General features: G+C 34.8%; 1 pseudogene; it reads right to left on the bottom strand.

The window, feature by feature from the left end:
- Positions 1–40655: 40655 nt before the first annotated feature.
- On the bottom strand, positions 40656–64038 carry LOC105742783 (annotated as a pseudogene).
- Positions 64039–72089: the final 8051 nt, after the last annotated feature.

Genomic DNA, 72089 nt, shown 5'->3' with positions numbered 1-72089 from the left:
GTTCTCCCTTGCCCAGGGTCATCTTAGGGATTTCTGTCCTGTACTTCTTGTATTTTCTTCAGGTATCATGTTCTCAGGAAAGTCTTCCTTGACCACCCTTTTTGTAATCCCCTCAGTCTTACACTACATTACTTTTCTCCCATCACTTATGATCACAGGCCTATTATTTACTTGCTATTTATTATTCCTCAGCTCCATTCCCATGAGACCAAAAATTTCTATTTTATTTATTGTTATATCGCCAGACCTAGGATAGTATTTAGACATGTATATACAATGATAGAACATATTTTTGGGTGAATGAATGAACAAAATGAGGAGCTTGAGAGAAAGTGGTGTCTACAAAACCTTTGATGTTCTATTCCTCATTTTTTGGCAGTGTGTATGAATATATTTACTAGGGAGAATGAGGTATATTTTCATTTACTTTTGATTTATGTTCATCATATATGTTAGTTGTAATAGAATAGCTTATGTCTAACTTCTCAGATGCCAATATTTTTAGAAATGTATCTTCAAATCATGATTTTGAAATTCACGTGATCACATACAGTATTGTCAAATTGTAATAATATATGCTAGCACCAGGAAAGTGCAAGTCAAGAAAAGGCATAAAACCACAAAGGAGAGAATACAAACTGGGTAAGTTATGCACTCACTTTGGCTTAACAACATACACTTCAAATTTGTAATTTAAGTGGCACTTCAAAAACTCAGGACATTGGGCCGGGGAGATGGCTCAGTAGATTAAGCGCTTCCCTGGTAAGTGCAAAGGCCTGAGTTCAATCCCCAGTTCTGCCAAAAGAAACAAACACACACACACACACACACACACACACAAAAAACCTCAGCACATGCAACAGAAATATCTGGGTTTAAACATATACTGGTTTCTTAAAAGGAATAGGGACTGTCTGATTTTACATCTGCTGTTACATCTTTCTTAAACATGTAAAAACTTTGCCAGTGAAGCCACAAGTTGTTGGATTTTGTTTCTGAGAAGGTTTTCATGGGAGGGGGGGAGACTTTTAATAACAGTCTCACTTTTATTAATAGTTACTAGATCACTCCATTTTTTTTCAGATTTGTTAAACTATATTTTTAAAACTTTATTGAAGTAATAACTTCATTACAAAAAGAAGAAGTGTCTGGATTTCTAAATTTCCTTAAATAATTTGAGGGTTTAGCAAAGGTGGGCACCGATTTCTGCATGGTATCTATTAGGTGGAATTGAATACTAATGGCTCTATCAAGGCTTCCACTACCTCTTTTTGTATTTTACCTAGCTCACTGTGGTATTCGTCTTACCAATGTTACACCAGTGACATTTGGTGTAATATCTCTGTTCTAAAGTAAGTTAATCCTTGGCATTAGCTCACAGGCTTCTCTTTCTTTAGTTGGTAGGATAGATTTGAAAAAGAATTATCAAGGTTAAGAAGATAATGTTTGATTTTTAACTTCAATGGTTCTAAATATTCTGGATTAAAAAGAAAAAGGAGTTTCTAACAAGATTTTAATCTTTTCCTCAAAATAGTCTGTAATACAGTGTCTTAAATACTGAGAGAAGTTGGGTGTTTACATGATAAACATTTGTTCAAATTCAGTGCATGAACACATAGAATGTATGCATCTCATTGCACGCAAATTATATGTAAAATGAAGGTAAATGCTGAAGTATAATTAATCATAGACATGAAGAAATATTTAGAAGAATATGTCTATGTCTGATAATCACTTCAAAAAGCACCAAAGCCAGAAGGATGAATGAATTATTACAAGACTGGATAGAGGAATAGGCATGTTAAAAAAGAAGAGTATTGAAATGGCATTGGTATAGGGTTGAAAGTTTGAATAATAACATTTTTGGGAGAATAATCTGCAACTAAATCTGACTGTGTTTTATACTGTTTCTGCTTTTTAAAAATTCTTTTTTAAAGAAAAATTTAAAATTTTGTATAATGAGATAATAAAACAGAAGAATATCATAAATCTCATGTTCTCCTTGTTGAAGACTATGCTAAGGTCTTTTTCTTTATTAAGATAACTAAAAAATTTGGAATTTTTAAATTTACTTTTCCATATAAAACTGCTTCATACATTATTTTCTTTTTTACTCTGCCTATTTTTATATCTAAAATGGTATTTTAAAGGTTTGGGAGATAGCTCGGTGGTCTAAGCACCTGCCTGGCAAATGCTAAGGACCCGAGTTAATCTCCAGTACTGCAGGCCTCACTGGCTCCAGAGCCCTGGGTGCGCCATGGCAGCCACTGTAACCAGGTATAGTGGCATACACCTGTAATCCCAGTGCTGGGGAGGCTGAGACAGGAGAATCATTATGAGTCTGAACTGCACAGGGAGACCCTGTAGCAAATAAACAGATATCTATATCTATCTATCTATTAATTTTTTTGGGGGGGTGCTGACTCAGAATGCCTTCAGGGCAGGTTTGAGTCCTAGGGATCGAACCACAGCAACCTGAGCCTGACTGCTTTGTTGAAGCAGCCACTTACAGAACTGAGCTAAGGGGCAGGCCCCCAATAAATAAATATTTTAAAAAGATAAAATAATATTCTCTTGTTTACATAAGTTTCAGAAATTTTAATCTCTTATGTGTGGAGTATAAATTAATATTAACTTACTATAGTTTCATGCTACATGTTATTAGGTGAAGCCATTTAGTATTTTCTTTTTTTTATGTATTTAGTAAGTCTCTACAAGATCTACAGGGTCTTCCTACACACATCAGACTTGGAGAGATTTTCTTGTTTTTTACCCTCCCTAGCACTGGGATTACAAGTGCACAACACCATGCCCAGTCTCAATTGCCTTCTCAGCATGTCCCGGGGATGGAGCTGGAATGGCAGGCCGGAGATCGAACCCCTGGCCACTGTGTCTTCCAAAGCAGGTCCTTTAATCCACTGAGCTATCTGGTTGGCCCTTAGCATTTTCTTAATAATTTGTATTTGGCCTAATTAAAGGACACAATTTTCTCTGAGAGACTTTCTTCTATATACTAGAAACTTCTGTTTTAAGGTTATAAGTAGAAGATTTTAGGGCTATGAAAAGTACATAAATTGTAAATATTTTAAAAGGTAAGATGTTATAGACAATACATCCACTCCCAACTCCAGCACTAGTCAACACCTTTTGATTAAAGGATGTGTGTATTAAAGGGAAACCTTTGGCTTGCTAATATTTTGGCTAATAAATCAAGAAAAATGTTTTCCTTTCTCTTGCAAAAGAAAGCAACCACCTGTTCCTAGGAGTGTTGGCTGCATTTTCAGTGGGGTACCTCTGATGACATGAAACTAAATTTTCTTTTCAATCATTCTAAGTTCAGTTTAACTTTTCAAAATATTCTATTATTATACTGTAACACTTCCTATCTTATCAGATACCTTCTTATATTATTGGAAACCGGGTCATCCTTTGTATAGAGACTTAAGTTTCTATCAATTGTAAGATTTCTCTTTCCTATCAAGGACATCAATCTTCTTTGTGTACACACTGAGTCTTACTGAAACCTATTTTTCCCTAAATGTTTCCATATATTAAAATTTACTAGAACTCAAATGAGTCAATTCAACTGATACTCACTTCATGTTTATTAGGCTGGCTTCTGGGAATGCAGACACAAATAAGACAGTATCACCACTCTTAGGAAGTCTTCTCTGACGTAAAATGATCCTGTACTAAAAAAGAGACAGAGACAAACATTTCGGTGCCATTTAATCCAAGAAAATTAAAGGACCACTACATCTTCTGATGGTTTTTTTTTCAGAAGTGCTATTGGGATCATATTGCATTCTTGGATGCCTTATTACTCAATACATGAAATAACCTGATTTTATTCTAATATTTTTAGAAAATGAAGAAGTTTTCACATATGACTTTTATATTTCAATTATAGTTTTTAAGGGTGGCAATATGGTATGGTAGAATAACCAAGATGAATTTGAAATCAGACTGATTCTGGTTTTTAGTATAAGTGCTGCTAAAGCGAGCACTGATTATGGTTTTTAATTATTATTAATTAACTCACTAATCTAGGTTCCTGCAGCTTACTGAAATAGCTCATTTATCTCTTTACTCAGCTATAAGATGTGTGTAATATAGCTGTATGTCTGAGGATTGAAATTTTAATAGGCCAATGCTTGAAATTCTCAAATTCTTACAAGAGGAGCTCAGTAAATGATGAGCATTATTATTGTCATGATGATGATGATTATGATGATTTCCATTTGGATTCTTCAAGATCCAATCCTAAGGGAGGAATTCTCAGAAATTCTACTGCAAATAATTGATGTAGTAGGCAATCTCAAGGAGTAATAGTGGCATAAACAAGCAGGACAGAGAAGGGAGAAAGCCAGTGCAGACCAACACTGAAGAAGGAGATTATGTATGGTGAAAGGCAGTGGAGAAGACACACATGGCTTACTCCACCTGAGAGATAAGGGAGCTGGTGCATTTATTCATCTATTCCTGCCAGCCTTTAGAGAGGCTGATCTCAGGGAGCAATGTTCCTTGACATTTACAGTCTTCAATGTACAGAGTGGTCTCTGGCAGTTAGCAAAGTCCTCTGGCAATGAGATGCAAATATTAAGAGCTGGGAGTTGGCATGGCTGCCTGAAGTGGTTAGAGCTGAGGGCTCATGGACAGAGCACCAACAGTATATGCCCATAAGATGATGAGAATCTTTGATGAAGTTGGAGACATTATCTTATCTATATTCCAAATGAAATGGAAGTTAACTGATTCAGCATAGAGGGAAGTCTCCCCAGGAAAAAGGGATCTGTGGTGTTCAGCTTTCCAGGCATATCATGTATGCTAAAGAAATTACCTCTGCCTTTCCCCACTGCTCCCCGCTACCCCCGAGCTTGCTTGCTCTGAGATCCTGGCTCCTGTTAAGCTTGTACTGCTGCAGCCTTCCTCAGACAGCATCATGATTATCTAACCAGACCTCATCAGCCACGATGAGATGTTCTCCAACTTTTATAAAATCCAGGAGATAGTGGACAGGCTGTGCCTTGAAGTTGAGGACAAGATGGTCAGTAGAACAGAGAGTAACATTCACGACTCACTCATTGGTGGCAATTCCTTCTCTGAAGGCCCAGAGGGCAAAGGCACTGAAAGCACAGTAGTCACTGATGTAGATATTGTAATGAACCATCACTTGCAGGAAACCAGCTTCACAAAAGAGACCTACAAGAAGTACATCAAAGATTATATGAAATCAATCAAAGGCAAACTTGAACAACAAAGACAAGAAAGAGTAAAACCATTTACAATGGGGTCTGCAGAGCAAATCAAGCACATCCTTGCTAATTTCAAAAACTATCAGTTCTTTATTGGTGCAAACATGAATCCAGATGGCATGGTTGCTCTCCTGGACTACCATGAGGATGGTGTAACTCCATTTATGATTTTCTCTAAGGATGGTTTAGAAATGGAAAAATGTTAATGCATTTGATGGTAACCTTGGATCTATCACTTGTCATAATTGGCTGCTGCTTGAATCCTCACAGCACCAAAATTCTAGACAAATGGGACTGATGTCATCTTGAACCCTTTGTTTATTTTGACTGTGACTTATTTGGAGTGGAGGCATTGTTTTTTAGGGGGAGAAACATGTCACATAGGTTGTCTAAAAATAAAGTGCATTTAAATTAAAAAAAAAAAGAAATTACCTCAGTTTAGGTCAAGGAATCATTTTATTAGATATGAGTTTTCTACATCTGGAACTGTGACAAGTTTTGTCCATTGGTGGCTGTGTCAGGATCTGGATATCTATCCCCTGTTCATCACTTTGAACTCACGTCTTAGTGCAAGATCCACTTCTCAGCCAGCAGCTCTCAGGATCTCTTAATAGTTATGATGTAACTATGACCCATATCTACAAATCAGCTCCACCACTCCCTGGCAGTGTTGGAAGAGAGATATCCCACCATCTTCCAGTTTAATTGTGGGTTGTGATTTCTAGACAAGAAAGCAAGATCTACTTTCTGTATTTTGTTTTGTTTATGTTGAATCATAGTACTTATGTAATCATTCTGGTATGAATAATAACTTTTATGAAAATTAAAATAGTGTATTTTGTAACATCAAAATGTTTTGTTTGTCCAAGTTCACTTTTGAGAAATTATGGTAGTTGTTAAGAGAACACTATTAATTTGAAGGTATGGAAGTGGGAGATAAGGTACCTCTCCTAGAATTGTGTATGTCTAGATTACTATGAACTCTGAGAAGCACACAAGGTGTCTTATTTAATAAATCTCAGAAACCACACAGCCATAAACCATCATTTACATATTTGGGAGTAGAGCTATCAGTATATATAGTACACATTTATTAGTTTAGTCAATTCTAAGTATCTAACGAAAATGGAATTACATTGGCTCATTTCTCACAATATCAGAGAAGAAAGGCAATCTCTAACCAGTGTTTCTTTTGTATTCATAACTATATTGTATTTTTATTTTGAAGAATGGAATCAAGTTATTAAATGGATAAGTGGATTAACAATAACTTTCTAAATAAAGGAAAGAATATCTTTTTGTTAATTTTAAAAGCATAAAATTCTGTTCATCTACACTGTAGAAATTAAAATCATTGAAACTCTTTAAGTATGGTGGAATGTGTTGCAGATGGTAATATGAAATAATCATTTTAGCTTTCTCATATTTATAGTATTAAGGTGAGGTCTTTCAGTAGATAGGAACTACTTATAGTAATAGGCATATTATTGACTAGTATGTCCTTTGCCTAAAATAATTCTATAGGGAAACGGAAACAGATAATTTGTAAATCTACTTTTTCTATAGTGATTAGAAAATGAGTGATGATTTGCTGCCTTTCATAAATAGTTCTCTAAACATTTTCACTAATTCAAAGGAAACAGAGGCCAATGTTCATCGTAAATTTTTAAAGAGAAAGATTTAGAATTGTGGGCTGACAAAACAGAGACTATAAAACTATGCACATTTTCTATTTATATCCTTGCCCTTTCATGAGATCCTTGTCATTTTTGTCTGACCACCTCCCTACTGCCTCAACTGGGCCTTGACCTAGACAGTTTGTCTTTTTTTTTATGGTACTGGGGAATTAATCCAGGGACTCACATGCAAACAAGCATCTACCAATGATCTAAATCCCAACTCTTCTTATTTTATTTTGACACAGAGTCTCACCGAGTTGCCAAGACTAGCTTTGAACATGTGATCCTCCTGTATCTGCTTCCCACATAGCTGGGATTATAGGTGGGCACCCAGATTTCCTTTTGATCCTGGTACAAATCTTTCAACTCATTTATGCTTATATATTTTTTCTCTCTGCTTTTATTTTCCATAGGGCCATAATCATACTATTCATAACTTGGACATTCTTTAGTTGAGAGGAATACCCATTATTTCTAGCAAGAACATGTTCATACAAGCAACCACATTTTACTTATCTGTGGTTAGTATCTGCACAGCCTTGTCTTTAGCAAGCATTCATCCAATATCTGCCTTTTTGTTGTCCTCCTGCATACTATGCACTTCACTTCAGTAAACTTATGAAGCTATGCCATAATTGCTTACTGTTTCAGTTATTTGTTACTGCTTTACGGACCACCCCAAAATATGATATCTTAAAACAATAGCTATTAGTTCTCATGATTCTGTAGGTTGGCTGAGCTCAGCTAAAGTGTTCTCTTCCTTGATAAAATAGGGGATGTCACTCACATAGTTATATTTAGCTGAGACCTTATTTGGCGCTATAATGCCCAAGATGGCTCCTCCTTTTCCAAAGCCTCCACTATGTGGTTCTAATTATTCTACAACCTACCCCAAACCCAGCATGGTGATTGTGCTCAAAAGGGGAGGCAAAACCTGTCTAAGGGTAAACTAGAAGTCCAAGATATTATTTCCATGACATTCATTTGTTCAAAGCAAATTAGAAAGCCAACCTGTATGTAAAGTGTTAGAAATTAGACTAAGTTCCTTGAGAGGTGCAGCAAAGTCACATCTCAAAGAGCCAGGTGGATGACATGCGTTTTGTGGACTACATTTGGAGATTATTTCAGACCTGTGTCAGACTTTTCCATGAGATGTTACTTTCTTCATACTTTTAGAATCAGAATGTTATTTTGCTCTGTTTCTTCGGTCAATAGTTACTGCACAATCATTTTTCTTCTACCTCTACCGACACTTTCCAATATCACTAGACTCTAGTGGTATAAACTCTCAGATTTATACTCAGAATACTGATCTGAAATATTTCTACAATACCTTTTTTTTTCTCATTTTATGCATTTTGAGTTTTATCTTGTAGCTATAAAATGATAAAGTACAGTTTCCTAGTTTGGGTTTCCTTAAGTGCAGATCTGGGGCACAGATTAGAATACAGGTAGTTTATTTCAGAACTGATTCTGTGAAGTAGAGGAAGTAAGGTAGGAAATGCATAGAGCTAAACAAAAAGTGGCAAGCAAGGTGATGCGGGACAAGTAGGTGTTAATTCTACTGGGAAACTCGGAAAACAGTAAACCTATGCCTCAGAGTTCTCCCACCCAAAGGGCAAGATAGCCGGAGGATATTAACTTTCTAGAAGTTTTGCATTCCATGTCCACAGAACTGACTCCAAGGGCCAGAGAAAGACCCATTTAGCTGAGAGACACAGGCGTTGAACATAAGACCAACAGCCCCAGAAATAATCTTTGCCCTGGGCACCTTGATAATGTGCTAGCAACAATTTCCAAGCCTACTACTCAACTCTGGGATGTAATTAGAGATGAAACCACAGTCTTCTTTCCTGGTGACATTAAGCATAGAGTGAATTTATAGGATAGTGGTTGAACCATTATGATGGGACATTAGAAAGTTTCCTTAGGGCTGGAGAGATAGCTGAGCAGTCTAAGCACCTGCTTGGCAAATGCAAGGACCCAAGTTTGATCCCTGGTACAACATGCTGTGTCAGTCCTGGAATCCCAGGGGTCGGGAAAACTATGCTGGACCTGAGACTGGGCATGGTGGCACGTGCCTGTAATCCCAGCACTGAGGAGGCTGAGACAGGAGGATCACTATGAATCTAAACTGCATAGTGAGGTCCTGTATGAAATACATAATTAAATAGATTTTTTTTAAAGTCCTAAAGAAAGCCAGGCATGGTGCCACATGCCTATAATCCCCAGTGCTCAGGAGGCAAGGAAGGAGGACCTCTGTGAGTTCAGGGCCAGCCTGAACTAGACCCTGTACCAACAATAGATCTTGATATCTATTCTTTCGCACTTTTTAAATATTGATGTCTATTGTCATAAAAAGACAAATGTCTTTGAGATAAACACTGTGCATATATTTCCTTTTTATTAACATTATCTATGTGTTTTTTAAACTGTTCATATCACCTGTCTTATGTGTAAGTAAATGATCTTTTTATTTCAAACATTTTCAATGTTGGTCACCTTGCTTTCAAATTATTATGATTGTTTTAGTAAATTTGTGTATGATTTTTTTTAGCCGGAATAATTGTGTATAGAAAGATATCTGTTTATTCTTCCAGACATGTTACATCAGATTCTGAATTAAATTTAGCCTCTTTTCCAGTTCTTCATAGTGAAGTATGAGTTAGTTATTCATTCAACATTTACCAAGTATTTACCTTATGTTGGTCACTCTGCTAGATGCCAGTAATACAAAAAGATATAGATATGACCCTTGCCCTTGAAAGACTCAAATCTTAAAAAAAAGGAAAAACTCAAATCTGAAAATCATTGAAATGTAACTGTGTTCATTATTATTTTATAGCCATTACAGCAGTCTCTTGCTATTTCATGGTTTGACTTGCATGGACTCACTGTTTCGCGGATTTTCAAAAAATATTAATCTAAATTATTCATTGCAGATTTTTCACTATACAGCAGGATTTTGCAGTACTGTTCAGTATACAAATGTTGTTAAAATTATATAGATTTACGAGTTTAGAAAATGGTTAAGAACATTAGGAATGTTTTTAAAAGTGTGTGAAAATTTTGTAAGAGTGTGAGAAGGGTTATAAAGCCTTAAAATATAGATAAATACTCAAATAAATATAATGCCACTACTTCACTGATTTTTCACTTAGTACAGCGGGTGTCTGGAATGGAACCTCCATGATAAAGTGAGGGACCATTGTATTAATAGCACATCATGGTCATCTGTCACACACTTAAGACCATTTCCTGTATCAGTCACACCTTTAACCCAAAGAGTTCAATGAATGTAACCCTGTCTCTAGTTTAGTACCCTTCCTTTCCCTTAGTCCATTTTGTGTCAGCGTAACAAAAGTATTTGATTATGGGCGCTTTGTGAAAAGGAAACCTTCTTCAGCAACCAGTCTGGGAGATTTGAGAGTGTGCTTCAGGCACTGACTCAGTTCTGGTGAGGGTTTCTGTGGCTGCATGCCAGCCTGGCTAAGAAAAGGAAGGGAAAGTGGCTCATGCAGGAGGGACCAAGCATCCTGGTGGCCCTGCTATGAAACAACTCACTCTCTTGAGAAAGACTTATATTTTCTTCAAAGTGCTCATATTTTCTGTCACGCTTTTTTAATGTGGTAAATATTCAAGTTGGAGAGGAAAACAACATATTCTATTCACAGTGTAACTCTTATTAGTTTTGAATGAGTAATTTCTGTGGGATATGAAATTACATCCTTCCATGCACATGGTAGGATGTTCTGTAAATCCTGTGTATTTTCACAATGTAAATTGTTTTGGGAAACATGAAAGGTGAAGTTTGGTTTACCCTAAAATTCTCATAGAAAATGTCAAGAAATTCATTCTTTAATGCAGTGCATAGTTGTATAGTTCAATTGAACTCAACCTTTCAATCAATAATAACTTTACTAGTTTTGGGGTATTGTTTTAAATAATGATATTAAATTATGTATGGTTGAAAAGATAAGTCTTGCTTCCACTGCAACACAAGAATGCCATAAAAATGTTTTCCTTCTCTTAAATTAAGTTGGCTATAGAACGTATGCCCTTTTTAACATATAATTAACATATAATTTCTGACAGTAATTTATGTTGAGGAAAATGGAGGCATTCAGTTAATAATGTATTTGCATTTATAAATATAAGCAGATTGGGGATGGGGGATGGCTCAGTGGAATAAGCACTTCCCTGGCAAGTGCGAGGGCCTGAGTTCAATCCCCGGTTCCACAAAAATAAGTAAATAAATAAATAAATACAAGCAGACAATGTGGGGCACAGATTAGTTTTGGGCAATTCACTCTGACATCAGTTACCAGCCATTGCCAAGATAGCCCAGTGGAAAGATAACTTCGGTCACAAATTTTGTGGTTGACTGTTATTGAAACAAGGCATTAACTTTGAATATTTTATTAAGGAATATGTGTGAATGGAATTTTGTATTTATTCAATGAAATTATAAAAGATTAAAAGGCAGCTTGATATTCTCTTCCTTAAATTTTAATTGTCTTCTATTTTGAATGAGGTTTTTCGTGAGCTGTTATCCAAACTCTATTATAAAGTTGAGTATCATTTTATATCATTTTTGGAGGACTAGCTATGCATGGATATATCTAGTATTAATTTAAAAACAGAAGTCTAATTTTCCCAATTTTTGAGTGAAGTATTGACCTTATGAAAGATGTGCAATGTGTTTTATTTACTAAAAACATTTAATTTCCTTAACCCTTTTTCCAATAAAAGTATGTGCTTTTTATCATATGCCTTAAAACAACAAAGGCTTCTCCTCAGGTATGTCAGAAATTACAATGATTTGAGTTTTGAACCTAATTTCAGAACAACTGTATTTTTATTCTTTACTTCACCTGGTCTTAGAGTGAAATAGCGACTCTGAAAGAGATTATTTTCCCCCAAATGTCTTAATCTCTCACATATTTACATTTCAGTGACCCTTTGAGTTCTCTAGTTCTTATACTGCCTAATTTGTATTTTTATACTTTTATTACACAATAAACTTAAACTCTTCCTATCCTGTAGGTGAAAGTTCATGGGGAAGATACTTCTTAGGAAAGTAGCAAATGCCTAGTTAGATTTAACCACAAGAAAAATGAAGCATACATGGACAAAACACCCTTTTGTACAGGATAGAGGATTTTAAACTTCACTGGGCTTTCCTGGTAGAAAGGCTTATGAGAACAGCTACTCTCCACACCTAAAGTACCAGCATTTAGCATGCCAGGATGTGAGCACCTAGGTAATGTCCACCAGCACTGGGATTATGTCATATCAGGACCACGTGTGATCTGCAATAAGATATCGTGACATATTTCTTATAATCTTAATTTAGCTCGCTTTGGAGTGGTGCAGTGGCTCCTGGATGAATTCCTCCACTATCCAAGATATTTCAAAAATTTAAAGCATGATTTCCTGTGTATCACAGAGTTTGATTATTCGTTGTGGAAATCCCTGGGCCTGTAGGGCACTAGGAGTTAGCTGTTCACAGAACTCAACTCTTTCAAAAGTATCATTTCCTCAGTCCTTATACAGCTAATTTGCTCTTTATTAACTCCTATTTTTTTTTTTTTTTTTTTTTGCCTATTCAGTATCTGCTAACTGCTATTATTTTGGACTACTGTTATTTTTTTCCTTGTCCCTTGCTTTACCAGTTTTTTTCTCTTTATCCCCCAAAGCCAGTATTTCTTGTGTCTCAGAGGTTGCTTATTAATCAACCACAATCATGCTTTAGGTCATACTTTGGGGGCCATTAAATTTCTGAGAGCTTTCATTTTTCTTTCCTTAAATGAAGTCAGTCATGGCTGCTGATGCTTCCTTTGACTCTACAGGGTGTGGCCAGCCTACTGGAGAAAAGGGAGGAATGAGCAACAATTACTAATACATTCTTTTACTTCTGTGTAAGGGATAGGTGTTGGGGAATTTTATATTTTCTAGAAATGATTTTTAAATTGTTTTCAATCCTCCAAAAACTCTTGGGGGAAAAGAAGTACAGAATTAAAATAGAAATTCCCAAGATGTGTCTTTGAATATATTATTAGAAAAAGTGAATTTGAAATCTGACAATTTGTATTGAAAGATTTATCAGGCTGGTTAGAATTTATTAGTATATACAGTATTTATGTATATGTAATCTATAGTTTATATATAATTTTATATATTAAATTAAATACAGGTATATAATTAAGTCCAAGGTTTATATGTTTGTTTTAATACTTTTGAGGAGAAATCTTCCTTAAAAAATAGGATTAGAGGTCTACACTTTAGATGAGAATTTGGGATAATTCCAATTAAAGCAGTGCTGGTACTTCTGGGATTTGTGACCTCTAGCTCCATTCTTTTGTGAGACAAAATCAGATCAGCGTGTGCTTTTTTGTCATTTCCCATGGTACTTTGAGAGGCACTTTAAATTTTTTCATTTAATCTTTCAGAAAAATGAACAGTTTCAGGAGCCCATATGTTGCAGATAAAAAAAACTGAGGTCCCATCAAATAACTTCATCAAAGTGGAACGGAGGCACTAAGTTCGGTCCATCTCACCTGAAGCTCCAGTTCCTCCTTCATGGCAGGAGCACAGCCAGCCAGCCAATGTTCCATCATGCTTCTCACAGATGTTGGTTCCAAAGACAGGACTGGGAAAACACAGACACTTTTTGTTATGCACACAAGGCTCCGCTGTGCTCTGGCTTACTGTGAGAGTGCAGAGGCCCACATAAAAGCTTTGTGTGTTCCACATTCTTTATTAGTACATTTGCTCTTGCATGATTATCTACGATGAGCTAGAGCTGTGGGTGGAAGATGCTGCAATTAGCTTTGCATCAGGTAGAATGCTGACATCAGTTTTAATGAGATTAAAATCTTCTATTCAGCTGTTTGAAATATTCTGCTGTGTTCTCATCCAACTGTTTTAACTAAATGAAGTGACTTAACCATATAATTATTTTCAAATGTTTACAATTACTTTTAGATAAATATAAATGAATGTTTGCTTGCGTATTAACAACAAAAGGATTAATTTGGCACCTTTACCCACATAGTTGAACTTCCTAAAGTATTATTTGGAGAAGCATCAGAGTGTATCAGTGGTGTTCAAAGACACAAATAGATATTTCTTTAATACTAAAATCAAATACATATCACTTTCAGTTCCACAAAAATGGAATACTCTTGTTTCACCCCAGTCTTTCCCCCTGAAAACAAAATTCTTTAGATTTATTATAAAAACAAACTTTAGAATTTGGACAAAGGTATAGTAAGAAGATCAGCTGTTCAGGAATCATAATTTGAGGAAGAATATCTTGAGATATTCTTTGAGAAGAATATCTTTAGAAGAATATCTTCAGAAGAATATCTTCCAATTTGTTAATACGTCTTGTATGTTTCAAACTGGGTACTGCATATGGGACTTGTATCCATAATATATAAAATATTTTTACAACTCAGTAATTAAAAGATAACTGACATAATTTTGTAATAGGAAAAGGAACTAAATAGATATTTCTACAAATATCTTACTCAGTGGCAGTAAGGACATTAAATTTTGCTGCAGATCATTAGTACTGCGGGAAATGTAAGTTAAAATCACTATGTCATTTTCCCCAGTAGGACAATGATTATCAAAAAGACACATAATGGCAAATGCTGGGTAGGAGAAAGAGAACTCTCCTACATTTCTGGTGTGAATGGAAAATGGTACAGTCACTTGCTTTTTAACATTGTGGTATGATTTCTCACAATGTTAAACATAGAAGCACTCTGTGGACCTAGTAATTCTACTCTTGGAGATATATATATATATATATATATATATATATATATATATATTACATATATATGCATATGTATTCTCTATAAATCTTTTCTCTTTATTTTCTCTGTATATATCTCTATATCTTCTTATATATATCTTCTATAGATATATATCTTCTATATATTGCTTTTTTGTTTTTTGTATATGTTATTTGAAAATATAGGTTCATGCAAAACTTTTGTGTAAGTGATACCAGTATTATTCACTTTGTGTGTGTGTGTGTGTGTGTGTGTGTGTGTGTGGCTGGTTCAACCCACCGTGGGGGCAGGACTGGTGTGGAGTGCGGTGCTGGGGATCAAACCATGCTCTCTGCGCTGTGCCTAAGCTCGCCTAAGCAGGCACTTTAGACTGCTGATCTATCTCACCAGCCCCACAGCATTATTCATATTAGCTTTCAAATTGAAACAATCAAAAGCATATCAACTAATAAAAGAGAAAATATAACTGCAAAATAGAAAAGTATTCATCTATGGAAAGCAAAGAATTACTGGTTTTTGCTGCATGACTGAAATTTGAACATCTTATGCCATACAACAAAGGTAGTCATAAAGTACATGTTGTATGATTTCATTTGTATGAAACCTATTAAGTAGAGAGGTTGAAGGTAGTAAGAAACTTACTACTAGCCTAGTGTTGGCGAAGTGTGGAAAGTTATTGGGGGAAATAGGAAGCAAATACTAGTGGATATGTGTTTCTTTAGGAAACGAATGTGCTTAAAAATTTATCATTAGAATGGTTCAACAAGTCTGGGAATATACTAAACCCATTAATTGTGTTCTCTGAATGGCTAGCCAGTCATAGTGGCACATGCCTGTATTCCTAGTACTCAGTAGACTGAGACAGGAGTATCACTGAGCGTTTGAGGACAGCATGGACTACAAAGTAGTCAGGAGAGTAAGAATTCTCTTACTTTTTTGGTGAGAGTGTAAAATTCACCAGCCTGCACTGCATTTTGAAACCCTGTTTCAAAAAGACAAAATGGTAGGGGTGGGCAATTACATGTGTATGAATCAATAAAGTAAATATGTAAATGATCTAAATATACTAATTAGAAGATTCTGGCATAGTGGATAAAAATATGCTCCAGCAATATGCTGTCTTTAAGAAATTCACTTCAAATATAACATAAATGAATTGGAAGTAAAGAGATGGCATAAGATATACCTTGCAAGTAAGAGAGAGAGAGAGAGAGAGAGAGAGAGAGAGAGAGAGAGAGAGAGAGAGAGAGCCAGAGAGAGAGCCAGAGAGAGAGCCAGAGAGAGACAGAGAGACAAAGACAGAGAGAGATGAGAGAGAGAAACAGAGAGAGAGAAAGAAAGAAAGAAGTTATTATATCAGTATCAGATAAAATAGACTTGAGACCAAAGCAAATTTACTAGACAAAGGATGCATAACTGCAGGGCCAGTCCATGAGGCAGACATAAATATTGCAGATGTGCTATGCCTATTGAACAACAGAGCCTTCAAATACATGGAACAAAATGAAATATTATAACTCTCCAAAAACCACTGATGTGTCTAAGAATCCATCATCTGCTGCACATCTGATGTTCCCACTAACTTTGGGCAATGCTATTTGATTTCCAGAGAATGCCAATATGTATTTTAGGGTTAATTTCATAGAGTCATTGATTTCCAAGGTTCATATAACTGTAAACAGACTAATAAATTATATTGAATTTTAATTTGCCTTTTTACCTGTAATTCTCTCTCTTCTTGTAAGTAAGCTTTAGAATTTGACCTTATTAACCTGTGAGTATCCTCAGAAACCATTTCCAAGGAATAAGGTTTGATTTATTTTCATTCATTTGATGTATCAGGAACTTTAACAGATGGACTGTCAGGGTCAACTGAAGTTTTATTGCTCTATGGTAATGTGCAGTAATTAAGATATTGTCCAGGATAAATTAACACCTAGAGCCTGAGAGTCTTAGATGACAGCACTTTAAACATCACAGCATGATTAATACCTAAAGCATTTAGGTGGAGATATATGCTGGATTTGTAATACCACAAATGGCCAAGAAATATCACTATGTCTGTATGGATCACTTTTATATTTGTAACCTAATTAAAAGGCTGTCATTTTCACATTGTTCTTTCTACATGTCTTAACCTGTAGGAAAGCTTAGTTCCATCATAGTGTGATGGTTTGTGTCTAGGTGTCTCCCCAAAGCCTCATTCAGTCATGGAGTGGCTTCTGGGGTTTGTGTATGATTCTTGATCCAATGCTGGGATTATGGGTATGAGCGCCTTGGGGCAGATACTCTGCATTCTAATGTAAGGAGGGTAGAGATGCTAGCTAGCTGCCAGAGCTGCTGTCACTCCCTTTGCTCTTGCTCTTAGCTGCCCCCACGAACTGCTGCCCTCTGCCGTGTGCCACTCTACCTTAGGGCCAACAGAGTATGTACTGCAATCTCCACTAACTGTGAGCTAAATAAATCTTTCCTTCCTTCATTTTGGGTGTTGGGTATTTTGTCCCAGCAATGAAAGAAGAGTAACCAAGACATGTAGGCTTTCTTATAGTTACATGGTAGAAAGCATCCCAAGCACCAAAAACCTTTTAGAGATAGGAATCAAATTTTTATATTACTCACTTATTATTGGCATTAGGAACTGAACACAAGGCTTTCACGGTGAGTTCCATTCATAGCTCTTTTTATATTTTATCTTTTCTCTTGAGACATGGTTTTGCTAAGCCACTGAGTTTCTCAGGCAAGGTTCAAACTTATAATCCTCCTGCCTCAGCTTTGCAGAGTACCCAGAAAATGGACTTTTAACACCACATTCAGCTCCTAGCTTTCTATTTTTATTTTCAATAGAGTATAAGATTATTACAAGGTCCTTCACTGTTCAGTTGAGATGATAATTTGCCTTTGTAATAACTAATAGAAAACAACAGCAATGATGGCATTATTACTATTTTCTCAGTGTATACAGATTTCTCTTGGAAATATTCTGTTGAGGTGGGAATGCCATAGCACATTGCGCACATAAAGCTCTTTATGTGGGCTACTGGAAAAAGAAACACTGAAACTATTGCCGAATAGAAAAAAAACAGACTTTGAGCCATAATCTCCTGTTATGCTTTACCCTGAATTCATCATGTCATACATAAAGGACAAACTTGGCAATCAATTTTAAAAGTTGAAACAATGGTTATGAGATGCACACCACCAAAACATTCTAATAAAAATTAGATGTCTATGTGGAAGAAGTAAATCAACCAGACCAAAGTGCATAATCTTTTTTATTCTTTCAACTTTAACATTCCTTAGCAATAATCAGCAATTTACTGATTTCACAGGAAACATGTTGCTCTACTGCCATCTGGGTATTCTAAATAGCACCTCTGCCTCTGGATGAGGGAAAGGCATAATGATTAGATAGATGTTTTGGCAGAAAACCCCCTTTCTTAATGTCTTGGGATTTGAGATGTGAAACCAATGGCCGTAATTTTGGAACATCTGCTCTTTTCATGATCTCCTCTAAATAGAAAGAGATTAGGAAATGGAGCGTCCTCAAGCATCGCTCTGTTGAAGTTATAAAAATTTTTCATTTTGTCTAAATCTGTAAATGGAGTCAAATCCACTTCTGAGGGCCTTTTATACCAAACATTTATTTTGCTTTTTTCTGAATATGACATTATTTTATATAACATGGTTTATTTATACTTGCACCTTCTTGCAAAAAGGAGCAAGGTAAATGATTTTACCCTAGAAAGGCCTATATATAGTACACAGGATAGCCAAAGAGTTATTCCACCAGAACACATTTTCCAGTTAGGTATAAAAATTGGGCCTACACACGCTAACCTGGAGCTGTGATCCCACTGTTTGAAGTTAGTGGCCAACTGCTTTTGGATACATGTCCCTCTTCTGGAAATAGAGAAGTGAAAACATCATTACTCTGGACAACATTTCTACCACTCTTGACAAATAAAGGGGGGGGTGGTGAATTTCAAAAGTGAATGAGTCTACCCTTCCCTTAAGTCTAGATCTTCCTGGGTTGTTGCCATCATCTTTCATTCTTTCTTCTAGGGAATTCTGGAAGACAGTCTTTCTCTGGATCTGTTGTCTATCCTGTTCTTGTTGGCCTTATCACATTCCTTCTGGGCCTGATTTTCACCTGAATGTCAGTACTGGGCTTGAATGAGTGAGAACCCAGTCACCACTTTCTTAGGATTAGATTGGACTGTGGAACTTCCCCTTGTAAGCAGGCAGAATTCAGCTTAATTCTGCCCACATCTCCGCAGTGGAGCACATCCTCTCCTATGGAGTGGAAACTAGCATTCCTCTAGTTTTTCTCCTGCTCTGCCCACATAATGGGCTGATAGCATGAAGTTAGGATAGATTAGACTTTCCAGGAGAATAAAATAATCACACACACTTCCAGGAAGGCAAATGCAAAAGAAAAATATGGAGTTAACAAAGCTCTCAGGTTATACATAAAACAAATACAACAGTTTTCAGAAGAGAGAGTAATTCCTTCCAAATGGAACTAGATTCTTTTTGTATTTTTAGACCTGGGATCATTTCTTCATTATTTCAATATGTGATCTATTTAAAGGTTAAAGATACTGGGTACCATCACTTAGCATTTAGAATGGCTAACAAAAATGTTAACAGTTTCAAATGCTGGCAAGAATATAGAGAATCTGAATCTCTATTATTGATAGAAATAGAAAATGGTACAAAGCTAAAGGACTTTGACAGTTCTTTCCTTTCTAAAAATCAATTAAACTTTTCATTTTAAAGATAATTGTAAAGTAATATGCACTTTAAAAATATAAAGCAGGGAGATCCTATGTACACTTTACCCAAATTTCACTTTATGGTACTGTTGGGCTGAACTATAGTTACAGCATCAGTTTTGTAATTTCCATTTGATACTGTTTATAAGTTCCATTATTTGCAGAGAAGTCACTAATTTTTATTTGAAAAACTCTCATATAACACTGCCATGCTTTTGACGCTGATAAGCAAGGTACAGAATACTTCTATCACTACAAGAATCCCTGCTGTTTCCCTTTTATGTTCATGCTTATTTTCTTTCCACATTACCCCATTTTTAACACTTCTATCATTTTGAGACTGTTACAGAAACAGGACAATATACAGGGTACCTTTGTGACTAGCTTTTTTCCTCAGTGTAATTCTCTGGAGATATCAGCAGGTAGTTGCTTATATCAGCAACTGGTTATTTTTATTGCAGAGTACTATTCCAGGTGTATGTAGACCACATTTTCAAAAATGTACTTGGTACAGGGTCTCACTACATGGCTCAAGACTCCTACTGAGCCTCCTGTTTTCAGCCTCCCCAGAGCTGGGATTATAGGCATACGCCACCACGCCTGCACTTGGTGGCTGACTCAGTGTACCTGGGAGAGGGGCTGTGGTGCTGAGGATCAAACCCTGGTCCCTACACTTGCCTAAGCAGGTGCTTAGTCTGCTGAACTATCTCACTAGCCCGCCACATTTTATTTTACTATTCACCCTTTGAAGATATCTGGAATCTTCATAGTTTTGAGTTCTTATGAATTAAACTTCTTCAAACATTAAGGTTGTTAACATTATGCCTATGCAATTATTGGATTATAAGGAAGTTATCTGACTAACTTTTAAACATATTTCAGAAATATTGTGGCGGAGCATTTTATATTACTACCAGCAATATGAATGACCCAATTTCTCAGGATTTTTATCAGCATTAAGCATTATCATAAATTTTAAAATTTTAGCTCCTCTGATTGATTTGTAGTGGTATCACATTGTGGCTTTAATTTATATTTTCTTAATGGCTGGTGATCTTTTAATTTGTTTAATTTGTTATTAGTCTATCCTCTCCAGTGAAATTCTTCTTCACATCTTTTGCCCATTTTCTAATTTGATGGTATGGAACTTTTAACTCTAGTTTTGAGAATTTAAAGGCATATTCTAACTGTTAGCATTTTGGGGTGTGTGATTTGTACGTATGTTTTTATGACCTATTATATTTCTTTTAGTTGTTTTAACAGGGTCTTTATAGAGAAATTTTAAATTTTGATGAAGTCTAGTTTTTATTTAATGGTTGATGTTTTGGGATATGAATTAGAACAGTTCTTCCTATTCCTTATTTGGTCAGTTTTCTTGTGCTGAAACAAAATATCTGACACTTGTAACTTAAAAAGAGAGAGGTTTATTTTGGCTCATAGTTTCAATCCATGTTTGGCTGGCTTTGTGGCAAAAGCATCATAGCAGAGCACAGGGAGAGTGTGATGAGAAACAAATACTCTCTAGAGACCCTCAAATTTTCCTCCTCTGCCCCCATCCCCTGCCCAGCTCCAGTGATCCTCTAACTGGGACCTATTTCCTAAGAGTGCATCTAAGTTATATATCTTATATAAGTTTTGAACAAGATTTGAAAGATCAGTCAAGTTTATTTTCCCCCCTATGGATATCTAAGTGCTCCAGGGCCATTGTTTGAAAAGGTTATTCTTTCTTTAATGTTGCTGTTTAGCCAAATATTCTGCCATATTAGTGTGGGTCTATTATTGGATTTATTCTTTTTTGTTTTTTTGTATTTATATGTTTATACCTCTATCAAACCAATGCTCCATAATCTGTTTACTCTGTGTGCATGTGTTGTGTTTGTATGAGAGAGATTGAAATCAAGCTAGAAGTACTATCTTTCCAAGTATAGAAATTAATCTTACTTACTTTTATAATCCTTTGCCTTCCCTTGCTTATAATTTTCTTAAATATTTGCTTTCTATATACTTAAAACCATATTAAACAAGGTTATAACTTTTGCTTCAACCATAATATATAACTTAGAGAACCCACAAAGAGAGGGAAATCCTCTATTATATACTGATACTTTTTCTTGTCATTTTTTTTTTCTCTCCTGATGTTCCAACTTTCTTTGTTTCATCATTTCTTTTGTTTGGAGAACTTCATTAGCCATCTTTGTAGGGTTGGTCTCGGGTGATAAATTATGGCAATTTTTGTTAATCTGAGAATGTCTATTTTTCCTTCAACCTAAAGGATATTTTTACTGGTTTTGGTATTCTGGGTTGGCAGCTCTTTTCTTCCTGCGCTGAGATATATTGTTTCATTTCCTTCTGGCCTCCATGGTGAAATGAGAAATCCACTGTAATTTGAATTGTGTATCCTCTATTGGAAAGGCATCGCCTTTTTTGCTGTTTACAAGATGTTTTTTATTCATTTTCAGAAGTTTAACTAGGAATTGTTTTGACATGAATTTCTTTCTGTGAACCCACTTAGAGTTTGTTTAGCTTCTGAAATATGTAGGCTTAAATCTTGCCAAATTTCAGAAGGTCTCAGCCTTCACTTATTTCTATCCTCTTTAGTCCTGTCTTCTTTCTCATTTACTTTCAGTGCTCGACATGAATGCTAGACTTCTATGGCTTTGTTTAGTCTTGTGTTTTATTTTCTCTATGTTTTATATATTGGCTAATTTCTCTTCCACCTCCCAATTCACTGATTCATTTTACTGTTTCTTTTATTGTGCTACCAATATAATGATTGGGTTTTAAATTTTTTTGCTAATTTAATTTTGAGTTCTAAATCTTCTATTTGGTTCTTCTTTTATTGTCTATTAACTCAGGAGTTTTCTATTTTTACATTTATTTCAAGTGTGAGTTTTTCCAATTGCTTACTGAAGCATCTTTTATCAAGGGTACCTTAGCATATTTGTCCATTAACTTCAATATCTGATCTTCTTGTGTTGGTGTTTACTGACTGTTACTTTTCATTCAGTTGGATAAGAGTGATTTTCAAAAATTGAAAGCTGGACATCTTTCTGTTATGAGACTCTGGATGTTGTTTACCTTCTTTTAAAACCATGTTTCTTCATCTATGCTCTAGAGCAGCATCATAGCTTGCAGGTAGAAGTAGAAGGTCAGGTACTTCATGTGGCTTTGTTCACACTAAACGATGGGCTTCCTCATCACTGCTGAGTGGGGATCGGAGTTCTGGCTTCCCACGGTGACTTTACTGACACTGAATGCAAATTTCTTAGTCACTTTTAGTTAGAACAAATACCTTACATGGGAAACATGTAAATAACAGTAATACGTTGTTACACTTACCTGTATAGCCCTACTGGTGGAGACAGCTTTCTTTTATTTGTAATTTTTACTTTTTAATTTTTTTTATTTATTTAGGACAAGGTCTCAGTATGCAGCTTCAACTCATAGTGATCTTCCTGTCTCAGTCTTCCCAGCGCTGAGATTATAGGCATGTGCCACCACGCCTGGTTTGGGCTGGCATGGCTTGTGATACCTGGGATTGAACCTGGATCCTTGCACCTCCCAGGCAGGTGCTTAGACCACTGAGATATCCTCGCCGCTCCAGATTTCTTTGATTGTTAGAAACTTTCTTGATTTCTTCAATTCTGCATGTATCTCTGAACATAGCTCTTTTATTTAATTCTTTACGTTAAAACCTTTGCATAGTTCCTCTACTTCTTATCAGGACCATGGTTCTATTTGGTTAAAAATAGATAAGAAGTATTACATATAATATAATATAATGGGGAAAGTTTTTGCAACTGAAGATGAACAAATATTTACTATTTACCACCCAATGCTTTCCTACAAAAAGATGAGAAGATAAAATAGTAACAAGGGGTTCTGGGGGTGGGAAGTAAAGAGCATAAAAGCCTGTAAGGGAAGGAGCATTCCAAATGGCCTATAAAAAGTGAGGCTGTGCTCCTCTACTGGTAGTTACAAAAATACAAATTTAAACAACAATGAGATATATTTTGTACCTACCAGAGGCAGGCAGATCTCTCCAGAGGACCAAGGCATTCATTCCCCTTAGCTGCTGCTTGGGCAGGCAACAATCTCCACCTGATTTCCTCTCCAAGAATTTTCCCAAAGAGAGATGCCTTGCCCAAGATTACTGTTTTAACTCAAGGCCTGTGCGAATGTAGTGCCTCATTGTATGAACTGCAAAAGTCCAGCTACCTCCCTTTAGGCTGTACAACTCAAAAGGGCTACTTTCCAGGGAACTCACCATTGACGCTCAGCATGTGTGAGCCTGAAGAAGTATAGGAAACTCTAATCACATGAATTGCTACAATCTCTTTTTTTGAAAACAAGCTTAATACTTAAAAAAGAAAAACTTATGTCTTTTGAGTTGTCCTAATTTTTCAGCCTCTTCCAGAGTTAAAACAGGAAAGTATTAGTTCATAAAGATGATATGTACAAATGATGTGCCCTGCAATTTTATTTGTTAGGCTAACTGACAATAGCTTGAATGTCCATTGGTAGAGGAACGACACATTTATGCCCTGGGATGTTATGATGGCATTGTAAAGAATAAGCTAGGTCTGTGTGTAGTGAAGTGAATAAGGTGTAAAAATGTCAGCAATATAGTGTCATGTGAAAATAAAAGAAGATAAGAAAATTATTGATATGTATGTGTATGTGTGCATTTGTCCTGTTACAGTTTATCTGAACATCAACAGAGAGCAGGGAAGATAAACAGATATCATAGGAGAGCATATTTTATTAGCCTTGCATCTCAGTCAGAATATACTAACATGGCTGTTCTTACTGTTTATGGTGATCATTTTGCTTGGTTGGTTGTTCTGATTAGCCTGGGTTGTCCTGGTTGTTAATTATCATGATTGCTGTCCCTGCCTATAAAGCATATTGTCAGCTGACTGACAATTTTTGAAAGCTTATTTGTGTAGTTGGCTAAAGAAACAAGGTTCAATGAACCACATTTGCATTCATGAATTTGCCAGACACTTAGGTAGTATCCAATCTAGTTAATTTATCTAATCTAATATATATAACTTATAGTCAAAATTTCTGTTTTGGATAAACTCTGTAGATACTCTGTCTTCATTATGAACAAAACATGTGAGAAGTAAGAGATAATAAAGAGTATAGACTTACAGAATCTTGAAGCATTTATACAGCAATGCCATATTCTACAGTTTTTAGTACAGAATATTGTAAAGCATAATGTTGGTATCAGAAATGCATTAGGAGAAAAGTAGTGACTTTTTTAAAAGGACTTTGAGCTAGTTGAAGTAATAGGCATATTTTTGTGTTAGCTTTTTATGATTAATATTACCTTCTACAAAAATATAACCATGGAGTGATGAGCTTTTACAGAAATAGGTGATTTTAAGAAATCAATACATTCAAGTGAGTTTGCTCATTTGTATTTGATATGATCTGACACTGCAGTGGGGCAAAAGATCTCATTATTATGTCTTTACAAGAAGGGTTCCCCAGTGCATGACATGGCAATTTGTCTTCTGTGTTTGGATGGATTTGGACAAAGCTTGCATCATTTAGCATCCAACTCCTTTGACAGTGCCTTTTAGTATCCTTTTTGTTCCATTTGTGGGTCACTGCAAAGGATTCAAGAAGACTTTGTGGTTTGCAGAGCAAGTGTTGTCTAATTTGGTATTACTGCTTAACTTACTCAAATAGTATAATTTACCTCTGAATATGTTCACAAGCTTAGAAGAAAGGTGTTTGTTCAAACATGAAATCTTTGTAATTAGAAAAAAAATTATGAGGTGGATTTATCTGAACCTTCTCACCCAATGCAGTTCATTTTAATAAATAACATTGGCTTAGTTATTTTGGGGTCAGAATAAAGGAAAATAATATACTGAAGATTTTGGCTTTTCTGAGAACTAACATAGGTTTTTTTTTTTTTTTTTTTTTAATGTAGAAGACTTTTCTACCCTTAAATCTCTTCCTAAAGAGCTCTTCTGATCACTGCCTGAGGGAGTGGATTAGCTGTATGGTTCTTCATTCTCAAATTAACCCCCTCCGTGTAAACTGCTACAGCCGCAATCAGCTTGAAGGTTATCAACCATGGGGGAGTACAAGAAAACACTGTTTCTCTTTCCAGCTCAATCTGTCTTTGAAGTGCCAAGAAGAGATATTCTAGCAGTATGCAAATCTGAAATTCGGTTTTGCTTCAAGAAGAAAAAAAAAAAAAAGAAAGGAATTCTCAGTCAGACATGATTCTCTTCAAGCCAGCAATCTTTCCCTGTCCTTTGTTTCCCTCAGTACCTTTGCTGTCTATGTCTCATTAAAGAATGGTGCTCCTGACACAATACTTCTTAGTAGTTAGATTTCTGGCTCCATTTATGCTGTATTATTCAGTGGGAAAAAAAACCAGCATACAAGAAAAATGAAAAATTACACCAGGGTCCTGAATAACATTGTTAACTCACTTTCCATGAGTTAATTATATTTCTCCCCCTTAAAAAAACTATTAAAACTTCAATTTCACATTATGTCACATTGGCTAATAGTATAGATACTGAGCCATTACTGAAAATGAATTTTTGTTGGCTAAAGCTTGCCACCAGAAAGAATGTTGAAAATGAAGATTTTTTTTTCTTTTTAACACTCATGCCTCTTCTTCCCAACATGATTTAATGATGCTTCCTTCTTTCTTGAGGTTTTCTATTTATATGGCCTAGCAATATACCAACATGTAGGTGTCTCTCATTTTTTAAAATAATTTTTAGGGACCCTGAAGTTAGGTGTGAGTGTGAAAAAAAATTTTTGCCTCTGTCTATATATTCAAAGTAAAATGAAATTGGAAAATTTATGCCAATGAGTATGTATTCTAAATGGCCAGATGGACTGAGGAATTTAAACCATAGATTCTTGGGGTCTTTTGACTCTTAAAAGACTGTGAAAGGTAGAACTACAAAGGGATTTGGACCCTAACCACAATGTTAAGGAAATAGCTCACAAACAAACTATGGAATATGAAAATAAAAATCATAGGTGTGGTTAAAGTAGAAGAGAGATTATTCCAAGCATGGGACCAGTTGGGGATTTTCCCCTCCACTGGTAAAAATGCCAGCACAGATATTCCTGTTTAATGGCTTTCAAACCTATGGCTGAAGCAAGCTGTTTGGATTAAGGACCTGTTGCTCAGATTCATGACCAATTTGTCCACCGTCCTTTTTTACCCAATTTGAATATCTTTTTTAAATAATGAGCCTCAGTATGCTTTTCTTATACAGTATATCTTGCTTATATAGTACTCTAAGTTTTCTGATTTACTGTACGTTACAGTACTGTAGTTTTATATTCTCTTATGCATTATGGCACTGTACTAAGAATTATACAAATAAAAGCGAGGCTATCAAGTTGGAGTTTCCTTTGGCTCTTTTTTCTGAATATTATGATGTGCATACAATATGCTATTCCTCATTTAGCAACCAATTTACTTGACTAATAGAACTCAGTCTTTAAACAAGGAGTGACTCTACAACACAAATGAGTATGTATGTTTATCAAAGACATGCATGAAAATGTGTATGGTCACTCTTTAATTTGTGGTCCCAAAGTGGAAACAATCAACAGTAGAATGGAAGAATTACTTAAAGTACATTACAATATTACTAAAGAGTAATATAGCAAAAATAACATTGATGAATTTCTCAAGTTCAGTGTTAAGTGAAATGAAACTGAATACCACTGAGAATATCGCATGTTATGCAGTTGATAGAAACAAAAGCAAATTAAATTGAGCATGATATTACAAATTAGGGTGGTGGTGAGCATTATTGCAAGAAGAATACTGACAAGAATGCAGCAAATGTGCTTCTACAGTCATGCTGGTGCTCTGCTTCTTGATATTGGTGTTGGCATCAGCCTACGTTTGCCTTGTGGTTTGTACTATTTTATATGTCTGTATTGACTTCAATAAAAATGATTAGAAAGAAAAAATGATAAATATCTGTAGATAATTGGTGTATTAAAGTATGGTAATCTTTTTAAAAACCTTGGAAACAGATCACAAAAGAGATGTATAACTTTTTTTTTTTTTTTTTAATTTTGTGGATGGTCTCACTATGCAGCTCAGATTCATAGTGATCCTCCTGTTTTCAGACTCCCCAGCACTGGGATTGTAGGTGTGCACCACCATGCCTGATCTTGGTGGCCAGCTCAGCACAAGCAGTGTTGGGGCCAGCGTGGTATGTGATGGTGGGGATCAAACCCTGTCCCTCAGCTTGCCTGAGCAGGTTCTTAGTCCGCTGAGTTATCTCACTGGCCCTGTGATGTATAAAAATTTGAGAATCAAGTTTTAAACTCTTTTAGTGGCCAAGAATAATTATTTCAATGAAATGTGCATATTAGTAATCACAGTGTCTCAAACTTTCTTGATCATTAAAATCAAGTAAATAACAAAGGACTGACAACTAAATATTTTGTCAGATAGCAAATGTAGCCTGTTTGAGATGATACAAGGAATTTTTACTTTAAAACTTTTAGAAGATGTAAAATTTGGTTGATTCTGATCTACTTGCAGGTATATACATTCTGTGAAGTAACTTCTTTGCACAGCCATATGATTGATTGGATAGCATGCCTCAGGAAGATGTATTCCTATGCTGATTCCCTAGTTCACAATTTTAAGCACCACAGCTGGTATTTAGAAAAGAGAATAAAGAATGTCTTCTTCTTCAAAATGACAGAGTACACTTGGAGGTCAGGGAGATGGCTCAGTGGAATAAGCGCTTCCCTGGCAAGCTCAAGGGCCTGAGTTCAATCCCTGGTTCTGCCTAAAAAAAAAAAATGACAGAGACTCATATACTGCTTCAACAGAGATTTCAAAATATGAAGGTTTTGACCCAGGTTTTAATATATTTTGATAGATAATAGCAGCAGAGCTGCCACTCTTCATGGGTGACTAAGGATAGGTAATGGGATGGCATGAACCACAAAGCTCTGCTGACACCTGACAGATTTTTTTCCTCAGATTCAAGGAAGATCTTATGAGAGTGTCTTTATGTGAGACTGGTTCCCTTGCGAGAGTCTGTTTCAATTTTTTTTTTTTAATCTCTCCACTGGGTTGAAAATGTAACTGCTGCTTTCAATATGTCTCAGTGCTGCTAATGGTACAGTTGCTTTTGGGAGCCAACTGATTAATTTAGACAACACAAAATATGGAGCTTCCAACTCAAGAACATGTGACAAGGCTTTGCTTTATTTATGTATCATTAAAAGGCCTAGATCAAATGCAAGTGTGACACTGTCCAGCTACATATGGACTTTCTGTTTGCAAACACTGCTAAAGAAAGGCTCTCAGAGGTCAAGAAAGTAGGAGGCCAATTCAATTTTTATTTTTTTTTTTTTTGTATTATAGAGCAATCACTAGACTTAGGAGAACTGAGGCAACAAAACAGAGTACTCTCAAGGTAACTGGAGTCCTATTTGAATAGATCTCTAAGTGAAGTTTATTAAATGCCAAGAATATGCCCTGTGGTTGTTTGAGTTGTATCAAATCACCATATTTCTTTGATTGAGTCAGTATTTTCCAGTTATCAGTGTTAATAGCCACATTTATAGATAAAATCTAAAATTTGGAGCTCCTTCTCAGGATGATTTTTCAAATGATAGGATGTGCTACTTTGTATTAAAGGAGTGACACCTCTTTATCAACAATGAGATACTGTACTGCTTAAGATAAGGTTTTTAACCTAAGGGTACCAGCTGGCCATATCATTGAAAAAATGATTATTTAGAAAGGAGATATTCAAATTCTAGAATACTATATTTGAATATCCTTATTAATGAAATAAAAATATGTGGTTTTAAAATAATATACTTATGGCTGGCCCGATGGTTCAGTGGATTAGGCAGATGCAGGGTTGGGGGTTCGATCTCTGGGACACCGTGCTGGCCCTTCCCCTGGAGCATGCTGAGATTAGGTGTGGCATCATGCGATTGTAATCCCGGTGCTTGGGAGGATGAAAACAGGATGACTAAGAACCCAATCTATGTAGTGAGCCCCTGTAGACCCTATGCTAAATGCATAAAAATAAATAAATAAATAAATAAATAAATAAATAAATAAATGCTATACTTAGCCATCGAAAAAGCCCTATTCAGTATCTGAAGATATATGTATCAAGAAGTTTATGTAAAGAAATGCTTTCCAAAAATTGTGTATATATATATTTCAAAACCTACAAGTAATTAAATTTTTTTGTACTTAAAAGTGATTTAAATGATAACTTTAAACGTAAACTTTAGGCTTATGATTATAGAATTTAGCTTTCCAAACTATATCAAGAATAGCTTGGTGTTAGAATTGGAAAAAATCGTACCTTGGTTTAGAATCATAAAACTGGAAAGGAAATTGGAAGAAGTGGAATGTCAATTCCCTCGATGTAAAATAAGAACACTCAGTCTAAATGATTGAATTGAATTTTCCGAGCCAGCACGTTTGTGGAGCTAGATCCAGAATGCACGATTTCTGAAGTATAAACTGCTAGTCTTTCTAGTCTATGACTTAACACGCCTTGTCCTTAAAATTTTATACATTCCAAAGATGCTATGAACTCTTACAGGCTTTTATAAGAGATAGTTGTTCGTAATTATCTATGTAAAATGCCTACAAAAATTCACTGTTTGTCGTCTCACAAACTGAGACAAGAGTTAGTGCACATTTAAATAAAATATTATGGAAATATTAAATATGATTTTACATGTCCTAATCTAATTTTTGAACTTTTTTCCATAATTTGTCTTTATTTATTTATTTTTGCATTATGGGGTCTCACTGTGTAGACTGGACTCATAGTGATCCTTCTATTTAAAGCCTCGCAAGTGCTGAGATTACAGACACGCGCCACCACGCCCAGTACCAATCACCTTCTCAGTGTACCCCAGGGGCGGGGCCAGCACATCGGCCTGGCGATGGAACTCCCCACCCCTGCGTCTGCCTAAGCAGGCGCTTTAATCTGCTGACCTATTTGACTGGCACTTATAATTTGTCTTTATAGATCACATAATTTAGTAGTTTGATACTTGGTTAGATAAAAAAAATCTACTTTTATGTTTCATGCAATTTAGAACGTTATTATCTATTTGCTTAATTGGTAAAATATTTCTTTTTTCTTTTTTGGCTTTCTCAGAGTGCCTTCAGGGCATGTTTGCCTGGCTGGAGTTGTGGAGATCGAACCACAGCAACCTGAGTCTGACTGCTTTGTTGAAGCAGCCACTTAAACAAGGGCAGGCCCCAATTGGTAAAATATTTCTAGTAAATTTTGAAATCTACTTAAAAATAAAACTTGAAAAGTCAGAGACAGGACAGTTTGCTGTGGAGTATGTGCATTCAGATAAAAGTAATTATTTGTGAGCTTGCTTTGCAAATTGGAGGTAGGGACTTTTAGTGTTCTACTTAGGGTAGGGATTGAAATCCAGTGATTTTTCATTGAGGTGATTTTTTTCTCCAAATATACTTTTGCTAAAATATTACTTCTTCCTTAAAGAAATTTATGAACTTTGAGTTCAATATTTAGTTGGTTTTTAGAAGAAAACATAACTCAGGGAAAATCGTACCTTCTTTTAAATTGCAATAGACTTTAATTTTGATAGTAATACATTTAGTTTTTTAAGGCTATTTTCAGCTAAAACTCTAGAAGTTTTACAACCAAATATCAAGTGGATTTAGTTACAAGCCATTTATTTTTCCAATGATGCAAGTATTTGCTGTTGAGTAAAAGAAAAAGTTTGTATCAGGTGAAGGCTAATTCACTTAAATTTAGATATTGACTATTAGATAGTTTATTTTTCTACAGCTTTGCAGTTTTGTAGGAAGAAATCTATGACTCTGGCTTGAATGAATTTTCAGCTGTTCTAAGAATTCCTTTTTTTCTTTTTAAGTCTTGATTTTGATTGTTCTTTCCTTTTTTTTAAGGAAGTGCTTGTTATATGGGTTACATTATTTTATGCTACTGATAGTATTTTTATTGTTTCACTATATTTTAAGTCAGGTATTTGCTGTGTATTTGCAGGTATATTAAAAAAATCATAACAGATTCTTTTTTCTGGGAAGTTACTATATCTAATTCGTGATACATAATCTTTCTTTGACAGGTGCAAATGACATTTTATAATCTGATTGAAACCACATGTTTAATATTAGCTTTTGTGCTTTTCTGGGAAAAATGACTTTAATATTTGATTAATACATTTTTGTTATGTGTTATTTTTAATATATTTGATTGTCTTGCAAAGATGTAATTTGATATATTAACCTTTCCTTTTTGCAAAGTAATATGAGGAGGGAAACTCATTTTAATGTATTGCAATCACTTTGTATCTCAAAATCTGCTTTGCATATCTTTGTATACTTGAATTAAAATAAAAGCTTGATAAAGAGATGGCAATTAATGTACTCAACCTGTTAGGAGAAAGTAGTTGTATTGTTAATTTAAGCTTGTTGAGTGAGGTATCTTTGAATCCTAAAGAGGCAGACCAGCAAATTTCAGGTGATTAAAGAAAATCCCTCATCTTGGAAGAACTTGAAGGAACATGATGCTATTTAAGTAGAATCTAATCAGAAGAAGAAAAGCTTGGAAGTAAAAAGACAGAATGTTTCATGTCATTATTTGCAAAGCAACTGAACAAAAGGTTAGCAGGATAATTAAGTGCCTTTCTGCTAAGTGGAATTTTTTCAAACTAGGTTGATTAGATGCCTTCCTTTAAAAAATTAAACTTCTAAGTCCAGATAATCTATTTGAAAAGACTAACTCAGTTACATAGATAGAGGTCAGCTTGGAAAAAAGTTGACAGCATTGTCTATGGTGGCAGATGTCTGCAATGATGAACTTAATTGCTCTGAAAAATCTTGAGCATCTCTGAGTAGTTTTAGCAATTGAGTATTTTAGTGTGTTTAAAGTTTTTAAGAATGAGACTCCATGTAGACTTAATATACAGTAGCATTAAAGGGATCATTCCATTATCTTGGCTACTGCATTTTTCAATTGATCTGTGTAAGTAGGATATGATTTCTTTCCTTTGCCTGAAAAAAAAGAGTACCAAAAGCAAGCATTATCTTTCTCATTATAAAATGTTATTTGCAACTGTCAAGCAATACTTAGATGTCATCTCTTATATTTGCATTTTACATTTCAAGACCGATCTGGTGACAACATAAGAAGAGCAGCCTGCCTGACTGTTCTTTGTAAACACCTGATAAGAAAGCCTTGGTTCTCTTAAGGGATGGGCAGGAGAAAGTACTGATGGCTGCTTTACAGTGGAAAGGGAAACTAGGAAGTCATGACCTTAGGGCCTACATTTCTGCTGAAGAAAGGAAGCTTGACGATGACAAGTTGTGCCAGCCAAACACTCAGTAGACACAGGTTCTTTTTTCAATGTTCTTTTACTGTTTCAACGTTTCTGTGGTTTTTGGCTTACTGAGTAATGCATACTTTGGAAGCACACATCCAGTAGCAGATTCCTTCACTTATTATCAATGCATTTATTTATTCAGTCATTGTTGAGCTTTATCTCCAATGAACACATTAAAAAAGTTAAATACATCTTCTGATCACCTAGCAGTCCATTGTGAGTATAGAATGAATACTAGGAGTCTACCTGTAAACAGTCTTCAAAGATTCGTATTGTATCACATTGAAGTCTCCTTTGAAAATCTACAAATATTGTCAGCTGAAGCCTATGACCTAAATACTTGGATAAGAGCAAGAAAAAATTCTTTCTGGGCCCCACTAATATTAAACATGTTTGTTTTTCGATTTGTACTTTCAATTGGTATTCTTTAATATTTGTTGCATGTAAGAATTAACTGTTAAAAATTAGCAAATCCTAATGTCCTGGTTGCATTCCTGACTAACAAACTGAGAATGACTGTGAGACATTCTTTCTGATTCCAATGTGTAGCTACTATTAAGCACCAGTGATATAAGTACTTATATTTCTTCTTCACTGCATTATTAAATGTTTTGATCTTACTTAAAACTCTATAGCGTGACTTCTTAATTTCTAATGCTGGGATAGATTTTCTATTCAAAAAATATTTTTATTGAGTTGGATTCAGGAGCATTCTGTAAGACGATGAATAAGTCTTTATATAATTTTTACATTATTTAAGCTTATATAAATTTTCACTACAGTTTTAGTTCTATGGACATTTGGTAGACTTTAGTATAAGTTTAGGATATCATTAGTGCCTTTCTCACAACCTCTCACTCCACTCTTTGCCTTCATCTATTGCAATTTACAGAGGTATAGCCTATTAACTCCTCATCTAGAACTACCTCAAAGTATGGAGCTTTTTTGCTACTTCTCTTGTGAATCAGCTAGACTGAGTACCAACATTTATGTAACTTGCTGAATCTTTTGTTAATATGGGATAAGAGCAAGTGGTAAAATTTCCTTTTTCAGACAACTTTGATATATATTTCACATTTCCTGAGAGGCTACTCAATAAAATTAAACCCCAGTTGTTCACATTTGTCACCAACTCAACCACATACCCTGTAACCAGCTTTCCCTTTGTAGCTTCAAACTTTCCACTCCTCTCAACCCCTGTTCTAGTTTCTTGGGAACCACTCCCTTAATTATAAAAAATGCACAGAGACCTCATCCTGAGTTGTGTTTCTTTATTTCATCTATGTTAAGATAAAATGAAAGAGAAAACTTATTGTAGGACTAATTTAGTCTATGCTGCATTTTTGTTATGATTTAGCTATGTTCATACTTAAGCTTGCTCTCAGATCCTGATGGGGATAACTACTATGAAATCTTGAATGCCAGAAGAGATCCTTCTCTTCTGTTTGTGGGCCAACTCTTAACATCACTGTCCTCATCATTCTCATGAGTTGGTCACCTTGAATCTTCTGTGTCTTCCCAGAATCTTTCCCTATTTTGTGATACACACTCATATTGCAATTCTCTCTAGCATGTGCAACAAATTATAGAGTCAAATAATTTCAGAATTCTGCAATATCAATATAATATTAAGTGAAATGGGAGAGAAAATTTAGAGAGAAAAATGACACTGATGTCATGTTTTTATTTGTTTAGTGAAAGGCATATACCTATGGTTAGGGTCCCAGTGAAAGGTAACTGCAAGTTCCATTGAGTAGTCAATAAATACAGTTGAGCATATTAATAGGGAAACACTGCTATTTTTTCCCCATTCCTTCAACTGAGAACTAGATGTTTGAAAATAATCTTGGATATTCCAATGAAGTTATTTGCTGTGAGATACTCTTATGATGAGAAGCACTCAGCAGGAGTCATTGGTCCAAAATCACACTGACTAGGTATAGGATTCCACTGAAGTGGTGTCAGAATTATTTGACTTCTTATGTCTGATTGAGTATGTGCATTTGGATAATGGAAGCTAACTGCACAGATAGAAGTTAGATGCATAGACATAACACTGTTTAGCCTTATAATTTACAGGAACAAGAATTAAAGTCTGTGAGACTATAGTAATGAATCTCATTTCCTGTGCCACATCTCTGGGGCTTTTCCCTGAATTAAGAAATAGTTGAAGTGGCTTCTTAAGTGTAAGCTCAGGTTCATCTCAAGTTAACAACATTATACTTTGGTTGTTGGCAAGTTTTTTACTTTTCTCTCCCCATCACTCTGCATTGTTGGAGTTCCTCACCCATGCTCCAGTAGGGGCCAGAAGCACAGAAGTGCTAATGCTCCAAGTGTAATCATCAACCTGTGGGCTAAGAGGTGGATAGACTATCCAGTGTCTCATCATGTAGGTGGGTGTCTTGGTTACATTTATCTCATTGCTGAGATAAAATACTTGACACACTAATTAGGGAAGGAAAGTTTTATTTATCTCAGTTTGTGGAAGTTTCAGTCCATACTTGGCTGGCTCCAAGGCAGAGCAGAACGTGGCAGAGGGCAGCCGTTCATGGTGGTGGAGCACAGCAAAAGCGCTAAGAGCCAAAATGAAGAAGCAGCAAGAGCAAGCCTCTTTCCTTCCCTTATGTTGTGTTGTATGTAGGCTGCCCACCCCAGGGTAGGTGTAGCACTTGCTCCCATGATCCCAGCACTGGACCATGGATCAGTCAAAAAGTCTAGAAGCCTGCTCCATGATTTCATGAGGCATTGGCAGGGGTGGGGTTAGGGTGGGGAATCTAGCACAAACCATAACAGTGGACTATCGTGGAAGACATTCACTCGTCTTAAATCCCAGTGGACAATATCTGGTTGTCCACAGCAATAGATTTCATGAAGTTCTTTGATACTGATCTCACTTTTACTCTATGAAATGAGAATATTCAGATCTGCCTTATGAGACTATGCAGTGGAATGGGTATAACTTATACAAACTATTTATCTCACTCCATGGTATGTAATTCTCTTTAAAAGCTGATGGGAAGAGATAGGCAAATAACAGGATACCTCATTCTAACATCAGTTCTGTGTAGAAGACAAGAAAGAGTGAGGAAAACTCAGAAATTGTACATCCATCAATACTTGTTACTTGTTTCCTTCCATCATCCTAAGGCAATTACCATAAGGCATGACCGGCCTCCCCAGAAATTGCTTTTGCAATTCTGCACAGGCAGGATGTTCTACTGTTCCACCTCTTCTTATCTTCTGTAACAAAGACTTACAGGAATCAGGAATTTTATTTATCAGTTCACTTACCTTCAAACTATTCCCATTACATTTTATTCTGCCCAGTGGAGTACTCTTTTTCTCTGAGAGTTTTCCTGTCTAGCAGACTCAGATGGACCTAAATTTCCCACATGGACCTCATTTACCCAAAATTGTTTTGTTTATAAATTAGCCCTTCCATATATAAGACATGACAAAGTAACAGTATGTGTATATGTTATACCTTTTTATTTTTCATTCACAAAATATCTATTAGATAAATTTTCTAAGCTTGCTACTACCTATATAAAGTATCAATAAATAGGACAAACATATTTTCTGACTTCATAAAGCTTACAGCAAATATTAAATGGTTAGTATGATCCTATTCAGTGAAATAATTTTAAAGAAGCTTTCTATTATTCCACTGAAAAATTGTTTTTGAACAGAGCTTCTTCCTCATGTACATGATCTTTGTGGATTACACTATTTATATTTTGCTAAAATATTTTTAAAGAAAATTCTGAATCTTAGGTGTGATATTTAAAGTAACTTACCTATGTAGTTTCATTAAGTCCTTGTGAGGTTGTTTGAATACTACAGGCAATATGAAGAAAAATCATAGTTATGTCTTTGTCAGAATAAAAGATTATATGTTATGAAGACAACCAGTGCAATAAAGTTGATAGACCTGTGATGACTTTCTATGTTGTTGCTTTTTCACTCATTTTGTTTTATTTTTTATTTTTTATTTTTTTTTGTATTTTTGAACATAGGGGGAGATTTATGGGTTTTTGCTGAAAGGGAAGTGTGTATTTAAGAAGCAGGATTAATCAGATTGTACATATGTTTTTATCTTGTTAAGTAAATGGGCTTTCAGGATTTGTGATAAAGGGTGATGACATGTAATTGGGTGTTTGTGTGTGTGTGTGTGTGTGTGTGTGTGTGTGTGTTTGTGTGTGTGCGCGTGCACGCACACACGTGTTTTAACTGTTAACAGCATTGTTACATTATTATTGTTATTATCTCTTTATGTTTGCTTTTTTTTAGTAAATGGATCCTTTATATTCTTCCCTAGGCTCTTCTAATAAGGTGATTTAATCAGCAACATCTTTTTTTCAGGTTTTGTAATTCTAGGGTGCACTGTGGAGGGATGCAGCAGAAAAGTTGTATGGAAGCAGATGACACTGAAAACTGAATACTTTCAGTTGTAACAGTGGAAAATTCAAGTCTTAGTTTCAACATTAAAAGACCAAGAGAAATACTTACTCAGAACCAGGGTCATAGATGCCACTTTGACTTGTTTTGTGGTTACCTTGTTGGACATGCAGATGGAGATCTAAACAAATTTCAAATAATCCAACTTTTCTGAAACCCTCTTAATTGGCAGTTTGACTCTATGGACTTAGTTACTTTGCTTCACTGTCCTTGAACACTCCCCCCAAAAATGAATAAATGAATAATCCATCTTCCTGACAATGTTTTGATATGCTACGTTTATCATACATAGAATTTCATCTTTATTGAAATCTATTTTAAGTGTTTGTTTTTTTCTTCTGATCTGTGTTTCTATATAAACTCAGTGGATATTCTCCCTATCATGTGAACCCAGAAATGATTTTAGTTTTGACAAGTATTCTTTTATTATTTCTATTGCTTTTATAATTTAATTTGAGAAAACATATTCAGGAATTTTATAATAGTGAATTTTATTTACAAACAACACAGGTTTATAAAATAAATAAGACATCCTTACACAGTGGTACCTATGTTCACAAACTTAGTTCTTTTCACACTTATGCTCACAAACTGAATAGAATGGAAACCAAAACAAGTATCCCCATAAGGTCAATACTGAACCTAACTATTGAATTTGATTCAGTTCTTGTCCAATTCAGTTTGCAAACAGATTGTGGGAAGAATTAAATTCATGAACTGAGGTACTACTGTGTTCGGTTTTAAGTGTGTACTGATTTTACTGGTATTATGAATAGAATGTAGCAATGTCATTAAACATTACATATTAATGGTTTCAGATTTAGCTACTTTAGAATCTATTTAGAACATATTTTTCATTTAGCATTTAGGTTTTTTTTTTCTAATTGTCATATTGCTACAACTTCAATTTAGTAGTTTTTTTATTTTTTTGTATTTTAGGGAAAGGTCTACAGGGTATTCAGGTTCTCACTACTAGATGGGACTCAGAGAGATCTGCCTGTTTACAACCTCCCAAGAGCTGGGATTTCAGGCACACCACCATGCCCAGTATCAACTGCAGTCTTATTGCACCCCGGGGGCAGGGCCAGCATGGCAGGCTCGGGGATCAAACCCCTGGCCCCTATGCCTGCATGCAAGTGCTTTAATCCACTGAGCTATTTGACGGCCCTTCAATTTAGTAATTGAATAAATTATTTTTATGACATTAGTTAAGACTGAGTTCACTTTTGTGTATTACATCACTAATAGCATGATTATGTAATGAGAAGGCTTCTAATATCATTAAAAAGTTTTAATTTTTTAATTTTTACAGTGGAACATTTTTAAAGTTAAGTGGTTTTATATTTTAATTCCTAGATTATGGGGCCAGGGAAATGGCTCAGTAGAATAAGCTCTTCCCTGGCAAGCACAAAAGCACAAGGGCCTGAGTTCAAACCCTGTTCCTCAAAAAAAAAAAAAAAAGAATTATTTTTAAATTATAAATACTTTCAGTAAAAACATTTAAATATAAAATTGAATTCATATGTTTAGATACATATGAATGTCTTAAAATGAATTAATGAAGGTATTTCATTAGCAAATTTCATAAGTTGAACCATTGTTACTTTTTTCAGATATAATACATTACTGTTTTGATATAATCCTATATATAATATTGTATAAAATGACATGTACTTTGCATACAATAAAATAACTGTCTTAGTGTATAATTCTGTGAATTTTGACAAATAAATGCAATGATATTAACTAACTATTCTTTAAATAGAATTTGCTTTGATTTGCTAAAATTTATTTATGTTTCTAGTTGCAAAAAGGAAATATGATCATATTTTTTAATTTATCTTTGGGATTGGGTGTCACACATGTATTAGCTTTAAATGAAGAATCAAGAAGGATTTCATCTATTTATATGTTCAGGATCAATAAGTAACACAATGAGTCTGTCTCTTAATGATTTCATAGAGCAGGTTTCTTTCTAGCTCTTTGACCATTTTCATTTTCTCCTCATGGTTGTTTTATTGGGCTTTTTAGATCTTGGAGTAATTTCAAGTATTTATCTTTTCCTAAAATTTTTTAATTTTAAGTTTTAGAGTTACTAGGAAAAAATTTAATAATTCCTTGTTAATATCTGTATATTTACATTTATCATATAGTGATAATTCCTTATATTTTCTTCTTTACCTTTATGTTTAACAATTTTTTGCATATTATCTTAAAGACAACTTTATTTTATTTTATTTTTTTCATTTATGTATTTGGTAGAGGGTCTCATTATGCAGCTTGGACTCATAGTGATTCTCCTGTTTTCAGCCTCCCCAGCCCTGGGATTACAGGTGTGTACCTGCTGGCTTAACACACCTTTTGCCGGCGTCCAGTGTGGCACATGGGACAGGGGATCAAACCTTGGTCCCTGAGCTTGTCAAAACAGGTGCTTAGTCTGCTGAACTATCTCACTGGGCAGATGACTTTATTTTTATAGTTAACTACTTTTTGATTTTTCTATTTTATTCCTTTTGGTTTTACATTCCTCCTTTCTTTTTCTGGTAATTTCTCCGACTTTTGGTATATTTTAAAGACTGTTTTCCTAGAACTTTGAATTAAAATGTTTATTTTAAAAAAAGTTTTCCTTTTTTAACATGTGTATTTAAGACTATACACTGTCCACACTACATCATAAATGTAGTCTTAGCACTTTATAAAAGTATAAGTGGATGTTGTCTCTCAGTTCTTATTATTTATCACCAAGAAAAAAAATACCAAGACAATTTTTATTATTTGTGCTTCTTTGGGTCATTATTTTATACATTTGTAGTTACCTTTTAAAACAGGAATCACTTAGACGATTAAAATGAGTGATTAAATAATTTTAGAAAGCATAAAATGGAATCAAGAAAGATATTTCATTTTGACAAGTTATAGTCAAACAACCAAGTGATAAATATTTCACTGATTGGGATGCTAAAATATTGCTTCAAAATTAATAAATCTTTTTTTATTCTAGTGTTTTCTTAATTCTAATTTTGTTTCAGAAAGAGTGTCTTGTGTGATCATTGTGTCTTTATATTTGAAAATTTCAACAAGAAAATCTTGTGTCCTAACATATAAATTTAAAAATTATGTCATTTTGTTTTCCTTTGGAAAGAATGGATTTCTTTTCTTCTTGTTCTTTTTTTAATCCTGCCTCAGGTTTATTTGTACAAAGAGCACAGCAGGACACTAGCCCACCGCAGATGGCACCCCAAGGGCCACATCAGTCCTTCTGTTTTTACATCAGTAGATAAGAGGCTTTTACTGTGGAGCCTTCACAGGGGCCTGGGCACCTTTGGGAGCTTGGGCTGGAACAGAAGCTGGAGCCTGGGCTTTGGCTGGAGCCTGGGCCTTTGGCGGGCAAGGCCTGCAACCCTTGGCAATACGTGCACGGATATGTTTCCCAAGCTTTCGGTGGGCAATATAGGTAAGTTGAGTGAGCCTGCGTTTTACTCCCTTTGGAATGATCTTGGACTCGACCTCCTTGGGTTTGATGAGGGCCTTGATAGCCTCAGCACATGTGCTCATGGCTTTGGCATTGTTTGCTTGCATCTTCTTGAAGCCCCTCTTGTTGTGCTTCTTTGCAAAATGCATGTTGCTAAGGAACTTGGGATCTACCCCTTCAGAGGTTCATATCTATGTGACCGAGGTTTCTTGATGCAATTTCTGAGCCATTTTGGGGAGTGGTTGTGTGTGGTGTGGTTTTTGGACTTGTCTGTGACTGCATTGTAAACCACAGATGCCAAGCTCCTGGAACCAGAAAAAGAAAAGGTGGATTTCTTGATTACTAGGAGCTTTTACCTAGGACGCATTGTTTTCTGTATGTATAATAACTAGATGAAACTTGTAATAAGGATTCAATTACTTTTATATAATTGAATGGCTTAATTATAGAAGAATTGTGTAATCATTCTCATACAATGGTTAATTTTTCCTTGTTTTTACTTATCATTGCTTTATCAATTTTGAAGCAATATTACCACATCCCAATAAGTGAAATGTTGATCTTTTAAATTTGAATGAGATGTGTTTCTTGATTCTGTGTTATACTTTTCAGTTTGAATTTTGTTATATCTGATATTGCTGTTGCTATTTATACTTATGTTTTTATCTCTTATCTGCTATACTATTTTATCTTCTGATCTTTATCTTTCTCTGCCATTTAATTATATGTATAGTTTTAATGATGCTGAAAGCCACTGCTTTGAATAGTAAAATTTAAACCACTCATATTTATTTTAATGAGTGGAATGTTTTTGTGATTAATGACATTAAATTTTTATTTTTCTTTATTCTATTTTCTCCTTATGGTCATATAAATGTGTTCTGTTTTGCTTTTGTCTGTTTTAGACAGAGTTTTACTATGCAGTTCAGGCTGACCTTGAGCTCACTTTGTAGCCCAGACTGGTCTCAAACTTACAATACTCCTCCTGCCTCTGCCTCTCAAGTGCTGAGATTATAGGCCTGTACCACCATGCCTGGCCCAGGTCATGTTAATTATGATTAGCCCATTACCATGTTACACTAAAAATCCATGTAAAATTTACTCTCTTTTTTAAAAATTAATTTTATTGATAAAGAAATAGCAATGAGACAGTTTCAAAACAGGTTAGTAGGACAGTTACAATAAATAATGCATTGCATATTGTTGTCCTCATAGTAGTTATTCATAGTACAAGATACAGACATGCTGTCCTGTCCAAACACTATTAGTACAAATCTTTCTTCTCACTGAACTAAGAGAAAGTAGCTGTATATCTATCCTAACTAATTTGTATATACATAAATACATACATATACATATATATATATATTTTTTCACTACAAAGTGGGCCTTCATTTAGATTATGTGGCCACAGAGGAAAGTGATTGACAATGTAGAGTGTGCCTAAAGAGAGTCACCTAGAGAGAAAATATTCTCTCAGGCTTTCACAGAAAGCAAATTGGTCAAGCAATGGCTGTGAATTGTCCAGATGGCTGACACTGACAAAAGATCTATAAACCATGTACATCTGATGTACATGGTTTCAAGGTAAATCCTGAGGGGATTTGACTGACCTTGTCAGATGCAAAACTTACATTGTTAGTTATATAGATCTTGCTTTAATTTTGTCTTAACCATCCAGCAGAAAAGCATAACCATGAGGTATAAAAAGTAAATCCATATTAATATGCTGAGCTGTAAATGGCTCAAGTCAACAACTTCTGACATTGCCAGTCCTATGCATAACCCACTACTGTTATGGTCTACTGGACTAGATTGAATTATTTTGCTGAATTCATGTACCTACAATATTTGAATGGCAATGGAATACCCATCTGTGATAAAATTTGCCTTCAATTCTGAGAAAAAGTTCTCACAATGGCAAACTAGAAAATGGTACATTTGCATGCAGTTCACTAAATGTTGCTTGTTCCTGTATGATCTGAATCGTGTAGCACATTATAAAAATATGCTGTCCTTCTCATTGAATTAAGCAAAAGTAGCTGTATATCTATCCTAACTATTCTGTATATACAGATACAAAATGCTCCTTCCTTTGAATCCCCTTTTTTGTTTAGTCCTGTCAGAGATGGGTATTTCATTGGTATCTAAATACTATAGGTGTGTGAATTCAGCAAAACAATCCAACACAGTCCAGCAGTCCATACTAGTAGTGGGTTATCCACAGAAGTTGTTGACTTGAGCCTTTCACAGATCAGCATATTAATATGACTTTACTTTATATACCTTGTTTTTATACTTTTCTGCTGGATGGTTAAGACCAAGATAAAGCAAGACCTATATAACAAGAAATGTAAAGATTTGTACTAATAGTCTTTGGACAGGATATCCTGTCTGCATCTTATACTATGGATAACCACTAAGAAGATAACGATGTATAATGTATTAATTATTGAAACTGTCCTATTAATCAATTTTGAAACTGTCTCATTGCTATTTCTTTCTCAATAAAATAAAATGAAAAGAAGAAAAGTATGAAAATGAAGTAGTAAAAATAATGCCATATTAATATGATGAATTGTGAAATTCTCAGGTCAACAACTTCGGACATTGACAGTCTTATGGAAAACCCACTACTATTATGAACTATTGGACTATATTGGGATATTTTGCTGAATTCATGCACCTACATTATTTAAATGACAATGGAATGCCCTTCTCTGACAAAGCTAACCAAAAAAGGGGGATACAAATGAACACCCATTTTATATCTGTATACTCACAATAGTTAGGATAGATATACAGCTCCATTCTCTTAATTAAATGAATAGAGAGGTTTGTTCTAATAGTATTTGAGACAGAATATCAGGTCTGCATCTTGTACAATGAATAACCATTAAGACAACAATATGCAATATATTAACTATTGAAAATGTACTAGTAATCGGTTGTGAAACTGTCTCATTGCTATTTCTCAATAAAAATATTTAAAAATAAAAAATATGCTATCCTGAAATACAAATACCATCTTACTAATCCTTTCATCTGAGACAGATGCTTGAAGTTGCTTGTAATGTGTTGAGGAAGGTTTATGTTGAGCCATGGCATACGTTTATATGTCAGCTTTCTGAGGTTGCGATTTAGAACCGTGAATATGGAGCAATTTTTCCTCACTGTAGCTTTAAGTGAATTATATTTTTAGTGTTAAATAATCTATGTTCTTGATTACTTTTATGTATCTTCCAGTGCATTCATATGATCATAAATGCATTAGCCAAGCTGGAGTGCTTTGGGCCGTAGGAGGTGATACTATTATTAATAGTAAACTGGGATCATCTGGAGCAAAATGGGATAGTCAGCTGAGCCTGCTAATTAGAAAAAAGAGATTGTACAAATAATACAAATGAACATGTATTTTCCAGTGCTTCTTTACCCATAAAATTTTAGTGGAAAAGATGGTGTGGCATTCTTACTACTTTTCCAGGTTTGTAGAGCATTGAGATCTGGATGAGAGAAATGTTTGTGATGCTGTGACTTGGCTTACACAGCACACAGCCAACCCCTCACATCGCCTCAGAACTTGACATAGGTCTGTCAGGGTATGTCTTCAAAAAGGTCCTCCCTGAAAAGAGCTTATGAGCCCAAATTTACTCACGTTTCACATACAAATGTGAGCTGATTTTATTCTCTCATTTTTCCTACCTCCTTTACTAACTCCTTATACATCATGGTCATAACTACTATTCATTTATTATCTGTATATATTAATAGTTTTTAATCTTGAATAGTCATGCTTCCTTAGTTATGCACTGGCTGAACCTTATTTTATTTTTAATAGCTTAATGCCATTGGACTTCTTTAATTATGTGACAAAATTAACCCATTTACTCATTATCTGCTTCCTCAAAATAACCCAAGTTTGTTGACATAATACTTTGATATGAGAATATGATCTTTCTCTTTCTCTATAGTTTCCAGTCCATAAAGTAAATACTATAGCTACATTGGCTCCTTTAGTGTATATTTTTCATACCATAGGGAACTTGAAATATTTCCAGAGATGCCTGTTTTGAAAGCCATTTCAGCTGCAACTGTACTTAAATCTGGTCAGGTCTAGTTCCAGGGCAACATGTAAAACACCAAAAGCTAATCATGAACTGGGCATCACTACTCCAAGCCTGTAAAGAAAGAACATTAACTTAACATAGTGTGATGTCTAGAAGAAAATATATAGCCCCATAAAGTTTGAGGAGACTTCTTTTATGTACTTTAAGCTTCAGTGTAATGCCTTCATAAGACAGATTCTAGAGACAGGAGCAGCATTCTTGTCCTAGGTTAGCTAGTGCTGTAATACACTTTTGCAGTAGTAGTCAAACAAATCTTCATTGAAAGCCACCCATATGCCAAGCACTATGCTGGAGTTCTACAAAAATATAAAATATGAGACTATGTAAATGGCTGATGACCAAGTGTACACCTTAGTGCAAAAGTATTTTCAAGAAAGGAGAACTCTTTATTTGACCAGGAATTTAAGCCAAATAGGACAGTGGCAGGAAATAAGTGGGCAGATTGAAAAAGGAATACATTCTAACTAGCAAAAACTTCATCTGCAAAGGCATGGCCTTGCCGGTGGGCATGTTTCTTGGGACTGAAACTAAAGAAACTGGATTCAGAAGGCTCCACTGTCCTTGGGATTCTGCAAGCATTAACTTTCCACCCCACCTTGGCATAAAAAAGTACATGATGCAGGAAGTAAGAGTCTGTCATGAAGGGTTTTTCAATGAGAGAGTGATATTGAGGCTTCTGTGTTTAAAAACAAAACAAAGTTAAATATTGATTATATATGAATAGTCTATATTGCATAAAAATGTTAAGGGCAATAGCTAATGATGTAATTGTTCTTCTATAGGAATTTGGAATATTTTTTATTTGGTTTAGTAAGACAAAGGAAAATGATAATATGGAGGAGCTGCATATTCAGTTTCCCTGGGTATTTTTGTTTCCCACCTTTGAGATACATTTTATGGGCTCATGTGGGTTTTATTTCCTGCCAGGAACTATAGACAATCCATCTTAGTGTTACAAGGTTATATTTTCTCTAGCATAAGTAATATAAAAATATTCCTTTTAATTTGTGCTTTCTATCCTTAATCATACATTTTTTTCTTAAGACAAAAGCACAAGGAAGGTATGTCATTCCTTAAAGTTGGCCTTGTGTAATCCTAAAACATCACTGAGATAGTTTAAGTTAGGTAAGTGGATATGATTATTATAATCAGCATTACTCAGTATGTCAATTATGACCAGAGCTAAGGTCTACATTATGTTTTAGAGGCTTACATTATAGTGTGTAAATCAGGTAAAAAGTAGGGTAAATTAGATCTTATAAAAACTATATTTTTATATTCCAGCCACTAAATGTACCAGTCTTGTTTTTCAGGAATAAAATGTTAAAGCTATCTTGAATTGTTTTATGAAAATTATTTTATTATAATCTACACATATTTTTATTAATATTCTTGTTTGAATAGAAAACAATATCCCGTCTTTACAAGGCAAATTCTTAAAGAGTACAGATTGTATAATAATGTGTATGTGCAAGTATCATTCTGATTTGTACTTTAATTGCTGTTTATATGCAATGTGAATTAAGAATAAAATAAGGTGAGGTGAGGGAGGGAAGACAGAATAAGGAATATAATTAACAGACTCAGTAGTTTTGGACTATAGCTGCTTTAATTAACAGTTTTGTGGTGGCAAAACAAATGTGCTTTGGGAAATCTAAGAATAACTAAGATTGTGGCATCCTCTGTGAAAAAGTTATTTGATTTTTTTTGACAAAAGAGGAACAAAGTTTATAAAATGTGGCAGAAAATATCAAAATCAATTTCAATAATTTCATGATTAGTTGTATTTATTCATTGATTCAAATAGATACCAAGCATACTGGTTCTATTAATATTAACATTTTTTTCTATCCTTTCAAATAGTGTGGATCTATTTACCAAATAAAAATGATCGTATTAAAATTATATTTCTTTGTGAATTTCTTGTTTTTATGTAACAAAACATCATAAATAGAGAATAATGGATTTCCATGAATTCTGTCCAGTTTTCAGGGGATTTTTAATTAAATATTCATCCTTCCACCATCTAAAATCCTAACTTTATGAGAAATCTCAACAATAAACTGAAAACACTATACCACAGTGACATATGCATGCTTATGTTTATAGCAGTGCAATTTATCATAGCTAAATCTTGGGAACAACCCAAATGTCCATAAACTGAGGAATATATAAAAAATGGGGTAGTTTTACAAGATGGAATATTACTCAACTATAAAAAATATAAACTGAAGTCTTTTATAGGTAAATGGATAAGCTAGAGACCATACTAGTAAGTGAAATAAATCAGTCCTGCATGTGCAAACATCATATTGCTTCGCTAGTGTAAGAACCTGAAAGAGCAAATAAAATCTGAAAGGTACAATAGATACTGTGAAAGGGAAAGAATATGTTCAATGGGAAGGACAAACTGAGATGAGGAAAAGAACAAAAGAAAGAGGGAAAATATAGCTATGTATATATGCATGATAGCTTGGATAATTGTACTGATGATTTCTGCTGGTTTATGGAGAGCAGTTAATGCTTTAATTTGTTCTATTTTTCTTCCCCCCCCAATTTTTGATGTTTCTATCTGGTAAGCTAAACAACTAATTGGAAGATAATATTATGTAATACATCAACCATTGTTGAATTCCTGTTATTTTTGTTTAGTGAAATTCTGTGTTGTTTTTAATTTTTTGATGTTTTTCTTTTACAATTTTGTGTTCTTTTTTAAAAAAATAAGAAATAAAATAAAAATCGTTTAGTACACATGTCTTAGCTCCAGACACAGCTAATAGGTAGGACTATAAGACAGCCTCTCAGAGAGCAGGAGACAATCTCAATCAAGTAGAGAAGCATGCCAATGAAGACAAGTACAAGAAGCAAAATAACTTTTCCCATAGAGTATAATAAAGTGTTAAGGTGACTTCCTGCTGGTTTTTCCTCTGTCCTTTGCTCCTTGCTTCTTCTTTTCAGCAATTTCCTGTTTAGTATTCATTCAATTTCTCTTAAATTTTGCCTCTCATTTGATCCACTTGACCTACTACATTTTTTTCTTTTTTGGGGGAAGGGTCTACAGGGTGTTCAGGGTCTCACTACTAGTAGGTACTCATAGTGATCCACCTGTTTACAGCCTCCCAAGAGCTGGGATTACAGGCGCATGCCACCATGCCCAGTCTCAGTTGCCATCTCAGCATGCCCTGGGGGACCCTGGCCCCTGTGCCTGCTTTCAGGTGCTTTAATTCGCTGAGCTATTTGACCCCCTGACCCTCTACTTTTAAATAGGGAAGAAATATATATATAGTGTACAAGGCATTTACAAATTATTAAAATATGGAAAAGGTTGTTTCAGGACATATCAAAACCAAATATCTTTGTTAAAATAGAATTAATGTCTGGAATGCCACATACTTGCTATCTGTTGGAAATGCTCACTGAAATTTAAGACAATCTAAAACTGAACTTTCAAATAGCAAACTTTTATTCTATTTTTAAAGGAAATACACATGCAATATATGGTACTGAGGGAAAGTTAGAAAAGTAGGAAAGTTTGGAGCCCTAAATTCCCCTACAATTATTTCACTATACACCTATTCTGACTTCTTTTTCTATATGACTATAAGCATATAAATATTAACAAAAATACATATTATATTTTACAATATTTTTTCTGTCTTCATTTTTAGAGATGACTTAGTTTGTAACTGAGTATATCAAAACTTCCTTAACCACTTGTATTTGATTGTGTTTTTAATCAGTGATATTATAAATAACAACATTAGTGACATCCTTGTCAGTACATCTTTGAATGTATGACTAATTGTCTTCTCAGAATGAATAAGGAGTAAATTTCTATTTCAAATGTTAGGCACTAGGTAAGGTTCTTAATATACATATGCATGCACTAAATAGCACTGAAGAGAAGTATTCTGTTGAAAGGCCTACATTTATATTATATGTGTATATTTAATCTTTATATTTTATATCAAAACCAAATTAAGTATTTCAGTTCTCTACCAAGCATATTTATCACTTTGAGTTTCACAATTAAATTGTTTTAATAATAATATTTCTATGTGTCACAGTAGAGGTTCTATTTTTCTTGTGTGAAATAAGTTTTCCATCAAAATACAAATCCATTTACTTGAATAGTTTATCAGTATTGAAATTTTTTGCATGTATATAATATATATATAATTTTTGTTAAAATATGTACTACTTTTTTGTCTTTTTTTTTTTTTCGGAACCAGGGATTGCAAGCCCTTGCTCTTGCCTGGAAAATGCTTATTCCACTGAGCCATCTCCCTGGCCCTACCATGTACTACTTGGAACAAAAATTGTAGGATTTCCAGAGGCCTTAACTTGTTTAAAATTTTCAGGGCATAGATTTGTCCTAGTCATGTGTCAAATGACAAATAATAAATTAAACAGAGTATTGTTCCCATCTTGTCTTTCTTCTTTGAAGTTGGAAGAGATTAGATTGGAAGGGAATTTCTTTTCTTTGATGAAACAATTCATCCATCTGCCTCCCTCACTGTTCTGTGGTCTGCATGCATTCCTCATCACAAGTAAAGGATTCAAATTTGAATCATGATCTCTAGGTGCTTGTTTGACTATAAAATAAGTTATCTTTCCTTTTTTTGTACTGTCCTTATCAATCTTCTGTTCATTTCACTTCTTTCACTGAAGAATCAAATTCTTGTCGCTCTCTTTTACTTTTCCTACTCCAAGTGTGGCCCTAAGTGGCTTTAGCCTCCAAGCAGATGACCCTTGTAGTTCTAATTGAGAGCCCTAGACTTCTGAGCTTCTAGTCCTCCTTCCTAGTACTTGCTCTTTTTTCTATTCTACCTTAGATTTTTCCATCCTCAAACTTTGGGCCCTGTATTACTAGGAGCTTCATCACCCCTAAAAATCTTATTTTCTCATATATTATTGTTTAGTCATTATTTTTGTTTTCTCCATTAAAATTACTTTAGCTTAAGTTAACCAATCCATTCGCTTTGCCACATATTGACTGTTTGTCCATCCTTTCCTGTATTCATTTCCCACCTGGTGAAACTTAGACTCCATAGTACATGATTACAATTCTTCTGCAGATACTCTCAATTCCTTTCTTGTCTCATATTCTCTTACAGAACCATGTCTTTGTTGAATCCACTTTTTTTTCCTTTTGATGCCTACTTTCAAACAACTACTGTAATTAGAGAAAAAATTCACTGTAAAATCTAAAATGTATTATCAAAAAATCTCTCAGGGATCCTAGCTTAAAGCTACAAAAATGTCAGTTTGCACACATTGAGATGAGTATTTATACCCCTTCTTCTCCCCATTACTATTTATCCATATAACTTCCTAAAAATGTTAAAGAGTAAAAATCTTACTTTTGCAAAAGGAATAAGTATTTATGACCATTAAAGCAATAACTGAGAACTGAGGTTTTACATGAATTTGTCTTCCTATCAATTAGTGATCCTAAAATTTCACACTATGATCTGTGAACAATGGAGTTTTTTTTCTCCTTCAGTGTTTTTGTCTATATATCCAATTTCAAGTATAAAATACCCATATTATTGTAACTATCTCTCCATTTTGATTGCTATTCTCATACTTCTAAGGTAAGAGTATAAAGAAATTAGGGGGTCAGTGAGATGTAGAGCAGGCTGAAGTGCCTGCTTAGGCAAGCTTAGGGAAGCGCAGGGACAACAGCTTGATCCCGCGCACCACATGCTATGCTAGCCCCGCCCTGAGAGCAGCTGAGCTGTCCAGAGTCCGGGCATGGTGGTGCATGCCTGTAACCCAGCACTAGAGAGGCTAAAGGCAGGAGGATCACCATGAGTCTGAGCTGTGTAGTGAGACCCTTCGACAACCAAATACATTAAAAAAAAAAGTATAAAAAAATTAGAATCTGTGTCACAGTTCTGCTTCTTTGATCTTTAAACCTGCTAGTTTGTGAGTTTAGACAAGTTGTTCAACTTCCCTAAGATTCAACTTGTCTGCCCTATGCCATGGAGTTAATAATTCCTATCTCTGTGGATTGTTTTTAGACCAAATGTATTTGTTTGTAATCTCTATAAAAACTTACACAGGAACAGCCTGTTATCATTTGAACATTTTGGATCCAGAATTACTTCAAAGATATAAATTCTTATGATTTAAAATTTGCTATTCAGTATGATCTTAAACATCACTATATTGAAAAATGAAATGTATCTTTTCAAAATACCTACTTTATATTAGAAGTATGCTTTGCAAACAGTTTCATCTAGAGATGTATTTTATTGATGAATATAAAAATCATAAATGTATTATGCTTGAAGAACAATTTTCAGTGTCTTAGTCCTTCTCAGGGGATCTAAGAAATGAATTCTTGATGAAATAACACCATTACCACCAGCACATGACGAATATGTTTTGTTTAACATGTAAATAAATTACTATATAAATATTTGAATGAAACCAAGTAAGTCTTATGTGGGAGTGAAAGCAGTTTGGTATTCTTGGCTTCCCATCTCTTCACAAAACCATTTCTTAATATTTTAATTTTCAAATATTGTGCTTTTGAAGAAACACAAAGAGGTAGAAGCCTAAAGATTAGGTCAATTTAGAAGTGTTTGTCTAGTCCTCAAAAACATGTGTAAAATATTAAGACACTTAGTCATCTTCAAATCTGGAATCATTTTGGAAGATCTGCTTTGAAAATAAAGCTTCTAACACTAAAGAACTGGCTTACTCAACTATCTTGTTTCAAGGAAAATAGAGAAGGTTAGTTTGATGAAATGCAATCTGTTTCATTCATTATTCACTAAGCCTTAGGGAAAATCACATCTGAAGGAAAGGCTATAATTAGCTCAATTGTTGCTTTTTATTCCCTATGTGGCAAAATACAATTGTATCGCCTTTCTTTTTCTTGTTTTTAAATGGGCTTGTTAACAGTTCATAAAATTCAAAATCTGAAATTATTTGTAATTGAGAAATTATTGGTAGTACTCAATTATATGGTACTCATTGACACTAACAGAATCTAAAAATTTGTGTCTTTAAAACTTATACCTCATAACTATGTATTTCTTATTATACTTAGTTATTTTAATGTGCTGTAGTTCTATGTCCAACTGTGCGTGATTAAAAGTACACTCTTCTTACTAAATTTGTGCTTCTCTATTTTTGTTTGCTTGCATACCACTGCCTATAAGGACTGAGTTTGGAAGTTTATTGTAATTAGAATTTAAAGGTAATGAAATTGCAGTCAAACATATGGACATTCCCAGAAACATTTTTATAAGCAGTATGTTCATCTACAGATTCCATCAAACCTCATGATCATATCAAAAATTCTTTCATCTTAAGACCCTTTTGTTTAACCTATGTTCAAATTCCTTCATATTTCTTCTAATATTCCAAGTTTAAAATGTAAAACAAAAAGTAGTCTTTCTTTTATATACTTTTACACTCACCGTTTTTCATGACACATTTTTAAACCAATTTGGGGGATGTTTATCTTTTAGGATTTCAACTGACTTTCATATGAATATACTGATTTTTCTATTGTTAAATAAATGGAGTTGCAATACTAGAAATTTTAAGTCCTACATTTTGTCATTTAAAAATTGCTGATGGTAATATAGAAAATATTATCATGACTATTATTGTTATAATATGGGTTTTCCTTTTTTGAGACAGGGTCTTGCTGTGTAGTTTAGGCTGGTTTTGAGGTGACTACATAGTCTTGATTGGCCTCAAATTTGTATCATTCTCTTGCCTCTGCCTCCCGAGTGCTAGGATTAGAGGTGTGTGTCACCATGCCATGCCCTTCTTTTTGTTGTTTTTATATATTTGATACAGGGTCTGACTATGCAGCTTGGACTCATAGTGATCCTCCTGTTTTCAGCCTCTCAGCACTAGAATCATAGGTGTGCACCAACATGCCTGGTCTCAGTGACTGGCTCAGTTTGCCTGAGGGTGGGGCTGGTGCAGCATGTGGTACTGGGATCAAGTCCCAGTTAGTGTGCTTGCCTAAGAGGCATTTAGTCCTCTATGCTATTTTACTGGTCCTTGCCCAGCCAAATTTTAAAACCACTGCTCAAATATTTTTGTTTACATTTTAAATTCTTAATTCCCTGTGTTGGCTTACGCAAGATTTCTTTGGTGAAACTAAACATATGATTTGATTTATATGTTAATTAATTTTCATTAGTAGTACTTAATGTGAAATGGTAAAGATTATTTGCTGTGAAGCTTTCTGGTAGCCTAAGTATATACAGGAAAATGAAGTAGACAAAGCAGTTTGAAGATTAGTAAAGCCATTAGTTCAGATTTCCTACTGGCCTACAATTTTACCTGAAGTATATTCTCTGTGATGCTATGATATACGCCATAAATAATGGTATAGATTAGCAACTGAAGCATTATATGAATAATTAGTCTGATAGAATAAGAAGTTTCCCATCAAACAGAAGCTCAGGACAAGATGGATTTACTGTTCAGATGTACCATTTAATGGAGAACTGGTCTAAGGCCATACCACCCTGAATGCACCCAATCTCATCTAATGGAAATGGATGGTAATTCATCTTAAACTATCCTAAAAAGTTTGAGAGGAAAGAATTCTTCTGATCATATACTAGGAGGGCAGCATCACTCTTATATCAAAGCCAGACAAAGATAAAACAACAACAACAACAAAAACCCAAAGGCAAATAACTTTGATGAACATAAATGCTAAAATCCTTAACAAAACACTAGCAAACAAAATGACTTCACATTAAAAATAATATTATTTACCGTGGCAAAATAGGATTTATCTTAGAGGAGAAAGGAAAATTTAACGTACAAATGTCTAACTGTGATACATTATATCAACAGAATGAAAGGCAGAGCAGATATGCCTATAGTACACATAGAAAAGGCAGTTGATACAATTTAATATCCCTTTATTGTTGAAATACTAAACACAACATGTGTAGAATGAATGTACTGCAACATAATTAAGGGTCTGTATAATATGGCAATGGGTAACATACTGCATTGACAAAAGCTGGGAGATTTTCCATTCAGTTCAGGAAAAAGATACAGATACCTATTTTTACCAGGTTTGTTCAACATTGTGCCAGAGTTCCTAGCCTGAGCAATGAGACTACAGAGAGAAATAAAGGGCAACCAATTGAAAAAGAGAAAAGTTGTCAATTTGAATGTGATATGCTCTTACACATTCAAAACCTCATACTCACCAATGACCTCTTGTAATGAAACAAATTCAGCCAGATTGTAAGAAACAAATTCATTCGACAAAATCAGAAGTGTGGCTATATATTAACTTCCAATTATTTGAAATTCCATTTATAATAGCTATAGAGATAATCTATCTAGAAATAAATTTAACCAAAGAGATGAGCATTATAAATGAACATTATAAATCACTGATGAAAGAAACTGAAGGGAACACACATACACATACACACAGAAGATATTCCATAGAATAGATTTAATACTATTAAAATGCCCACACTCCTCAAAGCAATCTACATATTCAATGCTATCTCTATCAACAATCTTTCCAAAATTGGAAAAATTAATCCCAAAATTTGCATGGAACTACAAAAAAAATCACCACACACATCTTGCACAAAAGAAAAAAGTAGGAGGCACTACAATATCTTATTTCAAAATAGATGATAAAGGTACAGTAATCAGAACAGCACTGCACAGGGATAAAATCAGACACAGAGACCAATGGAATGGAAAGAAGCACACAAACAAACCTGCAGGTGACTGATTTTCAAAAAGTATTAAGAACACACATTGGAAAAAAATCAAGATTTTCAATAAATAGTGCTGGGCAATTAGATATCCATATGCAGAAAAATGAAATTAGAATCTTATCACGCATCAGTTAAAAAAATCAGCTCAGAATGGCAGACCAGACACACACACCTTTGGTAGGCAGACCAACTAGAGCCCAAGACCCAGGACAGCTGGGTCCCAAATGCATGCCTTTGGTAGGTTAGTGAGACCAGTAACATGGAAGTGTCTCAAGCAGCAGTGAGGATCCAGAAGTTGTGCTCTGGAGAATTCTCCAAACAAGACCCCAGTCCCCATATTCAGAGAACAAGATCAGCTCTATACCCATCACAGTTCTCATTCAAATTTAGGTAGAGTACAAAGCACATTTGTGGGTTCTAGTACATGAATACTATCACAGAGCTGTAAACCCAGAGGCATTTTGCTCTTTTACTATCCTTTGTTTTTTGATTGCCTATCCCTTTCCTGTCTGGTTGGATATCATCTTGTTTTGTTTTAATTTTCTAATTATTTTGTTTGTTTTATTTCACCTCTCTTTTTCTGTTCTGTATCCTTTTAAAATGGGAGAGTATGTTCTCAGAATAGGAATAAAGACTTGCCTACATGGAGAAGACATTCCTGAAGAACATGCATCTCAAAGGGAAGCTTCTACAGATTCAATACTAGTGATAAATGTATATATCATAATAAATCAGCAATAATCAACATAGAAAGCAAAATAAAATAAAAAAAGAAAAAAGAAAAAATGACAAGACACAGAAGCAAAATACAACCCAGACCCCCAAGCTACCTATGATAAGCCCAGTACAAAATGAGATAGACAAAACTGGAAGTCAAACACTTGAACTTTCTGAAATGATAACAACAGAAATGAAAAATGAGTGGAATAGATGTAAAGAAAATCTCTCAGGTACAAAAGAAATGATGCTTAAAATCGAAGATTTTAGAAAAGTCACATATAAAAGACTAGATGAGCTAAAGAAAGAGTGAAACAAAATGTCTAACATAGGAAAGAAATGTTAGAACCTCCATTGAAAGTACATGCAACAGATTGAACAAAAGAGAGGATAGAGTGTCAGATCTTAAAGACAGAACTACAGTAAATGATTATAAAAAGAAAGATCTTAAAAATAGCAAAAGACTATGAAACAAGATGATGTGAAGAAGAATGACAGAAAATTGGTTGGGGTCAATGAAAAAGCTGAAAACAGCACAAATACCATAAAAATTAACAGAAATAATGGTAGAAAACTTTCAAAACATAAGTAAAGAATTTGACATACAAATAAATGAAGCATATTGAACTCCAAACATCCCTGACCAAAATAAAACATAATAATCAAAATACCAGTGATTAAGCAGAAAAATAGATATTAAGAGCATTAGAGAAAAGTAACAAATCACCTGTAAAGGAAAGCTCATCAAGATCAAGGCAGATTTCTCAACACAAATTCTTAAGTCAAGAAAATTTTGAGTGAAATATTTCAAGTCTTGGAAGAAAACATTTCAACCCAGATCAATGTACCCTGAAAAACTATCTTTTAAAATTAATGAAGAAATAAGATATTTTGTTTTGAAAGTTTGTACTATTATTTTTATAGATTTTCTCTTTAAAATGAAAAAGGCAGACCATCAATATATACAATTTTCTGTTTTTATGTTTCAATTATGAGTGAAATAAAATTAAGTTATTAAGCAAATTGGTATTTGTGTTATATTCATTTAAACAAGATAAACGTTTGGCTTTGGATGTATTGACTTTAGGACAGTGTAACATAAGATAGTCGTGAATCATGTGATAACAGAAAATGATCCAAAATATGTGTCTGTAGGTGATCTTGCCATTGTGTGGACATCACAGAGTGTCCTAAAATAAACCTAAATCATATAGGTCGATCATTTGATATGGCTTCTTAATAAAATCATCAGACCCAAGGAATATGAGATATATGAGGATGCTGCTGGTATAACATGGAATACACTTCACAGTAAACTCTTTAATAAACAGGTGTACACTTTCAAATGACAATAGAAATGTAGTATAGTGAATTCATAAACCAGTAACAGTCATATATTATCATTATAATGTATTATGTACTGTACAAAATTGTATACTTTGATATTATACAATTGTCTATACAGTGAGTTTCCAACATCATCACAAACATATGAATGATGTGTTGTGGTAGATAACCATGATACCTTTGATGTCACTAGGCAGATGAATTTGCTAGCTCTGTCATATTCATGTGAAATCACTGTTATATAAGCAACCTGTCATTGACTAAAATGTCATTAGGGAGCCTAGACCATACAAACATAAATGATGTTATTTGTATCAATTTTTATCTATTGGCAAAAGAGCATACATTTTTACCGAAGTCCTCAAAAGATATCTGAGTATATCAGAGTTTACTGTGTATCCAGGTGCAGGCATAGCCAATAGTTACAAATCTGTGTCTTAAGTATAAGAGTAAAGGTATATAACAAAACAAAAACAAAAACAAGAAACTACTGAATGTAGAAGAAAGGATAATAGCAGAAGCTGTTATGGCACAGGCTTCTAGGGAGTTAACATTTATGTTGTACCCTATTAAAATATATTGAATAATAATAATGCATGATCAAATGAGTAAACAAATGAAATACATGGTATATACTAAAGGACTGAAGACTGGCATGGGTAAGGAACTGGGCAAAAATTTCTGGTGGGAAAATGGAGAAAGATATTGGAAGACTGTGCATACAATTGGAATTTTGGACCATTGCTAGAATTTTGAAATACAGAAATACAAGAGAGGAAATGTAGTCAGTCAGATAGCAGAAGCAAAACCACAAATGAGGAAACATGCTGTACATATTCTGTAATACCCCACTTTGCCTGAGTATGAGGTTTGTAAGAACAAGATAGGACAGGAAAAATATAGAGAAACTACATTGCAGGCAGTCTAAAATGTTAAACTGAGCTGCTTGGATTCCCGTCTGATTCTTTTCTTTTGGCAGCACTGTATAAGATGGCTTAGAAGGTAGAGAGATTGGAAGCAGAGCCTTGTACTATGTGTCTGGAGACAGTAATTGAATTCTAACAGTGAGCAAGAGATTTAATAAAGCCCCAAATGTGGAACACAGTGACAGCAGTAATAGGAAGGTGGGAACAGATGCAAGAGGCGTAGTGGATGAGGAGATGACAGGATTTGGCAATATCTCGCATGCGCAAGAGGACAGGGTAGGGCTTCAGGATGATCTGAGGTTTTGAGCTCATGTGACGAGGAGCAGAGTGGCACTGGTGACTGAGATAATATCACTTCAGTAGGAATAGTGCTGTGAGTTGAGTTAAAGTGTTGAAAAGACATGTAGTTTGACATTTTCAACAGTCACTAGGAATCCAGGGACTGGAGCATAAGAACTGCACTACTGAGTGCAACAGACTGCTGCAGAATGCTGACATGATAGAAATTAATATTTTTAGGAATAAAGGATTAAAGGCTTTTGAATATGGCAAGATCATCATCATTCACACAATATGTAAAAAATTCAATGTAACTCCCATTTTTCAGGCAAATCATTACTTTTTTTTTTTGCGGAACTGGGGATTGAACTCAGGCCTTTGCGCTTGCCAGGCAAGCACAAATCATTGTTTTTTTTTTTTTAAATCTTAAATTTCTCAACTATAAAATGAGAGAGATTAGCAGTAGTTTTGTGGCCCTCTCAAAAATTCTGGTATTTGCATTAAATGTATTGCTTTATTTAAAAATATACATATGTGTATTAGGCATGCTGTGTTTGTTATTAAAGTGAGAATTCCAGAAAGAAAAAAATGCATAGAGTATTTTAATTGTACATTTCGAGATGCTGCAAATACCAACATGTTTCACTCATTAGGCTCCTACTCTGTGTCAGGCTGAATTCTAAGTGTTGTAAATTAGTGTCTCAGGTCTTTAATTAATAGTGTGACACTGTAGTATTTCAGATTTACTGAGGAGGAAATCAAGGCTCAGAGAGATGAAAGGAATTTGATCTGAGAGTTTGATTCTAGAGCCAAGGCTCTATTAGTCCATGTTGGTCCCTATTGAGTGAATGAGTAAGCACCTGCTACTGACTACATTTTGCTTACTGAGTTTCTATTAATATTGTGTTCCCTATCATCTTCTTCTCTATTTCTAAAGCTTATATGTCCAAGATGTACTGCCTATATTTTCTTACAAACCCATTTCTTTTTGGTGTTGAGGTAGATTTATGGCTGGTATCATGTATTATACAAGGAATTGAGAGAGAGAGAGAGAGAGAGAGAGAGAGAGAGAGAGAGAGAGAGAGTCAGAGTCTATATAGACTTTATTTGTATTTATTTTGGTACTGGGAATCAAACTTAGGACCCTGTGCTTGCCAGGTAGGTGCTGTGCCACTGAGCTATATCCCCAGCACAGGCTTTAGATTTAGCTCAAATACTGGCTTTAAATGTTACCATTCTCTCGTGTTAATTGTCATACCTTCAGAAAATTGCTTACCAACTTGAACCCTGGTTTCTCATTTATAAACACTGAGCTATAGAGGGAGTTAAGGGATATGTATTTGTGAAATGCCGGTAGCATCTTAAAGGTTGATCTCTAGGGCTGACATCCGTTAAGCACAGCAGACACAGTGTACAAAGCTCAGTACTTTTAGGGACCCACAAAATTGTTTCTGTTTAAAAGAGCATTTCTTTTGGTCTCAGAAAGATAAAATCGGCTTTTTAATCGAATGAAATACATCAGTGTTTTCACTTTTCTACTGATACAGTTGTAAAATATAATTTGTAATATTTTAATGGAGCAAGTAGCCCTTGGAGGCAGAAGTTTCTTAAACCTGTGAATGTCGTAATGTACCCAGGAAGTCACTTCCCTCTTAGATCCTTCTAGCCTCTAGTGTTTCAGCCATAATGTATTCCCCATACATTTTCTTTTAAAGTTTTTAAAAATGTATTTTAGTACAGGGTCTACTGGGTCTCACTGCACAGACTGGACTTGTAGTGATCCTCCTGTTTTCAGCATCCCAAGTGCTGGTATTACAGGCACACATCACCATGCTTAGTCTCAGTCAGCGGCTCAGCATTCATGGGGGAGGGGCTGGTACAGCACACCAGGGATTGAACCCCAGTACCTGCATCTTCCTAAGCAGGTGCTTTAGTCTGCTGAGCTATCTGGTTGGCCCTCCCCATATATTTTCTTGATTGATTCATTTGCCAGCTAATTTCTAGCTTATGTCAATTAAAAGAAAATTAAGACTAACCTTTGTGTTCCCTCACCCTACAAGATGTTTCTGTTATATCACTCCTCAACACTTATTTCCTTTTCTTAGTTACCTCTGCTGGGTGATTAAATATCTTACATTAGAGATAAACTATTTTTGTACATGTCAGTCTCTCCTACTTGGCTGTCAAAGCACCTTGAGAGCATGGATCATGTCTAAGCCACTGCTGTATCCCCAGTAACTAGCAGAATAGATGACACACATAAAATTGCTCATAAAAGTTTTGGGAATTTAATTGATTTGCAATACTGACTTTGTATTTCCAGCCATATGCTAGTTGTTGTTTGTTAATGGGCTTTGTAACTAAGATTTCAGCTAAACCTCTAGATATTCACAATGAAAAGACATCAACTAGTCTGTAAAATTACCTCCTTCTGGACTTTCTCTACATTTATTTTCTATTCTCTAACAACCTAGTTTTTCTTTAGAAATGAAAAAGTTAAATAAATTTGTTTGTGTAGACCTCATTCTTTCCCTGCCAAATTTATTTCATTAGGAAAGGGCCTGTGAAGATAGCCAAGGTCTTCCAACATCTTCCTGTGTACATTCTAGTGTAAAAAATGGTTGTATCCCCCTGATCTAATGGGAACATCATAATGTTGGGAATTAAACCTTAATACATCCATATCAAAGAGAGACTAGCATTGTATACATATTTTCTTAATTACATATAAGAAAATACGTATATCACAATAGTGTTGAAATATCTAACTTTATGAATGGAGCATAATACATAAAAATAATTTGGAAATTGGTTGCTAATTAGCTTACATCATATAAATATATATTGTGGAGTCTCACTTTGCTTTCCATTAATTTTTATCTCTCCTATTGAGGGTGACAAACAGTAGTTTGGGGAATTGTAGATGATGGTGTCAATTATGCCAGGGAAATTGGAGGGAAGGGTAGTTTTTATTCTCTTACAAACCTGATAGCAGGCAAAGCTTGTAACAAGCTTGGCTGCATCTTTTACATCCTTAATATAGCCTGAAAGAGAAATGGCTGGCTTTTTAAGAAAAATCAACGTATACTTTTACATATAGAAAGTAAAGGTTCTGAAATTTGGCATGGTCTAATACTTGGACCTTGAGAGCTTGTTTGGAGGTTCTAGCAGGGGAGGGCAGCTACTCCTATACTCTTGACCTTAGAACAGTCCTCCTCTATCGAGGGTGGTTGTCCTCTTTGACCGAGCGTGCAGCATCGGGAGGGACGCACATGGATTGTTGAGGAAGGAAGGGACACCTGCCTAGACAGCCAGATCAGCCAAATCAACCCTGGCGATCAATGGGGTGACAGATGTCGCAGCCAGATCGCCCCTCGCATCCAGTCTAATACTTGGAATCTCATTTTTATTAAGTAGATTCCTCTAAAATCATTAAAATTCTTAATTATAAAGTAAGAATATAAAAAGGGGGGATCACTATGAGTCTGAGCTGTGTAGTGAGACACTGTACCAAATACATATAAATGGTGTAAAAAGTGGATAGTTACTGCCTTGGTGGGATGTTTTACTGGATAATTTTCTCATTTTAGTAATAAAAATAAGAATAATTATTCCTATGCTATAGGAATGGCATTTTTGGTGCTTTTGTAAGTCTTTTTTTTTACAGTTTCAAAATTGATTAATAGGATAGTTTCAATAATTAATACATTGCATATTGTTGTCCTCATAGTGGTTATTCATAGTGTAAGAGGCAGACATGATATCCTGTCCAAACACTATTAATACAAATATTTCTTATCATTTTCTAAGAGAAAGTAGCTGTATATCTATCCTGAATATTTTGTATATACAATTACAAAATGGCCTTTCATTTGTGTCCCCCTTTTTTGTTTAGTTTTGTCAGAGATAGTACAGCCTTATTTCTTTTGATGCTCACAACGCCCCCAGGGATGGTATTGCCATGTTTTACAGATGAAGAAGCTGAGCAATGTAGACCTTATGTGATTTAGAGAAGATATCAAAGTTAGTAGCTGGCAGTATTGGGTCCAGATTTTTGTCCTTCTTATTTAAAATCTCTTTTTATTTTTGCCTTCCTTGCCTCTCAGCTTTTTAATTCAGTAACCACAGGTGGATCTCCTGACACAATTGAAAGGCAATCAAAGACAATGTGTGGTCTCTCCCACACTTTGGATTTGGCCTGGAAATGATTACATGTCTTTTATTTGAAATAAATCCTATTGAGCATCCCACTTATGCTCTGTTTGACATGTCTTCATTACACTTATATTTGCATAATGCTACATAAGTTTGCACTCCTCCTGTGAGTCTTATAAAACCCAGTGGGTTAGGTATAACGTATCTGTCCAATTCATGGTACAAAGATTGAAACTTACAGTGTTGGAGTTATCCCAGATATCTAGTAGGAGTAAATAGGCTTCCTGGGGGCTATTGTAACAAGGCATCATGAGCAAGCAATGAAAATGATCATCTCACACTTCTGGTGTAAAGTCAAGGTGTTGGCAGATGTTTCTTCTGAAGAGAATCTGTTCCATGCTGGGTTTCTAGCTATTGATACCTGAGGAATCATTTTTAGTTGTAGATGATGTTTTTTATATATTCACACAATCCTCCCTCTTCATGTCCATTTTGTGTGTCCAAATGCCCCCTTTTTTAATAAAGAAATAGGACATATTGAACCCACTTTAGTGACTTTATATGACCTTAATGATCTAAGAAGATCCTGTAAGTTCATATTCATATGTCCCGATAGTTAGGACTTTAACATCATTAATGAGTAAAAACATTAAACCTATAACTGAGTGAAAGTTCATAAGTTAAATCATTTTGCATTAAGTACCACAGTGTTTGTATTATATTCTTTGTTTGTTTGTTTTTGAAATACCGGGGATTGAAATCAGGACTTTGCGTTTGCCAGGCAAGCGCTTATTCTACTGAGTTATCTCCCTGGCCCTGTATCTGAAGACTTTTGAAATTTAACTTTTTTCCAGTTAGTATTAAAATATTTGTTCAGAAATGTTCCTGTTGTATATTGATTTTGATTCTTCTGATGGCTTATTATTCATCTACAGATTTTTAGATTTTTATTTTATAAAAAATTCTCTGATGGGTTTCTGCCTGTATGGACCTCACCAAGGTCATCATGGAGATGAATCCAAACAGCATTGGGCTTCAAAATGACATCATTTCCCTCCAAGACTAACTTTCTTCTTCTTCTTCTAGTCCCAAAATAAAATTCTATGTCCTTTTTGCGTGTGTGCCAACAACCCTGCAATCGTTGGTATACCACATGCTTCACCTGCCCATATAAACTCCATCCCTAATCCAACAAAATAAAAACCTGATCCCACCTGCTTCCTCCAAGGGTCCTTGCAATCTCTGGGAGCCTTCCCATGCCAACAATAAAGGCTTTCTTTTTTTCACCTCTGTCAGTGTCTCTCCACTGTGCCAAAAACCTTAACTTCTCTACTAAATAATGACACGGATTTAATGTAATCAGTTTTCTAAGAATTGCTTCCAAAAAATTCATGAAACGATTCCTTCATGAAACTTATGCTCAGGCTTGTAAAGAAAAGCAAGTAGGAAAACATCCTGGTAGGTAGTATGAATGTCCTAATTTATAATTATCTGAACAGAATTTCTTCCATCTGTTATATTACCCAGTAGGACTAAATGCAGTATTTCTTAACTGTTGTTTGATTGCCCTATGGCTTTAAATACTTGGTAAGCTCATGAAGAGACCTCACATGTAAGTAACTTTGTTATTATTTGTAAGTATGGCCTAGAGTAATATGAAATGTTCTTTAAATTTAAACAAATTAATTTAACTGCCATTATCTTTTAAATATTCAAGTACAAATACTTCAGTAGTTGGAAAATGGGATTTGGAGAAGGAACAAATGTGGCTGACCTGAAGGTTACCATTATCCTGTGTATGTGCTGCCGAAGTGAGCACAGCTGCCGTTCTTCCAAATGCCCTTGGACCAGTAACCTGTCCTCCAAAAGGCAGTCTTCTCTTGTCTGAAATTGGGACAAGGCTAACATGTTCCTCAGAAGACCTTCAGTTATATTGTTGAAGAAAGTACATGCAATCTTTCTCCAACAGGTTAGCGTTTTGTGAGAGGACAATAAACGTAAGTTTATGAAACTTATCTACCAAACACCAAATAAATTAATTAGTTCTATTAAAAGTGTGATTACTATTTTATCTCATTAAATTAAAACCTTGAGCCTGAAGATTTGCTGAAATTCTCTGTTGATAGGAACATTGGAAGCATCTTTAACAATAAATTAAAATTGTTTTACATCAGAGATTGAAACTATAGATATAATGAATCTATTGTTCTCTTTAGGTTCTTTTTGTATTGATAATGATTTTAATTAAACTAGAACCTATAGAGAAATTCCTCAGATGAAAAAGTGAATGTTTTGTCATTTTATTATTGATTTCTTCTTTTCAGCTTTAGATACACTTTTTTGTATTTATTCCCAAGACATTTTATTATTTAATTTATTAGAATAACTTCATCCATTATGATGTTTTTATTTTCAAATACTGTTCAATTTTTTTTGAAAAGCTCTTAAAAATAAACCTCTGTTATGTAAGTAGTACATACTAATATGGGAACAAGTAGATGGGCACTCGCATACAAAATTCAAGGCATTTAAAGCCTGTCATTCCTCACAAAATCAGTGTTTGCTCTGAGATAGCACTTTTTAATGCCATTCTGACTCTCACCTTATTTTCTGGATAAAATGACACTCACACTTTCTTCTGGATAAAAAGACACTCACGCTCTCCTCTACCTGGACAACCTTGATTTTAACAGTGTGCAAGGAGGAGAATGGAGGCCAGTAAGTAAGGAGAGACTCCAAGGTCCTTTCATGTAGAGATGGCACCCAACAGGGCTGCTGAAGAGTGTTGAATTCAAAATTGAAATTCATTATGTTGTGTATTATAATAGTCGGAGGTAAACAACCTCTGAGAACTTAAGATGTCTTCCAACTTAGGCATGGTAACATAAGTTTATCTCTCATTGTTTTACTCTTTGTATACTGCCTTGCATCCTCCAGTCCTATTCTTTCATTTCCAAAGTGGAGTTAATGACAGTTTACTACACTGGCATGTATTTCTCTTTGTATCATTATTAAGAATTCAACATTTTTATCTGCCTTTCTGTAATTTTGCTTTTTAGACTCCAAACTGTTTAAGAGTTAAAACATTTTCACAGCAAACATAAAACTATTTATGGCTATTGTTTATCCCCTTTATGTGACTATTAGTATGTTTGACTAATCAAATATAAATGTGCTTAGTTACAGGACATTGCCTCAGATTCCCCTGGGGGGATTATGCATCTTGTGGTATATGCACTACATCATCTTTCTAAAACTTCTAAGAAGTCTGAATTCTAAAACACAACTACTCTAAGGATAGTGAAATGGAGTTAGTGGCCTTTAGCATAAGGCAACAATGATAAGTATAATAGAGAGCAATTGTGTCTCATCGGCGCTAATTCTGTTCTGGACTCTTCCTATGCTATGGGGGCATGGGTGTAAACTGGCTGCTGTCCCCTTCTTTTTATTCCATCACCTTCTCAACATGTCTTGTCTTGCAAATATGTTTCCTGAGGTCATTGACTTTTGCTTTTTGTTTACACTGTCAACACAGTCCATTTCCTTCCTCAAATAAAAGAGCTCCTTTGAGGTAACACTGCAGAACATTGAGGCTGGAACCATCCTTTGCTAGAGCTACTTTATGAATGGCATACATTTCAGAGAATCGTGGATCTGTAAATTCTTGCCATGGTTTTGTCTCTGAGTTGAGAGGAATCCAAAGGAAAAGGAAAAGCTTACACTTGGAGGTGATAGAAAGAGAAGAGAAAAAAGGATAGAAGGCACCCACTTGGGACCCTGCCTGTCTCTCAGGAGTCATCACCATTCCCAATTTCTATTCCCCAATCTTATTCCCCAGTAATTTTTCTACTCTTAAAAAAAGAAAAGATAGAAAACATAACAGAGACCAAAGAGTTTTCTTTGTCCACAGTGGATAACTATAGATTATTATTATGATTTCATTATTTTAATTGTTACTGAAGTTGTCTGGAATATATTTACCAATTACATATAATATTTTCACCCCATAACCACTGTGCAGACTCTTTGATTTTTTTTTCTCTTGACATCTGTAAATTTCATATTAATACTATTCTGTTATTTCTGAATAAAAGGAATTTTCAAAAGTCATTTCTCAAAAAAAATTAAAATAAAAAAAAAACCCAAAAAACAAAAGGCATTTCTCCTTCCAAGCTGGCACTATCATTTCAGGTGTAAAAAATTCAGGCCAATTTTTCAGACTGTATGCCAGAATTTTTCCATCTCAATGTCCTTAACATTTTGGGCCAAATAAGTTTTTGGTGCTGGAGGCTGTCTTATTTAATATAAAAAGTTAGCAGCATCCCCAGTCTTTACCAGTAGAACTCATTTACTTCTCCAGTCATGTTAAGAATTTCTCTAGATTTTGTCAGAATTTGTTCCCAGAAACAAATTCACTTCCCCCTCTTCTATGAGGAGGGTCCTTTTGTGACCCTGGAGGGTTCCACAGAGGAAGAAAGTGCTCCCACTGGACTGACTCTGTAGCCAGGGCAAGGACAACATAAGCAGAAGATTTTTCTGCATTTTACTTTACACTTTATTCATTCACTAATTTAACTGATATTTCTGATTATTGAGGATGTTCCAGGCCTTCATGGGCACAAAGATAGTGAATAAGATAGTAAAGTCTCTATTTTCAAGAAATGTGGCTTTTGAAAGAACAGAGGAAAATTGAGAACTATAAATAGTAAAACAGTAAACAAGTATATGGCTTATGTAACTTCAAATATTAGAAGGGGCTAAAAGGAAAATTAAGTAATTGAGCACAGTGTTTAGAGAAGATAGGTGGGTGCTGCCTTAGTATAATCAAGGAGGATTTGCTTAGGGAGCTAACATTAATGCTGAGAAAGACAAAAAGTATGTATATTCCAGACAAAAAAAGAAGGTAGAAAATGTGCGTAGCTTTATATAAATTCATTTTCTTCAATGGCAATAGAAAGAACAGTGTGGAAGGGCAGAAACTGTAAGAGGAGGGTGCTCTAGGAGGTTCCAGCATTGGATGGGGTCTGCGTGCCACTGAAAGGGGTTTGAGTTCCTTATTGTTGCAAAGGAAGCCATTAAAGCCTTCTAAGCAGAATATTAATATGTTCTCATCTAAAGTTTTTTATTATGTATTTAGTATAGGGTCTACAGGTTCTACAGGGTCTCACTACATAGAGAGATCAGACTCATACTGATCCTCCTGTTTTCAGCCTCCCAAGCACTGGGATTACAGGCATGCACCACCACACCCAGTCTTAATCCTGTCTCAGCACTCCATGGGAGCAGGGCTGGCACAGCATGCTGGGGAAGGGATCGAACCCAGGCTGCTGTCATCTAAAGTTTTATGATGATATTTTTGAGACTAGAGTAAAAGTAGGGAAATATATTACAAGACACTGGTAGTTTAGACCATACTGTAACATTAGAAGGAGGTAGACTCAGGATTATGGACGGTGAAGGGCTAGCAGTTGTGTGGATGTATGCTGATTATTGAGGAGGGAAGGCACGAGCTAATGCCCTGGGACTCAAGATCCAGGGGGATTTTTTCATTGTTCACCAGTTGGTGAAGATCTGCTAGCAGTTGCTATGTGGGGGGTGTAGTGGAGGCTGGGAGGAGAGGCAGTTAAAAGTCAAGCCACCATGTCCTTTTAACTGTGAGATTACTCAAAAATGTGGAATGTGCAGACCATTTTTTATGAACCTCCTCATCTGAGTTTCAGTGACCTGAATTTGTATCGCAACCTAATTTTTAAAACACTAAGCACTATGAAGCTTTATCCTTTTCTTTGAAAAAATACTTACGTATTTGAAGATTACACAAATGACTACTTCTCAGTAAAGCATGTGTTCAGAGTTGTGGTTTTAGAGAAAGTGATGAATGTATGTGGAAGCAGACATCCCCATCTTATTTGCCTTGTGATCACTGACTCATGCAGATAACATGACTGTCTGGGATTATGGGCTATGGAATGAAACGAAGCTCCTTTCTGTAGTGGAGAGAAAAGCCTGAGAAACAGTATTGTAACACATGGAATAAGCCAGCCAAAAAAACCTCAATAATTAATCCCTTTTCAAGGGAATGATTATGAAGTTTCATGTTTCTGTACTGTTATTTCTAAGACCATGTATAATGTAAGATTTTACAACATTTTCTGTCTTTAAATTTCAAGCAGCAATAAGTAGTCTTTTTCTGTGACCAGACTGAAAAGTTGGATTCCCTGCTTTCAGTTGTGAAAAATTGATGTGGAAACTAAACAAGCAACAGGGCCAGCCAAATAGCTCAGCACATTAAAGCATCTGCAAGCAGGCACAGAGGCCAGGAGTTAGATCCCCAGGCCTGCTTTGCCGGCCCCGCCCCGGGGTGCACTGAAACAGCAATTGAGACTGGGCATGGTGGCACATGCCTGTAATCCCAGCTCTTGGGAGACTGCAAACGGGCAGATCACTACAAGTCTGATATAGTAGTAAGACCCTGAATACCCTGTGGACCCTTCCCTAAAATACAAAAACAAAAAAAAAACCAAAAAGAAAACAAACAAACCAAAAACCAAAAACAAAACCAAAAACCCAAAAAACAAAATCAAGCAACAACACAACAAAACTAATGAGATAGATCATTTGCTTGGGAAAGCTGTTTACTTGAGATGTCTTTAAATGAATGACATTAAAAGATTTAAAATATCATTTCTTAAACAATTTTTCTGATACACATCATTTTCATCTAACATGGACCTTCTGTGTTGTGCTGTTTGTAAATATTTTTAAGTTTATGTACCAAGGAAGTAACATGGGGATTTTACTTTATTTATCAAGTAAACAAAGATACCCTTCCACTTCATGTACCTCAATGAGTAAAATATTTATCACTGCTAAGGCTCTCCTATATTTTGTGACAGCAATTTGAGTGCTTCTGGTAATTTTTCATGTCTACATGTGGTTTCTTCACTGATGAATATAGTACTAAGCACAGCAGTATGGTAGGGATAAACTGATAATTATTCCTTGAATGTTGAAAATGAAAGCTCTGTTATTGGTGAACTAATACAATGTTTACTTGTGGATATTATATTGGGTTAAAATACACATTCTCTTTTCCTATGATCTTTTAAAAATGATTCTAGAAATACAAAATGCCAGATTTTGAGGTTAAGCATCATCTGAAAGATTTTTCAGTAAATCATATGTGAAAACATACATTTATTATAATAATGATCATAGTAATAAAAGCTAAACTGAATTCAGATAGAAAGACTTTGAAAATGATAACATCATGCATGTGTAGGATGTTGTTGTTGTTATTATTATTATTATTATTCTTTGTGAGTGTTAAGTTGTGCTAGGATAATGCTGTTAGCTTGGGTTGTGATTTATACATTTAATAATAAGACAATCTCCAGCTAATTCTATGTTGGAGTTTCATATTAACCAGAACCTTTTTAGAAGTATATTTTAGGCATTTTATAGAAGGTTTTTGTGGAATTGCTTTGCTTCTAGGTTTACATGCCTGGAATATTTGTCCTCAGATTTTTTTTCACCCTACAAAGTGCAACATATGCGGGTGATGATTACAAAAGTTGTTGTTAGGGCCAAACTACCTGTATTCAAATCCGAGGCAATCCATTTATTTATTTATTTATTTATTTATTTATTTATTTATTTGATTTGTAGATGAGTGAAACAAAAATGTTGTACTTGTGATTCTTCGCCTGTGAATGACAACAATAATATTTTTGATGATTAAATATATCACTATATGTGACACATTAAAAGAATTTCCACAGCATAATAAAAAAAACCAATTATCAGCAACTAATATATCTTGCACAAGCCTGGTAAAAACTCAGGTTTACTGATTATTAAGTTTGCATTGGGCCTGTTTGAGATAATCTTCATTATGTGCAAGAGATCAGCAATGTCCTGAGTAGCTTTCCTGGTAGAGAAAGCAATGTTTACCTAATAACTACACATCATAAAATAAAACTATTATAATATGTCACTTAAAGACAAGAATTTGGGTATCAAAAGGGAAAAGCAGGATGGCATCTGTATTCTAGGCTAGGGCCTGTTTTAGTTCCAAACTGGAAATAAGTCTTTTGCAGACCTATGCTCATTCGTGGATTGTCTCCACTCAGTATTCTGACCTGTGCCAAGGATGACATTGCTTCACAATTCTTAGTAAATCTGCATGAATTTACTTACATAGATTTTATCTTAAATGTGGCCTTTCATCCTAGGCAAATCACAAAGTTTACAGTTATAGTATTATAGTTGAAATATTAAGCTTTTAAAAAATATTTTAATTATGTTACCTAATATTTTCTCTGCTTTAAATTATCAACTTTTTAAAATGCATGAATTCATCTCACATTTAAAGTGTAAACAATGTCAAGTTTTCTAAAAGGCAACAAGAGATTATTATATATGAAAGGAAGCTGCAACATATGCGACAGTCTTTTTATTCTTGCCTGCCTTAGATTTTGCAGATTTTTAATCAAACTGGCATTTAAAAATACTGATCCTTATTTGTTGAGAACAGTGTGTTGTTCATAGAGATTTTTAGGTGCAAATTATCTAACCAGATGTTTAAACACTAAGAGGAAATAAACTAAATACAATTAACAGTCTTTGTTGATCAGGCATTTAATTCTTGGTGGTAGGCCAGAACATCAGGCTTTCAATCTCGTAAGGTCTATAGACAAATCTATTTGAATAGTGGAAAGTTGAAGACACTGAAGGCTAACTTTGAAACTCTTTAAGCTTTGCAAAATGTTTGCACTTTATAGGTAACTTCCAAATTTTAGTTATTGATTGACTTTATCATTGCTTTGAATGACATACTTTAATCTTCATGGTAATAACATAAAATATTGCAGTGCAATTTTCTCCTAGTAAATTTCACCAATTGGCTGTAGTCTTATGAAAATATCTCAGAAAAAGGACAGGGAGTGGGTATGTGGGACATACCCATACAAATATAAAAATAACTCCGCATAATGTTGCCTTGTTTCATTGCTCAACTGTGGCTCAACTCTTACATTGACACCTTTAGCATGGTGTTAATGTGGAATGTGGGTGTATTTCAATATGTTTGATGTGTTATGAGTTGGAAGATACTAATATGCTGAGAATGAAACAGATCTTAAAATACTTCTGATTATGGTGAATTTTAATATTTTTAAATTTGTTTTTAAAAGTAATATGAAATTATAGAAGGTTTGGGTTTAGGGAGTAAAGAAAGAAAACCCACCACTGCTTAGCAAAAAACATTTGTGCCTTAGTATATATCTTTCTATATCTCCCACTGGATTTCATTCTATATTAATTATGTTACTCTAAGATTGTTTTAAATATTATAAGCTGTGTTTGAAAGGTTCTGAATTTTTAAATCTTTCTAAGGAAGAGGTTTTTTTTTTTCATTTTTATGTTTTGTAGAAGACCTAGAAAATCATTCCTAAATATTGATTTCGAAAGTAATTTTTTAAAAAGGTATGATAGAAATTATATTAAGTCAGAATCTGAAATTTATATTCAAGTACCATTTATGACAACACGACTACTTTTAGCATAGTTATTTCAGTCTTCCTTGTTCTACCAGTTGAAGCATGTTTGGCATACATGAATTCGTATGAAAAATATGCATATAGAGCCAAGAGAACATGTTATAATCCATATCCCTTCCCTAAATCAAGCTGTCCATTTTGTAGAGATTTATAGATGCGTTTCCTTGGGCTTTCATTTCTCTGTGGTGGAGGGACTTTATTAGGGCAGGGAAACGCTTGTCTTTCTCCTGTTGAATTGTTTTGGGGGACACCTAAGGTACCAGGAATGTCTGAGAAAGCAGAGAGCCCTTACCAAGTGCAGCTGAGAGTAATGGAGAGGGAGAAAACAATGTCAGAATCCAGAATCCTGTTAATTATATGACATCTATTTGGAGTCTGTTAATGACAAGAGTACAGACA

This window comes from Octodon degus, unplaced genomic scaffold (genome assembly GCF_000260255.1).
Source record: "Octodon degus isolate 3935 unplaced genomic scaffold, OctDeg1.0 scaffold00073, whole genome shotgun sequence".
In the NCBI taxonomy this organism is placed as follows: domain Eukaryota; kingdom Metazoa; phylum Chordata; class Mammalia; order Rodentia; family Octodontidae; genus Octodon; species Octodon degus.
The sequence above is the reverse complement of the archived record's forward strand: the minus strand, read 5'-3'. Positions and strand labels throughout refer to the sequence as shown.